The 72,089-nt window shown below is 39.9% G+C and overlaps 2 pseudogenes across 2 annotated transcripts in view; both read right to left on the reverse strand.

Moving 5' to 3' along the window:
- Positions 1 to 564, reverse strand: part of LOC309960736 (hsp90 co-chaperone Cdc37-like) — a 992-nt pseudogene extending 428 nt beyond the window's left edge. Inside the window, exon 1 of the transcript in view lies at positions 1 to 564. This exon is cut by the window's left edge and continues 428 nt beyond it. The product of the transcript in view is annotated as a hsp90 co-chaperone Cdc37-like (transcript).
- A 16,913-nt stretch (positions 565 to 17,477) lies between these two features.
- LOC309960737 (ataxin-2-like protein) lies at positions 17,478 to 49,558 on the reverse strand (annotated as a pseudogene). Its single transcript has 4 exons — positions 49,549 to 49,558; positions 19,348 to 20,855; positions 17,725 to 19,275; positions 17,478 to 17,624 (listed from the first exon to the last, which is right to left on the reverse strand). The product of its transcript is annotated as an ataxin-2-like protein (transcript).
- Positions 49,559 to 72,089: the final 22,531 nt, after the last annotated feature.

Here is a 72,089-nt window from a genome sequence, read left to right on the forward strand (position 1 = left end):
TTGATCTTGGTGAAGAATTGCCAGAAGCAGGCACGAGGGTCCACCTTCAGGCTCTTGGCCAGCTCCAGGATGAACTGCATGACAATGGTCTGGTGGGTCACCTGCTCCATCAGTGCACATTTCTCCTCCACCTTTAGGTCAAAGCACCAAATAACCAGGTAAGTTGGTGGTCTCCTCGCACACCAGGTGGACGTTGTCCAACAGGTACTTCTGGCTGTCATCCCAGCAGCAGAGCATGCTGAAGTGCTTGATCTGTTTCTCATACTTTTCCATGAAGGCTTTGTGTTTCTGCTCCCTCACCTCCTCCAACTCCACCTCTGCTTGCTCAGGCTTGGTATTGACTATGCTCTTGCTGAAGCCGTCCTTGCTGAGCGGATCCACGTTCCAGGGCATGCTCTTCTCCTTCTTGCACATCTCCTCTAGCTTCTGCTCCCAGCTCCGCTCCTCCTTGCACAGCTGCTGTGCCTCAGCCTGCAACCGTTACAGCTCGGCCCTGCTGCCCACGCCCTTGGCCACCTCCAGCCCCTTCTGCTTCCACTGGCACTCAGACACCTGTCTTCTCATTTTGCTTAACTTACTGTGTTTGGGGGTCTCCTTTTTGCCAGCTGCAGGTTCGTAGTTCCCATTGTTTTTGGTGTCTGACCCCAGTGGGTAAGGTTGGTTCAATGGGTTGTGTAGGCTTTCTGGTGGAGGGGACTGGTGCCTGTGTTCTCGTGGATGAGGCTGGATCTTGTCTTTCTGGTGGACAGGACCATGTCCGGTGGTGTATTTTGGGATGTCTGTGACCTTATGATTTTAGGCAGCCACTCTGCTAATGGGTGAGGACGTGTTCCTGTTTTGCTAGTTGTTTGTCATGGGGTGTCCAGCATGGGAACTTGCTGCTCATTGAGTGGAGCTGGGTCTTAGCATTGAGACGGAGATCTCTGGGAGACCTCTCGCCAATTGATATTACATAGGGCCAGGTTGGCTCTGGTGGCTTAATGTCCTGAATTTGGCTCTCCCACCTCAGAAGTTCAGGCCTGACACCTGGCCGGAGCACCAAGACACTGTCAGCCACATGGCCACAGACGTAAGGAGTTTCTTGCCTTTTGGGAAGTCTGAGGTCTTCTGCCAGTGTTCAGTCGGTGTTCTGTAGGAGTTGTTCCACATGTGGATGTATTTTTGATGTATTTTGGGGGAGGAAGGTGATCTCAATGTCTCACTCCTCTGTCTTTTTTTTTTTTTTTTGGTAGTACGTGGACCTCTCACTGTTGTGGCCTCTCCCATTGTGGAGCACAGGCTCTGGAGCATAGGCTCAGTGGCCATGGCTCACGGGCCTAGCCGCTTCATGGCATGTGGGATCCTCCCCGACCAGGGCACGAACCCATGTCCCCTGCATCAGCAGGTGGACTCTCAACCACTGTGCCACCAGGGAAGCCCTCCTCTGTCATCCTGAAAGTCCTCGTCTGTCACCCTCAAACTCCACGGTCAGTGAGAAAAGCAGTGAGCAATGAAGGGCTCAGGGTGGGTACTGCCAATACTATTATTATCATAAGTCCTAAACTTTTCATACCTTTCGTAGACACTATACATTTGGAAAACATGGTCATCAATGAAGAACAGAGAATTCATGGAAGGTTCCTACAGAAAACAGGCACTGAGGATGTGAGGGCGATCTGACCACAACAGCTGTCTCCCCTTTAATGGCCAGGGGTGATTTGGCTGATCTGAATATATATATATATATATACACACACAGATACATACATATACATTACATAGCATGTAAGTTTTTTTGTTTCTTTTACCAAAGAAAGCAGTTTTGAAATGAAACCAAGAAACTGGTAAAAAAAGATAATCAAAGGTGGCTCCTCTTTTATGTGCTTACTCTCCACGGCCTGCTTGTCTGTCCTTCTACACCCCCCGGCATGAGAATGCAAACAGATATTCCACTGAAGGGATTTCAAGGAAGGGAAGCAGTAACACACAGAAATGTTATTATGTTTGTAGGGTGGGTGGGAGAGTTTCTGCTGTTAAAGAATTCTGCCTCTGGGGTTTCCCTGGTGACGCAGTTGTTGAGAGTCCGCCTGCTGATGCAGGGGACACGGGTTCCTGCCCCGGTCCGGGAAGATCCCACATGCCGCGGAGCGGCTGGGCCCGTGAGCCATGGCCGCTGAGCCTGTGCGTCCAGAGCCTGTGCTCCACAGCAGGAGAGGCCACAACAGTGAGAGGCCCGCATACACAAAAGAAAAAAAAAAGAATTCTGCTCTTGGCCCTAGGCACTATGCCTGTTTACGTGCAGATGGGCAGCTTGCACTCTCACTCGCATAGTTTCTGCCTCGCAAGGCTTCCTCTCTTCATTCCCTGACCTCCTTTCTCCTTGTTGCTCTCTCTTGTCGGCCACGAGGATTATAGGCATGGTCACCCAGTACTACCTGGAGCCATCAGTTTTTCAGTCAGGCAAAAGATTTTCCCAGAGTCAGATGATACAAAACTTACATAAAATCACATGTATCTACTTTGCTTTCCTATATGGAAAGCTTTTCCATTCATTAAAAATAAATTGTGGAAATGTAAATTGATACAATCACTATGGAGAACAGTATGGAGGTTCCTTAAAAAACTAAAAATAGAACTACCATACGACCCAGCAGTACCAATACTGGGCATATACCCTGAGAAAACCATAATTCAAAATGAGTCATGTACCACAGTGTTCATTGCAACACTATTTACAATAGTCAGGACATGGACGCAACCTAAGTGTCCATTGACGGATGAATAGATAAAGATGTGGCACATATATACAATGGAATATTACTCACCCATAAAAAGAAAAATTAAGTCATTTGTAGTGAGGTGGATGGACGTAGAGGCTGTCATACAAAGTGAAGTCAGAAAGAGGAAAACAAATACCGCATGCTAACACATATATACGGAATATAAAAAAAAAATGGTATTGGTGAACCTAGTGACAGGGCAAGAATAAAGACGTAGACAGAATGGACTTGAGAACACGGGGAAGGGGGAAGGGTAAGCTGGGACGAAGTGAAAGAGTGCCATTGACATACATACATTACCGAATGTAAAATGGCTAGTGGGAAGCAGCCACAAAGCACAGGTAGATCAGCTTGGTGCTTTGTGACCACCTAGGGTGGTGGGATAAGGAGGGTGGGAGAGAGGGAGATGCAAGAGGGAAGAGATATGGGGACATATGTATATGTATAACTGATTCACTTTGTTATAAAGCAGAAACTAACACATCATTATTGTAAAGCAATTACACTACAATAAAGGTGTTATACTCCAATAAAGGTGTTTTTTTTAAAAAAAAGAAAATATGTGGATCGTTCTCTCAGGACCTCAACTGGTAAACACTCTGCACATTTACTTCACATTCTCATTTTACGGTAGATAATAAAAATAAAGTTAGCTGTTTCCAGCCCTTCTCTGATCCTCTGTGAGAAATAGAAACTGTCAGAGATGAAACAGTAACACATAAGTAACCCTGGCATCTTTCAGCCCCTTATAGGAAATTCTGAAGTATAGAAAGAAAACAACTGAAAAATCAATGGTCCAGTTCATATTTTAAGTAACGAAGAAGGCTGAAGTAGACTCTTCCAGATCACCCTATCGTATATAAACTACCCAGGTGTGTCCCCACACAAATCTCTGGCTAAATCTGCAAGGGGCAGTACCGTCTCCTCAAAGGCTCCCACCCCACGTTCCAGAAAGCCTAGATTTATACCAGAGGGAAAAATTTATTTAAGGGATTAAAATAAAAGTCATTAATAGCTGCTGAACTAAATGTAGACACCAGGTGCTATTGAAAGAAGAGCCCTTCTCTGTTATCTTTGTAGGATGCATTGTTAAGAGACATCTGGAGATGCTCGCAAATAAGACATTGACCTCTTTGGGATGCAGCAGCATTCAGGTTAGTGACACGGATGAAGTGACCAAAAGATGTAAGGTCTGTGGTGTATTTCAATAGGAAGAAGGAAAATATATCAGAAAACAAACCCATAAAGAGGCACTTAACACATTCCCCAAGATATATGATCTGTTAACAGAACAACAGACCTTTAAAAACTGTCCTAGAGATGGTTTGGGCTATTCTCAGCCGCGTTTTGACAAATTCTGTGTACAAAATTGAATAGGAAGTCATTAAAAAAAATCATGCTTGGGTCCCACCCCCAGATACTGTGATGTAATTGGAATGGGGTATAGCCTGGACATTAGGATTTTTAAAAAGTTTCCCAAATGATTCCAATGTGCCCTAAGGTTCAAGCACCAGAGGAAATCATTATATTAGACCATACAGTGTTTTGTTTCTATTCAACCAACATAGCATTTACCAACCCATTCTATAATAATATTTTCATTAAAAGCAAAAATTAAAATCACTTATCAATTAAATATAGTGGAATGGGAACATGCAGTGTAGAAGACCTGGGCCCACAGCTCTGCCAGTGTATTTACACAGGCTTAAATCTCCCAGATTTGTCTGGATCTGGGCTTCATCAGCTATAATATGAAAAGAAGATTCACGACCAACAGATTTGTTCTCCTAGCACTGTGAAGTATTGTCTCATTTAAACTACACTCAGTTTTGTGACTGTTTACTGTTTATTACAGATGAGAAGACGAACTCAGAATATTTCAGCTCACATAACTACTAAGTGTGAAAATGAGGGCTTGAAATCTGGCCTTGCTGCCCCCAGGTGGGACAGTCAGATTCATCCCACTAACATCTTGATGCTCTCAAGAGACCCCAAGAGCTTTAAGATTCTGTAAGACTATCAGCTACAAATATGATCGACACTACCAGTTGCTCAAGGAATGTATCATACTAGGGTAAAGGATAGAAAGCAGTGGCACATTTTATTGTTTTTCAAGAAGGATAAGTGTTAAACACTACCAAGTGTTAAACACTACCAAAAAAATTCTTCTTAATGGGATTTAACCTCTCCTTATACCCAAGGGCTTAAAAAATGCATGAAACCCAATTGCACAATGTGACTCAGCAAGAAAAGCCACCAAACAAATTAATAACAAAATCCAGGTCAAAAGAAATAAGAAGAGATAACAATCCTGAAAGATGCCTAAGTTAAAAAACTAGTGAAAGCGGGAAGAGATATGGGACTATATGTATATATATAACTGATTCATTTTGTTGTGAAGCTGAAACTAACATACCATTGTAAAGCAATTATACTCCAATAAAGATGTTAAAAAAAAACAAAAAAACAAAACAAAACAAAAAACTAGTGAGATCCACTAATGTGCAAAACTTATCTTCAATGAAAATTTCGTAATTTTATATTTTCTGAAATACTGATATAAAACTAATTAATATGAGAAAAAAATTTCTTAGAGAAATTTAATTAATATAAGAGAACCTAATTAATTATAATTAATTAATTATATTCAATTAATATAAGAGAAAAATATAATAGAAAGATGACTAGAAAATAGAAGACCATGGGAATTATCATAATAAGACCATGGGAATTATCATAATAAACAGTTATAATATTTTCGTTATACATATTGGATAGATCATTTTTCTCAAAGGAAACACAAACCAAAATATTTGGTCTAAGATCTGAGTATAAAAAGTTTTTAACAAAGCAAAGTAAAAAATAGATATACTTTTCATGCTGAATCTCATTTTAAGTAACTACCAACATCATTAAACACTTCTGCCTAATAATAAATAGTCAATTCCTTGTGAATCTTGTAGGGAACTGGTGAAACTTGTAGGAGGGCACAAAAAAATAAAGGGTACACTGGGAAATAATCATCAGGTAAATGCATTATTTCCCTTATGTCTAATCTGTCTCACAGAAACTACTCAGACCTCTTCATGGCAATTCATTCATTCACCTGACAAAAATTTATGGAGTGCCTAAAAAGCAATTCTGTTAAGTAAGCACGGAGGTTACAAGTGCAAACAATGACACTCATGCACCGCTCAGTCTGGTAAGGAGGAGGAACATTAATCACCCAAAAGAGTGAGCACATAATTACACACTGATGTAACTGCAGTGAAAGTTGGTAAGACAGTCCTAGGACAACATATAACAAACCATCCTCATGTAATCTCTTGGGTCAAAGAAAGATAACTAAAGAGTGATGAGATCTCTTTGAAGAGAAACTCAGGTCTAAGTATACAATCCAGGAGGGAAAAAATCCTGGCAGAGGTAAGCAGCCAATGCAAAGGCCCTGAGGCAGGAGGAAACCTGGTGTGTTCCAGAGCAGGGAGCCAGGAAGAGAGTAGGCAGAGGCCAGATCAGATGGGAATTTTGATCAGACAATGGGACATTTTTTTTTTTTAAGGTTAAGCCTTCTTTTAATTATTTTTATTTTTGACTGTGTTGGGTTTTCGTTTCTGTGCAAGGGCTTTCTCTAGTTGTGGCAAGCGGGGGCCACTCTTCATCGCGGTGCACGGGTCTCTCACTGTCGTGGCCTCTCGTTGTGGAGCACAGGTTCCAGACGTGCAGGCTTAGTAGTTGTGGCTCACGGGCCTAGTTGCTCTGCGGCATGTGAGATCTTCCCAGACCAGGGCTCGAACCTGTGTCCCCTGCATTAGCAGGCAGATTCTCAACCACTGCGTCACCAGGGAAGCCCAGCCATTGGGACTTTTAAGAGTTTCCTGGGTTATTCTAGTGCACAGCACATTTCTAGAACCAGTGAGAACCATACCATATTAGACCATAGTTTTTTTCTTTTCAACCAAGTTAGCATATATCAACTTAATCTATAACTTTATTTTCATAAACAAAAATCCCACAAATCACATGTTCATTAAGTGTAATGAAATAGATGGTCATTGGAACTTGGAGTCTAAAATCCTGGGCCCCTAGATGGTGGTAGGAGCAGAACAGTACAAGAGCTGTGGTTTGTGAAGATTGCTGGCTTCAGTGTGGAGGATGACTTGGAGGGGCAGAGATGTGAATGTGGAGCCCAGCTAGGTAGCGACAGTGTCAGTATAAGGAAAGAAATGACGGTATGGGCATCGTTGCATCTTGTCTTTCTTATCTGTAAAACACAGGGAGTGGGAGAGAGCAATCCCTAAGGACCCTTTCAGCTTATAAGCAGACACAAAAGGAGATGCTGTGATTGGAGAAGGCTATCTTATAGTCCAGATCACGTCCCCAAAACAGGAAATGACAGCTTGGGGTGCTTGGAAGGTAAACTTCCTCTCTATCATTCCCACCAGCATTAAATATGCTAAAACTAATTTTTTAAATGCCTTGACCCTATATCTTCCTCTATCTACTGACACTTTTTCTCAGCTCCCCATGACAGCAAACTGTATGAAATAGAGCCTCCACCGTAATTACAAGATGATGGACACCATATTAACTGGAGTTTGTGGAAAGAGTATATTTGGCTAGAAAAGAAAACACCATTGGTTTAAAGTCTTAGTAAAGATAAAAATAAAAGTCTTAAGACTATTTTGGATTATAAATTTTGCCATTATGCAAAATTATATAGATAGACATTTTATTAACAATAAATTCCTTATTTAACTCTGTTCTCCCTTCTTTATGCAACATCCACAATAGGGCTTTGCAGATAAGGAGTGTACAGAACAGATGTGCTCCACAAATGAATAAGCAGGACTATTTACAGATTTTTATTCCCGTTGGAGTGTCTCTTTCCCTTGGGAAATTTGGTTTTGATTTTACAATTTTTTTTTTTTTTGCTATACGCGGGCCTCTCACTGTTGTGGCCTCTCCCATTGCAGAGCACAGGCTCCAGATGCGCAGGCTCAGCGGCCATGGCTCACGGGCCCAGCTGCTCCGCAGCATGTGGGATCTTCCCAGACCTGGGCACGAACCCATGTCCCCAGCATCGGCAGGCGGACTCTCAACAACTGAGCTACCAGGGAAGCCCTTAATAACTTTTGATAATATTTGGCCTTTTGCAATGTTGATGTTATGTCATTTTCTCTTTCTATTCTTTCTGAAACTTCAATTACAGGTTAGATCCTTTGTTCCAGTGTTCCCTTTGTTTTATACTTTTTTCTGAATTTCCTATCCTTATACTTCTCTGGACCCCAGTCTGTCCATTTTTTACTCTCTTATATTCTAATTTATTACTTTTTCTTCAACTGTGTCTAATCTGCTCTTAATGCCATTTATTGAGTCCTTGATCTCAGTTATGACAATCTTATTTTCAGAATATTGGCTGATTTCTCTTATAAAATTTTTATTGAAATATTTTATCTATAATGTTGTGTTAGTTTCAGGTATACAGCAAAGTCATTCAGTTTTATATATATATATAAATTATAATATAATTGTATAATTACAATTATATTGTAATAATTTTTATTACAATAAAATAAATTTTATTGTATAAAATAAATTTTGTATAAAATAATTTTTTATTGTATAATTTTCCACTATAAACTACTACAAGATAGTGAGTATAGTTCCCTGTGCTATACAATAGGTCCTTGTTTGTTATCTACATACATACATATGTATGTATATATATATATGTGTGTGTATGTATATATATATATATATATATATACTAGTGTGCATATTTTAATCTCAAATTCCTAATTTATCCCCCCCACACCCCTTTCCCCTTTGATAACCATAAGTTTATTTTCAATGTCTGTGAGTCTATTTCTGTTTTAGAATTCAGTTCATTTGTATCATTTTTTAAGATTCCACAAATAAGCAATATCGTATGATATTTGTCTTTGGCTTACTTCACTTAGTATGATAATCTCTAGGTCAATCCATGTTGCTGCAAATGGCATTATTTCATTCTTTTTTATGGCTGAGTAATATTCTATCATGTACATATGCCACATTTTCTCTATCCATTCATCTGTCAATGGATACTTAGGTCGCTTCCGTGTCCTGGCTATTGTAAGTAGTGTTACTATGAACATTGGAGTGCATGTATATTTTTGAATTATAGTTTTGTCTGGATATATGTCCAGGAGTGTGATTGCTGGATCATATGGTAGCTCTATGTTTAGTTTTTTAAGGAACCTCCATACTATTCTCCATGGTGATTCCTTTTATTGTTGCCAGGTCTGTACTGAAATTCTCTTTCCTCTAATTTATTGAACAAATTAATCACAGTTGTTTTAAAGAGAGTGTATCTTTGATAATATCCAGTGGATATATTTCTATTTTCTCTTTTCCCTCACTCTCTTCTCTCTCTCTCTCTGTCTTTCTCAATTCTCAGTTCCTTTTAGTCAAGTTTTCTAATCTCCTGCTAATTCTGGTAACATTAATTAAATCCTGGAAAATTATAGCGATAATTTGAGGTGCTAGAAGATTATATTTTTCTCTAGCAAGAATTTAATTCTCCTTCTAAAAGGCAAGTATATGTTACATTAATGCATCTAGCAATTGAACTGATTTGAAGCAATTTGTGAGGCTTGACCTTCTTCATTACTAGTTCTAGAGTACAGATTTTCTGGAGTTTCAGCCAGAAACCTGGTTGGTTGGCATAGCCCTTCCTTCTGGGGTTTCCAATTTATATAAAAACAAACAATAAAAAACAAAACAACCCTAAAATGAAGCAAAAAGAATGCCCAGTTAATTTTGAACTTTGAATTACTAATATTATGTGAGGCATATTATGCTAAAATTTTTTTGTTTTTTTTCTGAAATTCAAAGCTAACTGGCATCTTGTATTTTATCTGGCAGCCTTGTTGGACCTGATCTTCAATTTCCCATTAGCCGACCCTGTGAGATTTTTGCAGCTTCTGCTCAGTTTCTCTTCTACCAATTTCTATTTAGCTTCTGCTTTGGAAATGGCAAATACCTCATGGTGAAATTTGGGGCTGAATACTGGGATTACCACTGAGCTTCCTTTCTTAATCTTGATCTCTTAAGTCTTCACACAATTGTAACTATTTTTCTAGGAAATTTTGTTCTAGACACCATTAATGAAATAGAAATCTTAGGTTAGCCAGGATTCAAACTTCAAATACACTTATTAAAGTTACTATTTTTGACTAATTGTTTCATTATTAATAGCAATATTAATACTACTAATAATAGAAGATAACATATTGAGCACACGATGTGTGCCTGGTAATATTTTAAGTGTTTTTCATAAATTGACTAATTCTCACTATCTGTATGCCCATTTTTCAGATAAAGTATTAAGCAGCTGCGTGAGATGTTTGCTAATGTCTGAGAAGTACAACCACAGAAAAATTAGAAAACATTTACTGCTCTCAGCTGGAGCTTACCATGGTGCCTAGTACTAAATTTTCACTCAATGAATAATAAATTATGGTCATTAGATACTTCTCTATTCAGGTAGCACACATCCCGTTAGCTGTTTGAATTTATTGGCCTCGGTAATGCCTACCTCATTCAGAATCTTAGTCTTTAAACAGCATTATACTTTGGTTGGTGTGTTTCCCCAGACGATTTTAGAACCATGTTTTTCAAAACCCTGTTTTAACAGCAGTAGACCAATACCCCAAACACATGAAAGTTATTTACTCTGGTTGAAGAAAATTAGAGTGACACAACCCACCCAATTATCTTTCCCTCTCTCCACTGTGGACTGAGAACCATCTAGAAATTTCTAGGACTCTGGGACAGCACATATTTTTGAAAAATGTCTACTGTCAGTCCAACCTGATTGGCCTAGAAATTTTATGATAGTAAAATATGATTCCAGCTCATGGGCATAGCTGATTGATCAGGACTGGGAACCTGATGCAAGCGGAGGCTAACTCTCCTCCAGTGTTTGGGAAAATAAGCTGAGGAAAGAGCTGAGCTTTAAAGCATAAAGGAACTAATTCTGTCTTATCACAGATAACTTGGATTTTTCTCAGGAGTTTCCTGCTTGGAAACATTGATTCTTTACTTATTTCTACTGAGGGAAATTACCAGAAATTTATTATGAAGTCTCTCAGATGGTAGGTCTCTTGGAGGGCCCAGGCCATGTGCTTTTGTCACAGTGCACCCTCTGCAGCAATGATCGTAGTTGTACTCATGTTTGTTGAGGACAGAGCAAAACCCTGGAAGAAGGTGACTCTGCACATCTCAATTATAGTAGCAACTGGTCTAAGTTCAGAAATTCTAATTCATCAGTGCACTAGATCTCTGGTTCTTCAGTTAACTTCAGAGGGTGTCATGCAATCTCTCTGGTCAGAAAGAAAAAAGGATTTTCTTTTGTATTTATTTAAAATGTAGAAAAAAGATGACACAGAAACAAATAGAAAATAGTACAGGTTCACAACTAAAGAAAGTCAAAAAATCTGACTAAAAAAAGAAAGATAGATGAGGGTGAGAGAATTTTTAAAGAACTATAAAAAGAGTGGATATCTTTATCTTCTGAGGGAAATGGAGGTTCAGTCCAATATATATTTTTTTTCTCCAAGAAAGTCTGGTAGCTGAAAAGGAAACAAAGAAAGAAAGACGAGATGAAGAGTGAGAGAGGGGGAAAGGAGGGAGTGAAGGTCTTTAGAATCTACAAGTTTCACAAAAGTAGCATGCAGATACTTGAGAAATCATCAAAGCAGAGGTGACTTGAAGTAACAGATGATTCAAGCAGGATCGTTCCAATAGAACAGTGATATCATCAAAGTAGGAGAGAGTAAAAATCAGTACAAGGATAGCAACTCTGCTCTTCATCCTAAAAGTCATCTTGGGCACATAGGGCCAAAAATGCTGAGGGCAGAGCTGTGTAGATTGCATATGGGTGAATTTGGCTGTGTCAGTTAACCAGTTTCATTTATATCAGGTATTTTGATGGCAATGAACATGGATTTGGAGCTAGAGATCTGAATTTAAAACCCAAGTTTCTGAATGTGTTTTCTTATTTGTAATATGTAAATAATAGTTTATCTAGTGACATTTTTTTACATCCGGTAATTATGAACCAAGGTAACCAAAGCCATGAATCTGTCCCTGAAGAAAAATTCCTTGGAAGGGCTGTATCTCTGATGCTATATGAAGTGGGGTCCCATTCTCTCTGCTGGTAATGGGGACATCAAACCCAATGTTCCATGGTTATTAAAAGACCCATTTTAAACAGTAATATTAAGAGAATCTAAAAAATAAAACACAGGAATATATATAAAATGAAACAGAAACAGACTCAACAAACTAGTGGATACCTGTGGAGAGAAGGAAGGGAGAAGGACAAGACAGGGATATGGGATTAAGAGATACTGGTTTCAACATTTCATGGAAAACCCCGAATGAACTTTTTGGTCAACCCAATACAAACTACTATGTATAAAATAAGCAACAAGGATCTATTGTACAGCACAGGGAAATACAGCTATTATTTTGTAATAACTTCAAATGGAAGTTATTTATAATCTATAAAAATATTGAATCACTATGTTGTACACCTGAAACTAATATATTATTGTAAATCAACTACACTTCAGTTAAAAAAATATAAATTTTAAAATAAAACATTTTAAAAAGAGATTCTGACTGAAAATTTTTCATATGTGAAGTGCGTTTGTTCTGCAGCATTCAAAAATTAGATATAAATAAAGATGACAGAATCTATCAAAATGAAATAGTGCAGACAAATCTGTGCATAATGCTCCTTTTTTTTCATTCTTTTCTCTTTTTTGTAGGTCAATCAATATTTTTGTAGATTATACTCTATTTAAAGTTATTACAAAATAATGGCCTGTTATATCCCTGTGTTCGTGCTTTTCTATTCCTTACTCAACAGAGCATTTTAAAGTGAACTACACCCAAACAGTACATTTTCAGGTTACAGAGGCCAAGAAAAACAACTCTTTAAACAGGAGAGTGTCACTTCAGAAAAATACTACATGGGGGAAAGAATAATTCTACTTGAAAAACTCAGAAATACGACCAAAAGAATATAAATATATTTCCTCAGGCAGACTCTGTAGGCACATTATTTATTTTACTTTCTCTTTCACAAGGTAAGGAAGTCAGCCAAAGAAGAGATTTGCTTTATTTTTCAACTTAAGGACAATGTATACATTAAAATGGACATACTGCTGTCTTCTTTGAAGAATTCTGGTATGATTATCATGGAGTGGTGTCTTGTCGACCAAATAGCCTTTGTTGTATTTGTTTTCTGCAGGTGATTTCTCCACCCCACCCATATTTTAAGTAGAAATGTTGATGCTGCTTTTGTGCCTCCAGAGCCCTCCAGTCATCGGATGGGAGTATGAAAAGTCAAGGATATTAACTTAATCGGTTACGCTTCTGCAGCCCCTTCATTTCTCAAATTTGTTTCTGGCATGAGGCAGCAACAGATTCTCCACTGCTGCTGTAGGAGACCAAGGAAATTGCTTTTTAGCTCTTCTCTGTTGCCCAAGGTCATTTCCCAGACTGTTGGTATCAATTTGGATTATTCTGTAAGCAGCCCAAATGTCAATCAAATAATAATTTATACAGTGACATATATTAGGATAAACATGGAAGAGAAGAAGCTGATGCCAAAGAAATAGCTACAAAGCTGATTATTATAGTTATAAAAGTCATCTTGGGTACTAGGGCCCAAAATGCTGAGGGCAGAGCTATGGAACACTGTACATGGATCAATATACTTGCTTCAATTAACCAATTACATTTATATGAGGCACTTTGGTTATTGTGGTTTCTTCTCTAACTCATCCTGGAAATATTGAAACATGGTTTGGAACTAAGGTTCCAATGAAAAGAAAAGTCTTTTGACTGGCATGACTAGCTATCTTGTAATACAAAATCAGAGAACACCAGAATAATAAGCAAAGTTGGGTGAAATTCCATACAGTCTATAGTAGAAATAATATTAAAAGTATCAACTTGCTGGCAAAACCAGGATGGCACGTGCCTGTACCTTTCCGTCATGTGCGTTCACGTTCTTTGCTTTTTTCCTCCTATTACCTGTACACTGTGAGGTTCTCCACAATCAAAGAGGTCTACGATCAGATAAATTTGGGAAACTGAATATTGTCAACTTTCTCCACAGCTATTTGACCATAAAACACTTGATTTTTTTTTATCACATAACATTTATATGAATAGTAAAGTGGGGGAATCATCTTCTGTTAAAGTAGTAATCAAGAACTACAGATATTAAAATGTTTTTTTCGCTACTTTATTGGATCTCTGGTCAAAGTATTCAACGTTACATTCTCTCTGTTGGTGAGATGAGAACTCCAATAACAGTGTTTAAAACACTTACTAATCCAGTGTCTCTTTCCTGCTAAGTTCCTCCAGGTCTTGGAGTTTGCGTGTCTTGAGAGCTTCCTCCTCTCCTCCTCTGGTGCAGCCCTCTTGTCCACAGCTCTCACCAAGGCAGAAGGTGGGACACCCAGCGGTTTGGTGTCTCCTCATGCTTTAATCCAGGGATCAAAAGTTGGCTTTGGAGACCTGAAAGTAAATAGTATATGTATTTTAATAATAATAGTATCTTGTATTCATTTATTTATTCATCTATGCATTCACTGTTTTTTCTTTTTTTCTATGATTTATCTTTTGTCCATCTCTATCTATGGCCTCCTGCTCTTTTCAAGCCACAATTTGTAAAATTTCTGTATAAACATGTATGTATTAGGTAAGGTACCACTAACTGCAGTAACAGGCAAACCCTGAAATCGTATCCATCAATCCACTACAAGATTATTTCTCTATTCGTGAAGTTCAAAGTAAGTGGTACGATTCAGTCTCCTTCCATTTTGTTCTCCATGATCTTCATTTGGCCTCCAAAGTCTCTGCAGGAGGGAAAAAGTGTGGAGGTTCACACGGGAGGTTTCATAGGCCAGGTGTGAAAGAGGGACAAATAACTTCTGTTCTTGTTCCATGGGCTACAGTGCAGTCACACAACCCAACTGTAAGGAAGATCAGGGAAGACAGTCAAGCTATTTGCCAGGTCTGATTGAGAGCTATCGAAACAGTGGCACTGAACATCTCTAACCTGAGGAGGGCTGGGAAGACTGAATTTCAATTGTTTGGGAAGAAATTTCAAGCTGCTGGCTGAATTAAAATGAAAGGTGAAATATTGTATCTTACCAATGCTCTTACATGTTTCTCTAAGAACAGATTCTTAACAAAGGAATTTACCAAGAAGACATATTTGACAAGTAACAAAAAATTTATTATGTGAGCATGATTCCAGTTAGGTAGGAAGGTGAATAATGGAGAAAAGCCAAATATTCATGAAGCATACACAATTCTCTAAAAGAATCATCTTTATACAAACAATGAGCACACTATACTTGCATTTCATTGACAATTTAATCAGCAGTTTAGACTTTTTTAAGCTTTGTCATCATTTTTATTACAAAACCTAACTTCTAAACCAGCACCCTGACAGCAATAAATTTCAAAACCTTCTCAAATGTGACATTCCGTTTGCTACACATGCTATATTGCATTCGTAGGAGAAAATTTCATAATAAGCCCCAAAGATTTAATATTCTTATTATAAGAAAAAAGTTTTCAAAGTCATCACCATTTGAATATCAAAACTTTCTCTAGATCCAAAGAAATAAAAGAGAAACTTGATATGATAAATATCTTCATTAAACAAAAGATATGCAGAAAAGGGCTCTCTTACCTCACTATAACTGACAGTATTAAAAACAGTAATCAAATAAGAAAATTGAGGTTTCGGTTTTCAAGAAAATGTACTTTTTACTCGAGGTCCAGATTGATTTTAATACCGACACAGTTGTTTTCAACAGAATTTATGGTTAAAGTATGCAAATTGCTTTAAAAAAAATAATGGTACACACAGAACTTCTGTCTGATATTTTCCTTGGCTACTTCTAGCTTTCACTTACTCCCAAATTCCTACCAATTCCTTCCACATTTCTGTTTCCAAACCTTTTGGCTAAAAAGAAATAAATCTTCCTCCAGCAAATATCCTCATATTCCATGCTCATACATAAATGTGTAAAAAAAGTGATTAGAAGAAAGTCAGAGTATATGTGAGTCCTTATAGTATACTGACTAAATTTTTTCTATTTTTTTTTTTAGTCTATTACTTTGGCCATACAAAAGCCAAAACATTTTATTTCCAGGTCTCTTGGCTTTTACACATTTGATCACTCTGTTTTGTACACTTGGGTGGACAGTGTTAGAAATATTTAAGATCAAGTTGTAATGGTTGACTCCTCTCTGCTCCTACCAGCCACTCTGTGGCTTTTGCAGAAGACCTGTGCTATCACCAAGAAACTTACCCTCAGACCTGACAATTGATACTATTGCTGGTTAATTCTTTTGACCAGCATTAATCTGTGTGGTCCATATTGAAAAAAATTAAATTCTTGTGGGAAGGCTAACCCTTCAAAGAGCTGGAGAAACAAGCAGCTCATTTTATTCTTCATTTCATGACAAGTGGGGGGGTCGCAATCTCATATCAGACGAAATAGAGTTTAAAACAAACACTATAAAGAAAGATAAAGAAGGGCACTACATAATGATAAAAAGGATCAATACAAGGAGAGGATATTATTCTTCATTTCAACCTTGAGTAAGAAGTATGTTTGTTTTCTATATTTATTTGTGTCCTCTGCTTCTTCTTGCTAGATAAACTTTTCAAGACAAGACCAAAATTTGATAATTTTTATCATGAATTCTGAACACAGGTATAATGCTAATGATCATTTACATAATGATAATTGTCTAAACAGAACATATTAATTAGGAATTCAATTTTCATGTCATTTGACTTGTCAGAAGAACATAGGTGTTGCTATTCTTACTTATCTTTTGAGATCCAAAAGGAAATGGAATTTACCAGTTGCAGGGGCATCACTTCAGGAATAAGTGGCTTAAAATTGAGAAATGACTAGTGTTTTATGTGTGAGAGATTTTAAGTGACATGAATGTTAAAGAAAAGATTGTAAAGATATAGTATCCAAACATAGCAGTAATCCATGAGAGAAAAATGATTGAAAGAAATTTGTAACTGTAAATTATTTTAGAAAATGTGGAATTCCCTTTGTTATGAGCAAAATATTAAATATTCATAGTACAATACTCATTTATGAACTGTAATCAGCATTCTATAAAAGTGTTGTGAAATGATCAGAACATGTTAATTACCTAATTAAATACAAATTTGACTAAAATAAAGTATAGCATGTTAACCTAAGTTTAATTTAGATCAATTTACATGTAATTACTTTAAGTTGAAGGGAGCTTTCACCAAATACAGATTTTACAAATCATTTATGCACTTGTTAATTTACTACACAAAGATATTTTTTACATGACGTCAATGTTCTAAGTTTTCTTTGATTTATCTATGAACGCCCACTATGTTCCAGACACTGTGCCAGTGGTGGCTGAAACAGGGCAGTTTAAACAAAGGAAGGCAATGCCGTCCAGTGTGGGGTGTGGGGGGAGTGTTGCTAGGTCCGGCCTCCTTAAGGTGTCTCATGGGGCTGTCAGAAGCACTGATCAATCACCATTTCCCAGTGAACCAGAGCTCTTCCTCATGTGCCCAGCTCAGCTCCCCCACATCCTAGCTTGACGTTGTCTGCTGTGCTGACCTTACCTTGGCTAAGTCAGGAGACAGCTGGGTTCACTGAGAGCTGAGGAGGCAGCAGGGATGGGGGCTGCTGGATCACAACTGAGGGAGGATGGAAGGAAGCAAAGAACAGAGCCAGGAGCAAGCCCCTGGGGCAGCGACTGTGGCTTCTGCTCACCCTACATCACAGACAGGTGCAGGTCGACAGGTGCCCTCTGCAACAGCTCTGCCTCCAAGACCCCTTCACTCCTCACCCAGAGCCCATGCATCCTGCCCTACCTGCAGTACATCAGCCAAATTCCTCTAGCTAAAGAGAACTCATGAATCCTGTCATCAGCTCCTCCCAGACATCCAGGCACCTGCCCAGGCTGCTTACCTTGGGAGTGTCCAATGTAGGGGTAGGGTGAGGGTATGGAAGCTGAGAATGCAGGCACCCCACTGTGGGGCATTGCACCTTGAGGGGAGCCCCCCATGGCTCTGGGGTAAGTGCAGCAGCATCATCTGGGGCAGGTGGGGAGCCCCAGGGTGAGGAGGCTGGGCTGTTGTGATTCCAGTTTGGACATGGGCGTGGGTAACATGGGCCATATTGCTGACACCATGGGGCAGCTGCTGGTGGGCATGGATGGAATACACAGCGGCTGGTTGGGGGAAGCTACTTTGACGGGACTGGGCAGAAGGTCCAGGTGGCAGAGAAGGTGGTGTACCTGTCAAGACCCCTGGGTGGTACAGGCTCTGCTATGGCTATACACTGCCCAGGTGTGAGGCCTGCCCCACCTGGTGCTGGGTGGGACCAGGGTCCACATTCTGGGACTGCAGTTGGCTCCCAATAGGCATGGTGGCTGGTTGCGGCTGGTGCACATGGAGCTACATGGCATGGTGCAGATAGGACTGGTGAACCGTGGCATAAAGGACTTGGGGAGTGGGCTGCTCTGCAGAAGTGTACTGAGGGGTGAAGGGTGACACAATGGCCTGGGGATGGCTCCCTGATGTCAGCATGCGGGGGTTGCTTTGAAGCATGGGGGCAAACACTGTGAGGGGTAAGGGGCTATGGGCTGCATCATGGTGGGCTGGCCTGGGAACTGCTGTGGGTTGTAGGGAATGTAGGAAGAATAAGATGTGGCAGCCACCGGAGGTGGGGCAGAAGCGGTGGCGGTGGCCTGCATCATCAGAGGGGCTGAAGCTGTCTGGTATTTGTCCGAGTGCTGGGAGGGCAGGGAGCCTTTTGCTCCCTGGTACTTGTCCTGATGTCCAGGCATTGAGTTGGACACAAGATTTGTCTTGAGGTGCCTGAACAGCTGGTCCCATGTGTATCTGAGGTATGTAGGAAATGTACTGGGGGCTTTATAGCCCACTCTGACCTGCTGTCAGCACCGGGATGGAGGGAGTTGAATGAGTCCGGGGCCCAGGAGAAGGTGGAGTACTGGTTGATTTATTAACAAACAGCGGGGTCTTAGTGGGATTGAACTCCTTGGCCTTAGGGATCAGCGTTGACTTCTTCACTTGTTCAGCAACAGAGACCTCATCCTTGTCATCTCTTTGGCTTGGGCAAGGCAGAGGGGCTGACCCCGCCCCTCGGTGCCTCCTGCTGGTAGCAGGGGTAGTTCGTCCTCCTTAAGCGATATGGATTCTAAAAGGAAGAAACAGCCCCCATGGAGTCTGAAGCCAAAAGACCGCCTTCTCCTTCCCTTTGGCCTCCTTCTTTAGGATCTGGGGAGGGAAAGGATCCAGGCTGGTCTCAGGGGAGCTACTAGGCTGAAACTTAAACTGGGCCCCAAACTTTCTCAGTTCTTCCACTTGAAAGTGTTTCTGTTTGTTCTGAAGGCCAGGGACTTTCCTAGCTATCCAGGAGAGCTCCTGGAACTGCAGCGTTCTCTCAGGTTACTTGGCCAGGAGTTCTTTTACATCTGTGGGGGCCAGTGAGATCTTTGGAGAAGCTGGGGAAATGAAGCCTACTCCAGGATTCCCAACTGATGACATCATGGAGATGGAAGCTGAAGAGGTCGGTACTGCTGAGCAGATGGGAGGCTCAGGACAGGAAGCTGAGACTGGGGCAGGGGCAGCTGACTTGGGAGAGTGCAGGGGGTACATCCGGCCCACTGCAGGAGCAGGTGGAACAGAAGCTTCTCCAGAAGGCCTGTTGCTGGGGAAAGACAGAGTCTTGGTACCTCTCAGAGGCCACTGTGCCTTAGGGGACATGTGGGAGGGGTCTCCATTGATACTGTGTGTCTCAGAACCTGGGCTAGAGCTGCTATTGTCAAGATGGTGAAGGCCAAGAGGTGGCAAAGAGCTAAGGCCAGGCCGGCCGGCATGAGAACTACTGCATCAAACTCCTCCTCTGGGAAACTCCTGAACTCGATAGGGGTAGAGGGATATACTTTCCCTCTCTAGATGCCAAGTTGGGGCTCTCTCCTCCTGAACCCCGTTGCTGAATTGTACTGTTCTCCTCCTCGGTGCACCCTTCATCATTGTCCATGGTGATCCACAGGCAGTACTGGGGGCTCGATTTAGTCTTTCAAGTCAACTGGGCTGCGCACAGCTCCCGCTGATGAAATTCTTCTGAGTTGTCCTTCTCTAAGGGACAAGAAGAGAGACTACTGTCATAGGCGGTCTTTACACTGTAGTTCTCTTCATTGAACTTGAACATTTCATTGGGGCCCCATCCATTGGACATGTCAGACTCCAGGTCATAGTCATCGCTGTTGCTGTCACCCACCCTCCCAGCACTGAAGCATCTTCTCTTTGTGCTTCCCACTCACTTTTGATTTCATGGCAATGGCTGAATCAGTGAACTTTAGTAGCATAATTGAAGTCAACATTTTGGAAGTAGACAAGCACGACATCACTTGACTTAAACACCATGGTGTCTACAATGTCTTCCTGACGAGGACCACCTGCTGGCTCCGATGCTTTCTGTGCACAGCATCTACTGCCAGTTCGAACTTTGAGCTCAGCATCTTGAAGATACTTTCACAGGTAGTACAATTCTTCACCTTTACATCACAAGTGGAGCCCACAACAGTTGTAAGGAAATGCAGCATTCTAGAATTGCTGTCACCCTCAAACACCAGTGACTGTGGGGTGCCTTTCCTGTGCTTTGTCCCCTGGCGCTGCTGATGGCTGCTGCCCTGGCCTCTCCTGATGTTTCTGCTGTGGTGGCGGTGGCTGGGGCACCAAGATGCCCTTGGCTCCAGCGAAGCCTGCTCCCAGAAGCAGCTGCAGGCCCCAGGCAGGGGGAAGCAGCCGTGGGAGGCCTTGGGGCAGCCAAGGTGGAGGCCAGGGGCCCCCAGAAGGCGCCCGTTGGGATGGCTGGTGCTTTTGGGAGGCCAGTGGACCACGGCCTGTTGCGTGGGGGCGGCTGCTAGGGCTCGAGGTTTGTTGTGGTGGCTGAGGCTTCAACTTGAGGGCAGCGTCTGGAAGGGGAATTAAGGGGAAGCGAGGGAAAGAGGAGGCTTGGGCTGGGCCCCTGATGGAGACTGTGGGAAGCGAGGGGGACTGGGAAGCTGGGGCCCCACCACCGTTGGTGAGCAGGGGCGAGCCCCATGGTGTCGGGAGCTGCATTCCTTTAATTCCAGATAATTTATATCACCATATCACATTATTATGACTCAAAGCATTTTATTGACCACCCTAACAAAACATGTATGTAAGTTGAAATTTAATTTTTGCACATGACCATATGACCTAGGGACCAATAGATTTCTTCCGAATTAAGAAACCCCAAAGGAAGCAGACGCTCAGCCTGGAGGAGGCATAGTTTCACATCCAGCAGACAACATGAGAATTTCTGTGCAGTGCTTGTACAATCTCATGTCTCTGGTACTTGGCCAAAAACCAACTGTCATCCATCAGGGGCATCCTCCCTCTGAACAAATAAAACTAAATATAGCAGGTGACCACTATGATCAGCAAGCATCGTTTACCCGACTAACTGTGCCTTAAGGAAGATTCATGTTGAAGCGTTTTACAGAGGTTATTGTTGACCGTCAGAGACAAACCAACGATGCAGAGAAAAAAATGTGGAAGAGATTAAGATGCATAGTTCATGGGGATAACTTTGGCACTCAAGAGATCTCTGGAGCCGAAAAATTTCAAGTAAAGTAAACATGTTTTATACATCACACACAGTGGCGAAGATAAATTGTCAACAATTAGAAAATAAGGTTGGTGCCTGATTTTAATAAGGTTACTGCTGAGGATATCTCTAACACATGTCCTAGCTGCCAATGGCATGATCCTTATAAAACTGTAAAAGTAGGAAGTAAAAAGGAGGTAAAGTCCTGAAACCCCTTTGAACATCCCAATGGATTTTATACAAATGCCCCAAGCAATGAGCTATGATTGTGTTCCAGTTATTATTTACTTTTTCTTAGGGTGAATCAAGGGCTTTCCTTGATTCACCCTAAGAAAAAGTAAATAATAACTGTAACTATGGTCCTAAAAGTGGTAATAGTCCTCCTCCTTCTTCTATTAATAATATTAATAATAATAATTACTTGACTTTATTTTCCTGACTGGGGTGTGGTGGAAGTCAAGAAATTATCTCTCCATTGACATAGGCACATATTTCCCTGGCATTGCTATTATTTAACTCTGTAAATGTTCACCTTTTATTCAGAAACTTCACTGTCTTTTTCATCCAAAATCATCAGGAAAAGTAGAGAGAATCAATGGAATCCTACAATTATTATGAGCAAAGCTCTCAGAAATCCTTGAAATTTCAAGGCCTAAAGTATTACCAATTAGACTTGACCAGAACAAGACCAACTCCCTCCAGGACCCATAAGTTATCTCCTCCCAAGTTAACGATAAGCCTTTCCATGTGTTTGGGAATTTCATTTCCAGAGTCAGATTCTACCTATTGCAAACTGATATGATTAAATAATACAAGGGGCTCATATTGCCAACAGATTCAGGCTCCATTATAGAAGAGTCGCCCTGCATGATCTTAAGCCTGAAAAACTGGTCTTCAGGGAAAGACATCAGAGAACTCTGCCCTTGAGCCATGATGGAAAGAACGTTATGATGTACTATTAACAATTGAAACAGCAGCAAAACTCCAAGATGGTCATTAGATTCATGTTTCTTAAGAAGACATACACCATTTCCTCTAGAGCACTGGATGTCCAGTCCGTCAGTAGTCTGTAAACTGACAGCTACACGGTGAACAGTATCCTCCCAAGACTCTGGTCAAGTTGGTTACTGCAGACATAGACTGTTTCTGTCCAAGGCAACAGAACATAATTTTCTGATTCCCTGGTACAATTTTTCTTTGCTTACTTCTAGTCTTGGTTATTACTATTGTACTTTGACACCCTCTTTTAACAGAATAAAGATTTTTCAACTTACTCTCCATTATTTCTATTCTATTTTTACTCCCTAAGGTCTTCTGCCCCTTAAGGAAAAACAGTCTTGCTCATTCGTCTCTTAGCTACTGTGGTAGTTAATTTTATGTATCAACTTGACTGGATCAGGGAATGCCCAGGTATCTGGTGAAACTATTTCTGGGTGTTGTCTGTGAGGGTGTTTCTGGATGAGATTAGTATTTGAGCTGGTGGGCTCAGTAAAGTAAGTTGCCCTCTCCAACTGGTAGGCATCATCCAATGTGTTAAGGGCCTGAATAAAACAAAAAGGTGGAAGAAGGAGGCATTTGCCCCTTTTTCCTGCCTCATTGCTGCTAAGCTGGGACATCTCATCTCATCTTTTCCTGCCCTCAGGCTGGCATTTACACTATTGGCTTCTCCCATTCTCAGGCCTTCAGGCTTGGACTGAACTACACCACTGGCGTCCTGGGTCTGCAGCTCGTGGATCATGGGCCTCCTTAGTCTCTATAACTGCATGACCCAGTTCCTTATAATAGATCTCCTTTCATATCCTATTGGTTCTATGTCTCTGAAGGACCCTGACTAATACAGCTACAATTCTGAATTTAATTCATTAATAAACTTGTCTTCTTCTATCTGATTCTGCTGACAGAAAAATGTAATAGTTATTCCTTTTAACATTTCAGAAGGTAAATTTCATCTTATAGACCCCTTCTCATTCTTAAATTTCAATCACATAATGCATTCCAAACTTCAGCCTTGTGAAAAGTGGGCCTTGACTCCACATCAACAAAATGATTTTTCTCAGGTCATCACAACCCTGTCAACAAAACCTACCACGCCAGGAATGGGAACTAATATTGGAGCTATCATAGATATAATAATCAGTCTGTTCTCTTCAGAGCTGTTTACTTTAAAGGAACAATGACTGTCTCACTACAGTTGATATAAACATTATGCATATTCCCAATAGTATCTGTGCCCCTTTCAGGTACTTCTTATGAGAATACCTTCTGCTCTGGAAGCTCCACAAACTAGGTTAAATTTATTATCCAGTTGATGAAATAAAATTTATGTTTTAAGGCAGGACAAGAAAAAATTAAACATAAAATTCTCTCTCTCTGTTACTTGGGTCTTCTCCCTCCCTAATGTGCAGGGTACATCTGCCACACACATTAAGCAGAGCTCCTCAAAGATGGAAGAGCCTACTCAACCTTAAAAATCAATTTTATTTTTTCTTCTGATGCTAGCAATGTAACTTCTTAAAAGAATAGTGTTCTTTCCCAGCTCTGTAGGGGATCATGGTGACTTGCTGTTTTTTTGTATGTGTTTACCTGGACTATGTATCCTTGGTGAACTTTATGTAAAATATATCATTTTGATGTATGATCCTTTGTCTCAAAAATGTATATGACTTTGCCTTCCAACTTCTAACAGGTGGAACAGTTCTCAGAGCTTGCTGAGAATCTGCTTCCCTGGTTATAATTCTCAGTTTGGCTTGAATAATATTCCATTTTTCTTCTTATCTTGATAGCAAATTGAATTTTCATTGACACAGTGTTGTCACAAATCACATAGCCATTGATTTCCTCTTAGCTAGCCAAGGGAAAATTAATGCTGTAAGAAACACTTCTAACATAAATATTATACCTAGGTAAATACTACAGGTAAGTGAGCACATGGTTTGGGACATTACTCATGCCCAAAACTCTAAAACAGGTCAGGATAATTTAATAGGTCACTACCACCTTCACCCTCACTCCTTATTATTAGCCTCTGAAACAGTTTTCAATGTTGGACCAAAAAGGGTGAGACTGAGGAAAACAGTGGAGACATGAGGGGCTAGAAAGCAACTTGCTTAACCTCCATATCCTTAAGGACAGAAATCTTCTGAACATGGAATTTTTTCAGTATTTTCCTTACATTTTAAATATCTTTCCTCTGATTTCAAACAATCCTGAGGAAATGGTTTTGAGAAGCACTGATTCATCCTTCACTTTTACTTGTAACACCTCTCTCACAGGTAACACAATGTCTCATTGTATGTCAGGCAAGGAACTGAAATAAAATCTTGGAGGTTTTATGAGAAGGGTGTGAATTGGCAATGGTCAAACCACTAAGCCACCTCTACTTCCACCCTGTATTTCCTACCTCCCAGCCACACTTCATGTTCTTCAAATAGGAGCATGTGCATATGATGTGTTCTAACATTTCTGAACTGCTGTAAGAATGCCTCAGTAACCAATATTCCTTCCAAGCATTATCACAGGTTTTTATTTTTGTATGAGAATTACTAGATTGCCCTCAACATGTCCAAACATTCAAAACTTTAAAAGCCCTCAATCTATATTCTGATCTTCTCTAGCAAACCAGTTTTTATTTAAAAAATATTACCCTTAAATACAGAAAATCATATAAATCTATTTATTTCACCTTTATTATTTAATATTTATTAGATTCTCTTTAATAGACATTTATTTATAAATCACTTTTTGTTATAACTTAATGGTATTACTTATTCTAAAGGTGTTGATCTAATAACTCAAACTTGGATGAGAGAACATGCTAAATTAAAAGTGTGAAACTTTTTTTATTTATTTGTGTTTATACTCACAGAGAAGCTTTATAGCGCAATGAGAAGAGCTTGGACTCTGGATTCCAAATCCATGATTTCAAGTCCTAGGGCTATCCCTTGCTGTGACCTCAGGCAATTTAATGAAACTTGTTACATCTTATTTAAAAACAAAAACTGAATATACTCCAATATAATTCAAGATGAGGCATTTTAATCTCATTAATAAAACTTATAAGGAGTACTTGTAGTCCGGGACACTTTATGGACAGATTCACGCACAAAATATCCTTTCCAAGAGGGTAGTGTGCAAGTGGTGAGTTTTCCATGACCCCTGATGGTGAGAGTTGGGGGTGGAGAACTTGGGAGAATAATTTAGAAACAGACCTTCTCTACCCTTGCTCACCTGGGAATTCTAAGAACAGGTAGGGGAAAAGATTTGAATCTGATGACAGATTGAAACTTCAATATCAACCAGATTTTTAATACTGGAAAAAGAGATATGAGTGACCAAAAAGCTCTGGTATTTATGCAAGATTATCTGTCAGAGATGAGAAAACCAACAGAGCTAGTCTGAAGGGCAGTTTTGAGAACAGCACTGAAGCTATTTCTTAATTGTACACCGCTGAGTCTAGCCACCCCAATGAATGTTCTATCTGTAAAGCACCTGGCACGTAAAATGAGCTAGATATGCTAGTTCCTTCCCTCTTACTAGTTCTGGGTCCCTCACAAGCTCAGTCCCTCTGAGGGTCCTCACCTATGACACACAGGGAGTTACCATGAAATCAAATGAGATCAGGGGTTCAAATGCTACCTCATTCACACACTTTCTGGTTCCTTGAGTTCCTTTCCTTCTTTACATCCATTCATTGTTAATGTGAAGTCTCAAAACCAAGGAAATAATACCCAGAAAGAATATGGGAAAAAAAAGAGAGCTGAATTTTAAATTGGCCATATTCTGATCCTCACAATTTCAGTCTAACATATTTTAACACTGTTAAGGTATTACAAGTTACCAAAGGAGCAAAGAAAAGAATTCTCCTTCTCTTTGGCATTTATATCAAATTGAGGATTTAATTCCTACAGATTTTCTTTTACATGTGCTTCTATAAACTCACAAATCTATAAATGTTAGCATGATTAACAATTTGGAACTGTTTCAATAAACTCTTGCTAATTGTAACTAAATGAAGAGAAGCAGCAGGCCATTGAAGGGAATCAATAAAAATGTATCTGTAAGCAATTTTGAAAGACATAAAATCAATGAAGTAAGTGGATTTTATTTGAAAAGTATTTTTCAGAGGAAGTGTTTTGTTGAATACATAAGATTCCCAAAGAACACATTAGTATTTTATATAAATAGTTGAAAAGAGCTTGAATGTGTTTGGAAAGTTCATTCTCTTGCAAAATTTAAGTATTCTACCCGATGACATAGTATTTTGTTTAGCAGATTTTTGTCCTTAATTAACATGGCATTAAAGTTTAGGCTTATTCTAATTATCTCAAATTCTAAATCTGTAGAATTGAATGTAAAATCCAAAAATGAATATTGTTTTGCTTCAGTTATAATTTCCATCAACATGAGGAGATAACTGGGCAAACAGAAAAGGCAGTGCTGGATGCGGTGGGACCCACAAGAAAGAAGAAACCCATAGCACAACTGAGTGTAAATCAGGGCCTGGGTCCTGGACCTGGAGCTCTGACACCAGTGCTATGGTGGCCTAGGGTGGTAGGCAGAAGACTTTAACCAGGCAGGCAATCAATCATTGGGGGTCCAAAAGGACACAGCAGCATGTCTCCTCCATTGTAAAGAGCAGAGTCACAGGGGCTAATATGGGACCTGCTGGCAGGAAGTCTGACAGCAGGAAGCAGGGAACCCAGATATTGGGCTGGGGGTTCAAGGCAAAAACTTCAGTCTTTGAGTGCACTAAAGATGGCAAAATAGGTTCCTGAAAGTTCTGGGAGGTTTAGTCCTGGAAATGTTATCAGAACTAGCCCACAAAGTGAGCACCAAATTAGCTCCAAGTGTGTTTAGTCCCAGATCATAGCACTAAACTCCTTTGGCCTAAATCAGAAATGGTTCTAGCAGTTGGGGCTACATTGAACCTGCAACTGGATTCAAGAGAACAGGAATTTAATCAGGTATTTGGTATGTGCTTTCAGATTTATGTTAGATCCTTGCGAGAACTAGTCATCATCCTGAAATTTTTTTCCAGCTCCAAGAGATTATTTTTGTGTACATTCCTTAAGAGAAAGTTGAGAGAATTTAATATGATTATGGCCCTTGTGTTCTTTGCATTTATTTTTCTAAATTGGGTAGTCTCAGTGCTAAAGCTTGGTTTAGACAAGGCTTAATTGGAAGTAGTTTAAGTGCATATATGCTATGTGCATCCTTATGTGCCATTCTTAGAAAGTGTCACCTTAAGCTTTACTGAATGAAAGAACCTATTCTTATCATCACCAGAGCCCCTCAGATTGTATAATTATACATACATGAACACACAGAGACACACTTTGCAATTGCACTCTTTCTCTGTACATAAATAGTATGTATGTTTAAATAGAATCTATATACATATATATACCGTGCAAGCCTAGTCTTTATGCAATATGGAAAAAAGCAACACATTTCTAAAATTAAAAACAGAAAGAGGAGTGCTTACTTTGTCCAAAGCTTAATGCAATCACTTAGCCTTTTACAAGAAAGAGGCCAGAATTCAATTGCAAGTTTTCTACATAGTTTATTATTTTTTATTTTTTATTTTCTACATAGTTTATTAAGGTAGAAGATTAAACTACATCCTCCAATCAGAGAGGAAAATTGAGAATGAAAAAAAACCAAAACTGTGACAAGAGCTGCCTGGGACCCTTAATGGAGCGTAAGTGTTCTTAAAATCTGGGGCAGAAATAAAAGTAATTTCTACAGCACGGAAAATTTCACTGGGAATCCTCTTTCCTCTTCTATGTGCATTATTGTGAAACCCAAATGTCCACTCTTGTTTCTCCCTACTTTCCCTTTTCATTTCTATCATGCTTTTTAGAAAGAACTCCAGTTATCAATTTCTTATTTGCTCTACCACCCTTTAACTTTTCTTTCATTTATTCTTATAGTTTTATCCAGTCATATTTCCCACTTTCCTCTCCTTCATTTCTTTCTTTTTTTTTTTTTTTTTTTTGCAGTACGCGGGCCTCTCACTGTTGTGGCCTCTCCCGTTGCGGAGCACAGGCTCCGGACGCGCAGGCTTAGCGGCCATGGCTCACGGGCCCAGCCGCTCCGCGGCATGTGGGATCTTCCCGGACCGGGGCACGAACCCGCATCCCCTGTATCGGCAGGCGGACTATCAACCACTGCGCCACCAGGGAAGCCCTCTATTGTTTTAACTGTTGATGTTCAGTGTAATACCACTCATTTTTTCCCTATCTGTCTCCAAATTCAATACTATACATACTTGAACTATGTCATGAGAATTTGTTTTAACCTCAAATATTAAATGGAACTTCTTCTCTCGTCTCTCTCTCTTTCATATCATGATAGTTGTATTAGCTAAACTGCCTTTTGAACCATCATTTTATCCCAGAAGCAATGTAGTGCACTTAGTTGTTTGGGCAGGCATCCACTTCTACCAGACATTTTTATATTTCTTCTTTACCAGTTCCTCATGAAGTTTACTTTATATTGTCTAGAATAATTTTCTTAGAGTCTTCAGTTGAGACCAAAACTCTTGGTTTTTCAGAGTAAGACTTGATCATCTAATATGTGTAAGAACTGGCACACCTCCAACCCTCTGATTTCCCTTCTCTTTTAGCCTTGGACACTGCTCCTTCTCACACTCCGTATCCTTGGAAGCCCCTAAAACACTGCTTGCACTCGGAGATCTCATTCACTCTCATAGATGCAACTATATGAGTTATTTTCAAATCTACCACCAGTCTCAAAATTACCAACAGAATTTCTTAATCCTACAATCCTACATGCTGAGAATTAGAATGTATACTTCGGGATGGCCAAAAAATCAGAACAAGTGTTGATATAAGATTGGGTCCCCTCCTCCTGCCGGGTCGAAAAAGGTTGTGTTTAGATTTCGATCGGTTAATAGTATGGTAATTCCGGCTGCTAAGACAGGTAGTGATAGTAAAAGTAAGACTGCTGTGACCAGGACTGATCAGACGAAGAGAGGTGTTTGGTATTGGGTTATAGCGGGTGGTTTTATATTAATAATAGTTGTGATGAAGTTAATAGCTCCAAGGATTGAGGATACACCGGCTAAATGTAGAGAGAAAATAGTAAGATCTCCTGAGGCTCCTGCATGTGCTAGATTTCCGGCTAGAGGAGGGTATACAGTTCAGCCTGTACCTGCGCCGGCTTCAATTATCGAAGATGCTATCAGTAGTAGAAAGGAAGGGGGGAGTAGTCAGAAGCTTATGTTGTTTAGATGAGGGAATGCTATGTCAGGGGCTCCAATTATTAAGGGAACTAGTCAGTTTCCAAAACCCCCAATTATGATAGGTATAACCATAAAGAAAATTATTACGAAGGCGTGAGCTGTTACTAGAACATTATAAAGTTGGTCGTCTCCGATAAGTGTGCCAGGCTGACCTAATTCAGCACGAATCAACAAGCTTAGACCAGTACCCACTATTCCTGCCCAGGCGCCAAATAGTAAATACAGGGTACCAATGTCTTTGTGATTGGTAGAGAATAGTCATCGGTTTATGAACATAGGTAAAATGGCCGAGTAGGCATTAGACTGTACATCTAAAGACAGGGGTAAAGTCCTCTTTTTACCAAGTCCTGTAGTGAATGATCATTTTGAATTGCAAATTCAAAGAAGCAGCTTCAATCCTGCCGGGACTTCTCCCGCCTTTTTTTTTCTCGCGGCGGGAGAAGTATATTGAAGCCAGTTTACTAGGGTATTTAGCTGTTAACTAAAAGTTCGTGGGAGATGTATCCCTCCAATCTAGTGAGGATTTAGCTTAATTAAAGTGTTTGATTTGCATTCAATTGATGTAAGATATAGTCTTGCAATCCTTATTGGGCAGGGGGGTTAAGTAAAATTATACTTGCTTAGGGCTTTGAAGGCTCTTGGTCTTATTTAACCTGAACCCCTATAGTAGGACAAAGAGTGCTGGTGTAAGGGGTAAGAGTATTGTGGATAGTACGATTGCTGTTGGTAGAAAGGTCATTTGTTTTGTGGGGTAGAATTGTCATTTTATTTTTGTTATTGGTAGAGGGGAATAGGGTTAATGCTGTGGAATAGGTAAGGCGTATGTAGAAATATAGGTTGAGTAGAGCTGTGATGGCTATGTGGGTGGGTAGGATGAGAGTGTCGTTTTTTGTTAGTTCTTGAATAATTATTTATTTGGTTATAAAGCCTGTGAGTGGAGGAAGTCCTCCTATGGAGAGTAGGGTGAGTATAGTAAAGGTTGTTATAACGGGTATTGTGTTTCATGTTTGGGATAGTAGTAGTGTAGTGGTAGTGGAGTTTTGGATGAGTAGTATAAATATAGTGAAGGTTATTACACTATAAATTAATAAGTTTAGTAAGGTGAGGGCTGGATTGTACAGTAAAATAGTGGTTATTCATCCTATATGAGCGATTGATGAATAGGCTATAATTTTTCGGAGTTGTGTTTGGTTTAGTCCACCTCAACCTCCGATTAGAATTGATAGAAAGGATATAGTAATTATCAGGTGTAGGTTGATTGATGGTGAGATTTGGTAAAGGATTGAGATAGGTGCGAGTTTTTGTCACGTAAGTAGAATTAGTCCTGTGCTTAGGGGAATGCCTTGTGTAACTTCTGGTACTCAGAAGTGAAAAGGGGATAATCCTAGTTTAATGGCTAGAGCTATTGTTAATAGAATAGATGCTGTTGGGTCGAATAATTTTATGATAGTTCATTGGCTGGTGTGTATTAGATTAATAATAATTGCTAATATAAGTAATGAGGACGCTGTGGCTTGTGTTAGAAAGTATTTGGCTGAGGCCTCTGTGGCTCGGGGGTTAGGTTTTTTCATTATGATAGGAATAATGGCTATTATATTTATTTCTAGTCCGATTCAGGCGAACAGTCAATGGGAGCTAATGGTGACAATTGTTGTGCTTAGGACGAGGGTTGTTAGTAGGGTGATAGAGACGAATGGGTTAATTAGTATGGGAAGGATATGAACCAACATTTCCGGGGTATGGGCCCGGTAGCTTATTTAGCTGACCTTACTATAGATTATGGTGTAGTGTGGTAGCACGGAGAATTTTGAATTCTTAAGGGTAGCTTCGATTCCTATTATTCTAGAAATAAGAGGACTTAAACCTCTATTATTTACTCTATCAAAGTAATTCTTTTGTCAGACATATTTCTTATTTTATGTTTGGGGTGGGATGCCTGCTGTTATGATGGGTAATGAGATGTGTCATATGCAGAGAGCTAGTGTCAATGGGAGGAAGTTTTTTCAGAGGAGGTGTATTAGTTGGTCATATCGGAATCGGGGGTAGGATGCTCGGATTCATAGGAAGGATATTGTTAGTAGTAGTGATTTGACGATTAGGTTTGTTTTGCATAATTCTGGTGCGTAGGGATCGTGGAATGCTCCTAGAAATAAGATAGTTGTGAATATATTTATTATGATAATGTTGGCATATTCTGCTAGAAAGAATAGGGCGAAAGGGCCAACAGCATATTCTACGTTAAAGCCAGATACGAGTTCTGATTCTCCTTCTGTAAGGTCGAAGGGGGCTCGGTTAGTTTCTGCTAAGGTGGAGATAAATCATATTATAGCTCGTGGTCATGAAGGGAAGAGTAGTCATAGTTTTTCTTGTGTAGTGTTTAGTGTAGATAGAGTGAAGGAGCCGTTTATTAGAAGTCCAGATAATAGAATAATAGCTAGTGTTACTTCATATGAGATTGTTTGTGCTACTGCTCGTAGAGCTCCGATTAGAGTGTATTTTGAATTGGAAGCTCATCCAGATCATAGGATAGAGTAGACAGCTAGGCTTGATATTGCTAGTATGAAGAGTACTCCTAGATTTATGTTGATGAGTGGGCGTGGTATAGGTAGGGGAGCTCATATTGTGAGAGCCAAGGTTAATGCAAGTACGGGTGCAATTATGAATATGGTGGTGGAAGATGTGGCTGGTTGTAAGTGTTCTTTAGTGAATAGTTTGATTGCATCGGCGAAGGGTTGTAATAGGCCATATGGGCCTACGATGTTTGGTCCTTTTCGGAATTGTATGTAGCCTAGGATTTTGCGTTCTACTAGTGTTAGAAATGCTACAGCTAAAAGAATGGGAAGAATGAGTGTTAAAATGTTAATTATAAACATTTGTTGAAGAGAAGATTTGAACCTCTGAGTATAAAAGCTTAAGTTTTATGCAATTGCCGTACTCTGCCACTTCAACAAAGCCCTGATCTTGGGCAGGGTATGTTTGCGCTAGATTATTAGGTTGAGACTGGGTCACTAATTGTTTGAAGGCGCTTTTTTAAAGTTGGCCTTATTTCTCTTGTCCTTTCGTACTGGGAGAAATGCGTAATAGATAGAAACCGACCTGGATTACTCCGGTCTGAACTCAGATCACGTAGGACTTTAATCGTTGAACAAACGAACCCTTAATAGCTGCTGCATCATTAGGATGTCCTGATCCAACATCGAGGTCGTAAACCCTATTGTCGATATGGACTCTAGAATAGGATTGCGCTGTTATCCCTAGGGTAACTTGTTCCGTTGATCAAAATTTTGGATCAATAAGTGATACTATACTTTGGCTGGTAGGCCTAAGTTTTAATCACTCGGAGGGTTTTTTATACTCCGAGGTCACCCCAACCGAAATTGTCAGCTCATATAAAGCTTTGTTATCCCTTGATGGTATTATTTTATGCTTTTTGAGTTGATTAATTAAAGTTCCATAGGGTCTTCTCGTCTTATTGTGTTATCCCCGCCTCTTCACGGGGAGATCAATTTCACTGATTAAGAGTAAGAGACAGTAAAACCCTCGTGTGGCCATTCATACAAGTCCTTATTTAGAGAACAAGTGCTTATGCTACCTTTGCACGGTCAAGATACCGCGGCCGTTTAACGATTGTCACTGGGCAGGCAGTGCCTCTAATACTAGTTATGCTAGAGGTGATGTTTTTGGTAAACAGGCGGGGTTTGTGTTTGCCGAGTTCCTTTTAATCTTTCCTTAGTGCACACCTGTGTTGGGTTAACAGTATGTTTAATAAATAGTTTAGTGTTAGGTTATATTTATTAGCTGTTAACTATCAGTATATTATCAGTCACTGATATAAGCTTGTGCAAGGAGAAAATTTTTCTTGTTACTCATATTAACAGTATTTCTTCTATAGTTAAATAGATTAGTCCAATAGTCAGGCTAGGAGTTATTTTATTTATTGTTGAAATTAAAACTTATTTTTATTGTTGAGCTTGAACGCTTTCTTAATTGGTGGCTGCTTTTAGGCCAACTATGGTTTAAGTTTTATATTACTCTCTAGTAAAGGTTGTATCCATTTCTAAAAAGCTGTACCTTTTTAGACTAACAGTTAAACATACGTTGAAACTTAATATGGTTTTTAGTATTGTTTAATGTTGAACTGAAATTCCTTTCTTGGACAACCAGCTATCACCAGGCTCGTTAGGCTTTTCACCTCTACCTACAAGTCTTCTCACTATTTTGCCACATAGATGAGTTTGTTCTAGTTACTGCTCATAAGTAGCTCGTCTGGTATCGGGTAATTTAACTTAAGGTCTCTTTGCTAAATTATTACTATTTAAATCATTATGCAAAAGGTACAAGGGGTAAACTTTGCTTTTTTCTACTTTTAGTAATTCTTTCATCTTTCCCTTACGGTACTTTCTCTATAGCGCCATTGATAATTAAATTTCTATCTCCTATACTTTAGATGTATGGTAAATGTTTTATTTGATTGACTTATAGTAGTAGTGATGGGGAGGAGTATGGGCTAGATATAGTTCAAGATGTGCACAAGTTGTGGAATCTTCTAGGTGTAAACTAGATGCTTTATTTAAGCTACATCTTGTTTATCCAAGCACACCTTCCGGTATGCTTACCTTGTTACGACTTGTCTCCTCTTGTACGCTTGCTTAGCATGGGTTAGCGATCTGGGGCTTTGCTATGGCACTTGAGGAGGGTGACGGGTGGTGTGTGCGTGCTTCATGGCCTTATTCAATTAAGCATTTTATTCTTAATTTACTGCTAAATCCTCCTTTAGTTTTTAGGTTTCATAAAAACTTTCGTGTAAGTTTAAGGGATGTTCTTATCATAGAAAATGTAGCCCATTTCTTCCCAATCCATAGGTTACACCTTGACCTAACGTTTTTACGTGCAATAGTTGTGCTTACTTTCGTTCCTTTTTTAGGGTTTGCTGAAGATGGCGGTATATAGACTGAAGTAGCAAGGATTGGTGAGGTTAATCGTGGTTTATCGTTTACAGAACAGGCTCCTCTAGAAGGATATGAAGCACCGCCAAGTCCTTTGAGTTTTGGGCTGTTGCCGATAGTACTCTGGCGAATAGTCTTGTTTTAGGACTATTTAAGTTTACGACTAAGCATAGTGGGGTATCTAATCCCAGTTTGGGTCTCAGTTGTCGTGTACTCAGTTTATGGTAAAGTTACTTTCGTAGTTTAACTTAATTTTAATTATGGCTTTTTACAGCTTAATTAAGGTTTGACTTTATTTTTGTATTGTTCCTTGACACTCTTTACGCCGGGTGTCTATTAATTTGGGTCAATCGTATGCCCGCGGTGGCTGGCACGATATTTACCAACCCTAATTAGCATGGCTAGGTCAAACTTTCGTTCATAGCCTAATTCTTGTCACTGCTGTATCCCGTGGGGGTGTGGCTAAGCAAGGCGTTATGAGCTACTAGTGTAGTGTGCTTGATGCCCGCTCCTTTTAGTCTTTAATGATTTGGAGGGCATTCTCACTGGGATGCGGATGCTTGCATGTGTAAGTCTGCTAAGAACTAATAGAAAGGCCAGGACCAAACCTTTGTGTTGATGGGACAATAATGCCCATCTAGATATTTTCAGTGTCTTGCTTTGTAAAAATTTAAGCTACATTAACCCGTGGAGTAGAAAATTATTTGTATAATTTCATTATGTGGCTTGTGTCAGATTTAGTATTGATTTATTTAAAAAGTGCGCGTAAATCTAGGGACGAAGCACTGTAGGGGGGTGGTGAATATTAAAGCAGACAATCAGTTTTGTAAGGGGGAAGGGGGGTTTAAACCCCTATGAGATAGAGTTTTTTGAGCCTGGGGGGAATAATAGAGTACTATGTCCTGTAACCATTAATTAAATAACACCTGTTAGTTGTGCTAGTCCAATCAAAAATACACACAGGCCCAGCTACAATTTATCTGACTGTGACAGGGCCTTTCTAAGGCCATAGCTGAGTCGATACAGGGCCCCCCCCAAAAAATAAAAGATACCAAATGTATGAAATCTCAGTTATGTTAGCCATGGGCTGATTAGTCATTAGTCCATCGAGATGTCTTATTTAAGAGGAACGAGTGGGCGATTTTAAGTTAAAATGGTCCTGAAGTAAGAACCAGATGTCTTATAAAGATCACTGTTAGCTACCTCCACAAGGTATGGACCCGGTGCGAGAAGAGGGATCCCTGCCGAGCGGGTTGCTGGTTTCACGCGGCATGGTGATCAAGCTCGTGATCTAATGGAGCAGCCATAGGATATAATGGAAATAAAATTGTTAGAGGGTATATAATATGTAAGAGCATACATATTATGTAATATGTAAAATTAATGATAATTAATACGAGCTTTAACTTACCGTATGGAAAATAAATGAATGCACAATAATACATAGCATGTACATATCAATATTTATAAGGAGAGACTAAATATTAATATGCATATGTATATATGTATGTGATGTGTACAGTAAAATGTTTTTAAAACAAATTACTTTTAATACTGACATAGTACTGTGGTGTTGTGGTAATTGTACAATAAGCTTTTTCAAGGAATAGTTTATGTAGAACTCCAGCTTTGGGTGTTGGTGGTGAGGTTTAATGTCTCTTCCTTGAATCTTAGGGAGGAATGGGGTTCTCCTTTTCCGGTTTACAAGACCGGGGTATTTTGTTATACTACAAAGACTCTTCATTTTAGGAGTTTATTTTCAATAAGGCTGACTGTTGGTATTAGCACTAAGATTAGGAGGAAGTATAGAATAGATGCTAATTGGCCTACAATGATGTATGGATGTTCTACAGGTTGGCTCCCGATTCATGTTAAGGTTAGGAGGTCTGCGATTAGAGTTCAAAATAAGAGTTGGCTAAAGGGTCGGAATATTATGCTTCGTTGTTTAGATGTTTGAAGTATTGGAATAAAAATTAGGATAAGGATAGAAAGTAGTAGCGCTAGTACTCCTCCAAGTTTGTTAGGGATTGATCGTAAGATTGCATATGCGAATAGGAAATATCATTCTGGTTTGATGTGTGCAGGGGTGCTTAGTGGATTTGCTGGAGTATAGTTATCAGGGTCTCCTAGTAGGTCAGGGATGAATAGGGTTAGTGCTAGTAGGGTTAGGATTAAGAGTAAAGCGCCTAGGATGTCTTTGATTGTGTAATAGGGGTGGAATGGGATTATATCTATGTTGGATGGGATTCCTGTGGGGTTGTTGGATCCTGTCTCGTGTAGGAATAGCAGGTGAACAGCTGTGATGATGAATGGGAGGATAAAGTGGAAAGCGAAAAAACGTGTTAGTGTTGCTTTGTCTACGGAAAACCCGCCTCAGATTCATTCTATTAAGGTAGTGCCGATGTAAGGGATTGCTGATAGGAGATTAGTGATGACGGTTGCGCCTCAGAATATTTGTCCTCAGGGTAGGACGTAGCCTACGAATGCAGTGGCTATAACTGTTAGTAACAGGAGTACACCAATATTTCATGTTTCTTGGAATATATAGGAGCCATAGTATAGGCCACGTCCGATGTGGGCGTAAAGGCAGATGAAGAATATGGAGGCTCCGTTTGCATGTAAATAGCGGATGAATCAGCCATAGTTAACGTCTCGACAGATGTGTGCGACTGATGAAAAGGCAGTTGATGTAATGTATTGCTGGCGTGTAATGTATTGCTAGGCATAAACCTGTTAGGATTTGTATGATTAGGCAGAGGCCTAGTAAGGAGCCAAAATTTCATCATGAGGAGATGTTAGATGGAGTGTGTAGGTCAATGAATGCGTCATTGAGAATTTTTATTAGTGGGTGTGTTTTTCGGATGTTGGTCATTAGGGTTCTTGTAGTTGAATTACAACGATGCTTTTTCATGTCATTGGTCATGGTTGGAGTCCATGTGAGAATAATGGCAATATATATTGTTTTTATCATGAGCACTATTTTTGTAATTAGTCTTGTGGAGGTTTCTTCAAAACCTTCACCAATTTATGGTGGTTTAGGGTTGATTGTGGGTGGTGCTATGGGATGTGGAATTGTTTTTAGTTTTGGGGGTTCATTTTTAGGTTTAATAGTATTTTTAATTTATTTAGGAGGAATGTTAGTTGTGTTTGGTTATACAACGGCTATGGCTACTGAGCAGTATCCTGAGGTCTGGGTTTCTAATAAAGTTGTACTTGGGGGATTTCTTCTAGGTTTAGTGTTAGAGTTATTAGTGGTACTGTATGTTTTAGAGGGTGGGAAAGTGAATGTTGTATTTGAATTTAATGGGTTGGGGGATTGAGTTATTTATGATACAGGGGATTCTGGGTTTTTTAGTGAGGAAGCTATAGGGATTGCTGCATTGTATAGCTATGGTACTTGGTTGGTTATTGTTACTGGATGGTCTCTGTTTATTGGTTTAGTGGTTATTATGGAGATTACTCGGGGTAATTAAATAGTAGCATGCTAAGGGTTATAGTGATGAGGAAAGATAGGAAGTAGAGTTTGATAAGTCCTTTTTGGTTTGAAGTTAGTGTGGAGGCTTTTAGTTGAATGAGAGCTGTTGTCTTTGGTAGAATTGTTTCTGTTCAGGTTAGGTCTAGTAAGGAGGTTGCGAATTTCTGGCTTATTGTCAGGATTAGATGAGGAGGTAAGCGATGTATGATTGTAGGGAAGTAGCCTAATAGGGTAGAGAATTTAGTAGAGTCTGATGAGTAGGGATATTTTAGGTTTTTTGAGTAGGTGTTAATTTCGAATGCGAGAATAAAGCCTAGAATTGTTACTATAAGGGCTGTTAGTTTTAGATACAGAGGTATAGTTATTAGAGGGGTGGTTATTGGGGGTATGCTGTTGGAGAGGATGAATCCGGCAAAGATGCTTCCGATTAATAGGCGTTTAATGGGGTTAATCAGTATGGGGTTAGTTTCATTAATGTTTATGAAAGGAGGGAAGCGAGGTTGTCCTAGTAAAGAAAATGATGCGAGTGCTGTAAATAGCTGTTATGGAGGTGGCGATTAGTGTTAGTAATAGGGCTCAGGCGTTGGTATAAGACGAAGTGGCGGCCTCAATGATGAGGTCTTTAGAATAGAATCCTGTGAGAAATGGTATTCCTGTTAGTGCGAAGCAGCCGATGATTAGGGCAGTTGTGGTGAAGGGAAGGATTTTGTATAGCCCTCCTATCTTTCGAATATCTTGTTCATTATTTAAGTTATGGATGATGGAGCCGGAACATAGGAATAACATGGCTTTGAAGAAAGCATGTGTACAAATGTGCAGGAATGCTAGGTGTGGTTGATTGAGACCTAATGTCACTATTATTAGGCCAAGTTGGCTGGAGGTAGAAAAAGCAATAATTTTTTTGATATCATTTTGGGTTAAGGCACAGATAGCTGTGAATAGGGTGGTGAGGGCACCTAGAGAAAGTATTATTGTTTGAATAAATTTGTTATTTTCTGTTAGAGGGTAGAAGCGGATAAGTAGGAAAATTCCTGCTACGACTATTGTGCTTGAGTGAAGTAAGGCTGAGACTGGAGTGGGACCTTCTATTGCTGAGGGTAGTCATGGGTGTAGACCAAATTGGGCTGATTTTCCAGCTGCGGCTAATGTAAGTCCTATGAGAGGGAGGATTGGGGGATTTTGGTTAAGTGTAAAGATTTGTTGTAAATCTCATGCATTTGTATTATGTAGGAATCAGGTTATGGATAGAAGGAATCCAATGTCTCCGATACGGTTGTATAGGATTGCTTGAAGAGCAGCTGTATTAGCATCTGTTTGTCCGAATCATCAGCCAATTAATAGGAAGGATATGATTCCTACTCCCTCTCATCCAATAAATAATTGGAAGAGGTTGTTAGCTGTGACGAGGATAAGTATAGTGATGAGGAAGATGAGTAGATATTTGAAGAATTGGTTGATGTAAGGGTCGGAGTGCATATATCATATTGAAAATTCTATGATAGACCATGTAATGAATAGTGCTACGGGCATAAATATAAGTGAAAAGTAGTCCATTTTAAAGCTGAGTGTTAATTTAAGAGTATGGATGGTGATTCAGTGTCAGTTTGAGATGATTATTTCTTGATTTGTGTGGATGAATATTATTATTGGGATCAGGCTGGTGATGAAAGCAAAGAGGATTATATTTTTCACATAATGTTGGTACTTGTTGTTTTTGTAGAAGTCTGTACTAGATGCTATAACGGGGGGGATTAGTATAAGTAGTGTGAGTAGGGTGGAAGAAGTAAATAAGTTTATTACTTTTATTTGGAGTTGCACCAATTTTTTGTTCCTAAGACCAATGGATAACTACTATCCTTTAAAAGCTTGAAAAAGCCACATTGTTAAGTGTGGAGCGCATGAATTAGCAGTTCTTGCAATTCTTTTTCGGTAAGAAGCTTTTATCTTCTGTTTTTAGTTTTACAAACTAATGGATTTTTTAAACTATACTTACAATAAAGAGGCCCTAGAATGATTTTAGGGTTTAGTGACAGAAGTAGGAGGGGGATAATGTGTAGGGCTATTAAGGCATGCTCTCGTGTAAAAGTAGGGGTAAGATTATTAATATAGTGTGTGTGTTTGCCACGTTGTGTTATGATTAGTATGTATAAGGAGTAGAGGGCTGTGATTACAATGTTTACTCCTATGAGGATAATAGTGAGGTTTGATCATGAGAAGGTTGACATAATTACGAGTAGTTCTCCGATCAGATTAATGGTAGGGGGTAGGGCGAGGTTTGTTAAGCATGCTAATAGTCATCAAGTAGCTATTAGTGGGAAAAAGATTTGTAGGCCTCGTGCTAGGATTATGGTTCGGCTATGAATGCGTTCGTAGTTTGAGTTTGCTAGACAGAATAGTATGGAGGATGTAAGGCCATGGGCAATTATTAAGGCGGTAGCGCCTATGTAACTTCAAGGGGTTTGGATAAGGACAGCTGCAATGACGAGTGCTATGTGGCTGACTGAGGAGTATGCGATTAGTGATTTTAGATCTGTTTGGCGTAGGCAAATAGAACTGGTTATGATTATTCCTCATAGGGATAAAACAAGGAAAGGGTAGGCTATGTGTTCTGTTAGGGGATTAAGAATTGATGTGATTCGTAGTATTCCATAGCCTCCGAGTTTTAGTAGTACAGCTGCAAGGACTATTGAGCCTGCAATGGGGGCTTCTACATGTGCTTTGGGTAATCAAAGATGTAACCCGTAAAGGGGTATTTTTACTAGAAAGGCTATTATGCAAGCTAGTCATATGAAAGTGTTAGATCAGGAGGTTGATAATGGTTGAGCTCAGTACTGTAATAGTAGGAAGTTTAGGGAGCCTACTGTATTTTGTAAGTATGTTAATGCTACTAGTAAAGGGAGAGTTCCTATGAGTGTATAGAATAAGAAATAAAGTCCTGCGTTAAGTCGTTCTGTTTGGTTGCCTCAACGGGTGATGATAATGAGAGTAGGAATTAATGTGGCTTCAAATGTAATATAAAACATAATTAGTTCTATAGCAGTGAAGGTTATAATTAAGAGGACTTGTAGTATAATTAGTATTGTAATGTAGAGTTTTTTTCGGGCAAGTGGTTCTTTTATGAGGTGAGATTGACTTGCTATTAGTATTAAGGGGAGAAGTCATATTGTTAGTATTAAGAGCGGTGTGGAAAGGGAGTCAGAGAAAAATGTTAAAGAGTAGTTAAGGCTATTATCGTTAAATTGATTAAGTAGGAGTAAGCTTGTAAAGCTGATTAATAAACTATGGGCTGTAGTATTGATTCAGATAAAGTTACTTTTTGATAGCCAAGTCAGAGGTATAAGTATGATAGTAGGAATAATAAATTTTAGCATTGGAGGAGGTTAAGGTTTTGTACATAGTCAGTACCATACGTGTTGGAGACAATGACTAGTAAGGCTAGTCCAATAGCTGCTTCGCAGGCTGCAAATACTAAGAGAATGATTGGTATCATGTTGGCTAGGGTGAAGTGTGTGTTTAGGATTGTAAGGGCCGCTAAGATGAATAATGATAGTACTATGCCTTCTAGACATAATAATGCGGATATTAGGTGGGATCGGTACATTAATAAGCCTGTGAGGGATACTGTAAAGGCAATTAGAATATTAATGTGGACTAGAGACATTTGGTACTTGTGAGTTTAGATCACAGTCTAGTGGGTCGAAACCACTTGTTTTACTTTAAACTAAGTATCATATTTATCTCATTCTAGGCCTTTTTGGGTTCGTTCATAGGCTAGGTTAGCTGCTAGTAAAGAGATTAGGAATAAGGCCATAAGAAGTATTGTTGTTAGATTATTTGTTTGGATTGCTCAAGGTAAGGGGAGCAAGAGAGCAATTTCTAGGTCAAAGAGGATGAAAGTAATTGCTACTAGGAAGAATTTTATGGAAAAGGGTAGGCGAGCAGATCCTATTGGATCAAAGCCACATTCGTAAGGGCTAGTTTTTTCTGCATAGACATTTAGTTGGGGGAGTCAAAAAGCAATAAGTATAAGTAGTAGGGCTAGGGTTGTATTCGTTAGTAACGTTAATAGAAGGTTTATTGTTCTTTTTCGGAGTGTACCAGAACTAACTGGAAGTCAGTTGTACTTGTTAATACTAAAAGGACTATGAGCCTCATCAATAGATTGATACATAGAGGAATAATCATACGACGTCTACGAAGTGTCAGTATCAAGCAGCGGCTTCGAAGCCAAAGTGGTGATTTGATGTGAAGTGGAACATTATTTGGCGTATGAAGCAGACGATAAGGAAGGTGGATCCGATGATGACATGTAGTCCGTGGAAGCCTGTGGCTACGAAGAAAGTAGAACCGTAGACTCCGTCTGAGATTGTAAATGGGACTTCATAGTATTCTGATGCTTGGAGTAGGGTGAAATAGAGGCCAAGTATAATTGTAATGAGAATGGCTTGGAGTATGTGTTTGCGGTCACCTTCTATGAGACTATGGTGGGCTCAAGTGATAGATACACCAGAAGCTAATAGTACGGAAGTATTGAGGAGTGGGACTTCTAGTGGATTTAAGGGGTGGATACCCGTTGGTGGTCAGGAGCCTCCTAGTTCGGGAGTAGGGGCAAGGCTTGAGTGGTAAAAGGCTCAGAAGAAGCCTGTAAAAAATAGGACTTCTGATAAGATAAATAAGATTATGCCATATCGAAGTCCCTTTTGAACGGTTGGTGTGTGGTGGCCTTGGAAATTGCTTTCTCGAATGATGTCTCGTCATCATTGGTATATTGTTAGGGTATTTGTTAAAAAACTTAAAGTTAGTAGAATTATTGAGTTGAAGTGGAATCATATGATTAGGCCTGATGTTATGAGAAATGCTGAGAGAGCTCTGTAAATTATTTTCATCTGAGTACCACAAAACTTCCAACCTTCATGTGTTCAAACCAGTAACTTTCAATTTCTTCTAAACACAGATTCCTTTCTATAATATGTCTTAAATGGAAAACCAGTATTTTATCAGATTAAAGCTAATAGACTAGCAGGTACTTATTATGAAGTCCTTAAAGGTGACAAATGGGCCATTTTGTTATATGTACACATACTGATACATACAGAAAGAGTTATAGGTAACAAGTCAGTTATATTTCTGTAGCTTGGTTTTGCACACACAGTGTAATGGAAAATGTGCCCATCTCAGTAGGCCTAAATTTAGAAAAGATCACTGAGAAACAACAGTCTCTCAGCAATATTTTTGTAAGAATTCATATTTGTGTACAAATATGAACACATAGCAGGAACATGCAGATTTATTCTGAAGTCTGCACAGTGAGTTGGCATGGAAGCTCAGGTTAATGCCATTGGTGGCCCCATTGAGCTTAAATGTAGATATTATGCAACAAGTTTCATGAGTGTGTTGTTTTATATTAAAATTTGAAATTTGTTGTTTTTTGTTTTGTTTTGTTTTTTTGGCGGTACACAGGCCTCTCACTGTTGTGGCCTCTCCCGTTGCAGAGCACAGGCTCTGGACACGCAGACTCAGCGGCCATGGCTCACGGGTCTAGCTGCTCTGCGGCACGTGGGATCATCCCGGACTGGAGCATGAACCCGTGTCCCCTGCATCGGCAGGCGGACGCTCAAACACTGCGCCACCAGGGAAGCCCAAGAGATAATTTTTAAATTATGTTCTATGACTCCCAGAAACTGTGAAATTTCAGCTTCTAAGGAACTATAACAATTTACAAATCACAGTTTAAAAGCCATTCTTTTATTTGAATGAATGAAATCATTCCTCACCAAACACTATTTTCTGATCATAATGTCTATATTCTCTTGGTTTTAGCCTATGAGTTATTTAGAAGTGTGTTGATTAATTTTCAAATATTTGATGTATTTCTAATTTTCTTTCTGTTGCCAATTTCTAATTCGATTCATTTGTGGTCAGAGAACACACATTCTATGATTTCAGTCTTTTCAAATGTATTTAAGCTTGTTTTATTTCCTCATGTATGAACTATACTGGAGAATGTTCTATATGTGAATGTTCTATGTATAAGAAAAAATTCTGTTTTTGTGAGGTACAGTGTCCTATACATGTCAGTTCAGTCAAGCTGTTTGATAATACTGTTCCAGTGTTCTATATCCTGACTGATTTTCTATCTTTTTTTTGTGTGTGTGTGGTATGCGGGCCTCTCACTGTTGTGGTCTCTCCAATTGCGGAGCACAGGCTCTGGACGCACAGGCTCAGCAGCCATGGCTCACAGGCCCAGCCGCTCCGCAGGTGGACTCTCAACCACTGCACCACCAGGGAAGTATGTATATGCATTTATAGCGGGTATACCTTCCTGATATATCGAACTTTTTATTATGAAATAGTCCTCATTTATCTTGTAATATTTCTTGTTTTGTAACCGAACAGAACACTATGGGGCCTTTCTGGGGCAGGCCCTTCCCCCACATCCTCTGGTTTATCTCCTCTCTGAAGTACTTAGGTAACAGTATTTGATGCACATTTCCTGAGTTGTTTTACAGATGTGAAAACCCCCTACCAAATGGAACATGTTACCTTCTTGATGACCATGAGCACATAGCCCCAGCCCTCCTGGAGCCTAGGGATTGATAATCTTAATCCCTGTGACATTTTCCTGTTACCTCATCATCAACCAATCAGAGAACTGTGTACAAGCTGATCACATACCCAGAGACCCCCTTCCATCACCTGGCCCTTAAAAATGTTTTGCTGAAACCCTTTGGGGACTTGAGGGCTTTGGGGGGCATAAACCACCCATCTCCTTGCTTGGCCCAGCAATAAACATTTCTCTGCTCCAGACTCCAACGTTTTTGTTTGGCCTCACTGTGCATTGGGCACACAATTGCATTCAGTAGCAGTTTTAAAGTCTTCTTTTATATTATTAATATACCCACTCCATTTCTCTTATGACTAATTTTTTCATGGTATTTTTCTACCTTTTCTTTTCAACCTATTTATATTTGGATCTAAAATGTGCTCTTTTAGTCAGCATTCTATTCTCAGTGAATGGCATAACAGTCCTTTGTGGTTATTCTTCACTCTTAAAATTCAACAAACAAATGATAATTTCTTTGGAATTTTTAGATATGGTGCTACTTAAAGGGATAGAGACTAGGTAGAAAATATTGTTAGATATCTTCCTTCCCTTAACACTGGGGAGGTGAATTTCATAAAGTTTGGAGAAAAATAAGTATATTAAAAGTAAAAAGTTAAAATAGTGTAAATGTAGTTAAATATTAGAAATTCATATGAAGAATTAGAGAAGAACATATTATGAGATCATTTTATGCATTCATGATGTAGGCATTTTTTATGCTTTATTTAAAGCTAATATTCCCAGTCACCCAGAACTGAGTGGACTTTCTCTATATATATTTTTGGGTGGATGGAGGCAGTCTTAAAAGAAACCTTTTATAAGAAAAAACTATAAGGGTGTGACCAAGGATAAATATCTGTGACTTGTAAGTGGGCTGGTAAAGCCCTAGTAAGGTGATTCCTATAAAAAGTACAAAAACTACACTAACATTTCTGATCTCCAGAGAAAGGAAATAAAAATCACACTTTTGGGAGCAAGCGTGTATTAAATACAAAGATTAAGCAAGTGTACAGGAATTATAGTTAAGATACATGTGTTCTAATCCTTGTAATTTTTTTTCCTGCTTTTCACTTGGGCAAATCAACATTTTTTAGCTCCTTTCCTCGATTTTGAAATATGGTAGCATTAACTTTAATACCATCCTTCAACTAGATCTATTCTTCAGATGACAAGGGAAATGGAGCAAGATTCCCTATGTTCAAGTATTTTTCATTCTTAGAAATAGGTAAGACCTCTGCAAGACTTGTAAAATTGACTCTGCTGTGCTGGCCCTGATGGGACTGCCCCCATTCTCTCCTCAAGAGGATCCACCTGAGCCAGGCCATGCCAAAAAGAAACCTGAGCCAGATGAGAGCAAAAGGGAGAAAGTCTTTAAACCTGGGGATGACACTAAAACCACCACATCCTCCATCTCTTCCCCTTTGCTACCAACAGCCCCCTTACCACCTTACCCAGGAGATCTGACTCTCACAAAGGCCTTCCCCTAGAATTTGCCCTTTGGTCGAGGCAATAGGCGAATTCAGACCCCAACTCATTCAGAAGACTTTTACGCTCTAGAGTTGAAGCAGATCAAACAGGAACTAGGTTAATTTTCTGATGATCCTGACCGTTACACTGACAACTTCCAATACTTAACCTTGGCTTTTGACTTAGCCTGGAAGGATGTCATGATAATCTTGGGGCAAACTCTACCAGATACTGAGAAGGAAAAGGTCCTGAAGGAGGTCCACAACTTTGCGGACTGCCTCCATTTATCCAGCTCAAAATACCCTGTGGGGGAAACCATCTTTCCCAGTATGGACCCTCACTGGGATTGCAATAACCCCAATGAGGAATGGGAAAAGAATATTTTATAATTTGTGTAAAATCTGGACTCAAAGCAAGCAGCAACCATTAATTTCTCAAAGTTCTCGGCCATCAGCCAGGAACTCAATGAATACCCTACAGCCTTCTTGGAAAGATTCAAGGAGGAAATAATTAAATATACTAAACTAGGCCTGGACTCCCTTGAAGGAAAAACCATTTTAAAAGATAGGTTCCTTAACCAGTCTGCACCGGACATCAGGAGGAAGCTCCAAAACTTACGCAGGAACTCAGTGTTAATCTAGGTGAACTGCTAGCTACAGCCACCACTATCTTTTATAACTGGAACCAGGAGAGGAAGTCAAGGATCAGGAAAAGGAAAAGAAGAAAGAAAATAAGCAGGCCCAATTATTGGCAGCCCTACAGGGGCAACCCCCATCTAGGGAAACCCTGACCCATCCCAACAAAAGCCAAGACCAATGCCGGGTGTGCAGAAAGCCTGGCCTCTGGACGAGGGAATGCCCCAACAAGGACAAGCCTCCTAAGACGCCCTGTCCAACGTGCCAAAAAAGTGGCCATTGAGGAGCCAACTGCCCCCTGGGCCAAAGGGCCCAGGGGGCCAAGGGAAGCCCCTTGGATGGCCCTGGATTGACAGGACCCTTTGCTTCAGATGTCCCCCCTGTTTACCATCAGTATTACTGGAGCCAAGGGCAAACCTGGATGTGGCAGGTAGGACCCTATCTTTCTTATTGAGTATGGGGCTGCCAACTCTGTCCTAGTTTCCTGCTCTGGACCTTTCTCCTTTGACTCCTTTCAGGTTACGGGAGTCTCAGGTAAATTTACTACTAGACCTTTTACTGTCCCTTTGTGTTGTTACTGGGAAGGATATATCTTCTCTCATTCCTTCCTGGTCATACCTGAGTTATCATACCTGCTGTTAGGTAGGGACTTCATGAACAAGCTGGGAACAAGACTGGTACTTGGGGGAACCAACCCAGTAACACACCTCCAGTTCTTAGTCTTAGAGACACAGCCCTGTCTGAGTACTGGCACACCAGCTTTAGCTGAGTTACCAGTAGACCCCAGGTCTGGGCCAGTGGAATTTCAGGGAGAGCTATAACAGCCTTCCCAGTACTTATCACCTTAAAGGCCCAGACTCGTTCCCCAATCAGAAACTATCCAATTCACTCAGAAGCCCAAAGGGGACTGCAGCCTCTCATTTTTACAACGTGGACTACTTATTCCTTACAGTTCTTCTTGCAACACCCCTATCTTACCTGTTAAGAAGCTAAACAGAGAATATAGACTGGTCCAAGACTTAAGAACTTTTGAGTGGCATGAGGAAGGGAATAGAGGACAACAACTTACCTGGACAGTCCTACCCCAAGTGTTCCGATACAGTCCCCACTTTTTGGCCAGGGTTTGACAAAGGACCTCCAATATCTACACCTGGAGGAAGGGACCATCACCCAGTATGTGGATGACCTTCTTATTTGCTCCCTGGACCACAAGAGAGCCTTAACTCATGCTACCCAGACCCTCAATTTTTTGGCTGAAAGAGGCTATAAAGTCTCTAGGTCCAAGGTCCAATTGGCACAGCAGGAAGTCAAATATCTGGGAGTAATTTTTTCCCCAGAGGAACGAAGGATTTCCCCCAATAGAATACAAGGGATTTTAGATCTGTGAACCAACTACCCGAAAACAGCTCCAAGCCTTTTTAGGCCTTACAGGGTATTACAGACTATGTATTCCTAAATACAGACTAAAAGCACAACCGCTTTATGAAGGCTTAAAAGGAAAATCTGACTCTAAACCTCTGCTCTGGGGCCCTAACTAAACCCAAGCTTTCCAACAGCTAAAGATATTACTATCCCAGTCCCCAGCCTTGAGAATCCCAAGAACTGATAGACCTTCCCAACTATTCATGGCAGAGAAACAAGGGATGGTTTAGGAGTGTTAACTCAGGAACTTGGCCCTGTCCACAGACCTGTAGGATATCTGTCAAGGAGACTGGACATGGTGGCCACTGAATGACCCAATTGTCTTAGGGTAGTTGCTGCCTTGTCCTTATTGGTGGAAGAAGCCTCTAAGCTTACATTGAGGCAACCCCTAACTGTATATACCTCCCATTAGGTTACCTCTCTCTTGGAAGGGAAAGGCCGTTTCTGGCTCACGGATAGCAGGATCCTCAAATATCAGTAATTACTGTTGGAGAATCCAGATCTATGCGTCATGTTCTGCTCCTCTTTAAATCCAGCTACCCTGCTCCTCTTACCTGAAGATCTACCAGTTCACCAATGTGAAGATATAATAACTCATTCCTTGTTGCCCTGACCAGATCTAACTGATATTCCACTACAGAACCCCGAGGAGGTTTGGTTAACTGATGGAAGTAATTTTGTTTTCCAAAGAAACAGGGCAGGAAACGGTGGTCCCCTTGACACAGGTTACTGAGGCCCGACTCTTCCCCCAGGGACCTCAGCTCAATTGGCAGAAACAATTGCTTTAACCCAAGCCTTAACCTTAGCTGAAAATAAGGCCTTTAATGTATATACTGATTCTAAATATGCTTTTTTGGTTCTACATGCTCATGCTGCTATCTGGAAAGAACGAGGCTACCTGACGGCCAGAAACAGCCCAATTAAGTATGGACCTCAAATTCTTTCCCTCTTGGAGGCAGTCCTCAAGCCTTTCCAGGGAGCAGTGATTCATTGCAGAAGTCACCAGAAGGGTGAAGATGAAATAAAAGGAAATCAACTAGCCCATCAGGCTGCCTGACAGGCAGTCCTTCAGCCCTTTGTGATAGAGGGTGCCTTAGTTCCTTCCCTTAGTTATTTCCCTTCCCCATCTTACCTGCCTGGGGAAATCAAATAGGCGATAAGTCATGGGTACCACCTTGACCCAGATGGATGGTACGAGAGAGAGAGATTAACTCACCTGCCCCCATCGCTCCAATGGAAAATTATTAAATCTTTGCATGAGGCCTGTCACCTAGGGAGAGATGCTTTATGCCAGATTGTTTCTTCTATTTTATCTGGAAAGGGACTTTACAATGTAGTTAATAAGGTAACCTCATCATGCGCTACTTTTCTAACAATCCTCGGGGAACTAAGCCACCCCCACTGGCTCTTCTGGCTCAGAAACACGAAACATATCCAGGGGAAGATTGGCAAATGGACTTTACAATGGTTCCTCCCTACTGAGGATTTTGGTGTTCATGGACATCTTTGCTTTCTGGGTGGAAAGTTTCCCCACCAGGACAGTAAAAAGCTTTGGAGGTAGCCCAGAAGCTTTTAACTGAAATCATCCCTGGGTTTGGCCTCCCATTGTCTCTTCAGACTGATAATGGTCTTACATTTGTTTCCCAAACTACTCAGCAGATATCCAAGGGTCTAGATATTATCACTTTCATTTTTCCTGGAGACCCCAATCCTCAGGAAAGGTAGAAAGAACCAACCAAGATTTAGAGACTACCTTAAGAAAAATAACGCATAAAACCTCCCTCAGTTGGAAGGAAGCCCTCCCTGTTGCTCTTTTAAGGATCAGAACAGCCCCAAAGATCTTACTTAACCTTAGCCCTTAAGAAATGCTGTACGGTAGGCCTTTCTTACAAGGGACCTACTGATGGACTCTGACACCTCTGCCATTACATCTTATGTCACCTCCCTTGGGCAATTCCAACAAGCCCTCCAGAAATATGGGGTAAAAAGTCTTCCTTTCCCAGAGTCTCCTCCTTGCCTCTACTCTCCAAGAACACAAGTGTTCATCAAAACTTGGAAGGATGACTCTCCTGGTTCTCAACTTCAGTCGACCTGGAAGGGACCCTATCCAGTCTTGCTCTTTTCTCCTACAGCTGTTAAAGTACCAGATATCACCAGCTGTACTTATCATTCTCGGGTAAAGCCCTGGACAGCCACCGAACCCAAGGACATCTCCCCAGCTGAGAATTCCTGTGAACGTTTGGAGGGTCTCCAGCTCCTGTTCAAATGAAAACCGGAAGATAAGTACATTCTAAATCCATGAACTCACCATTCCCACAGCTGGCAGAAGTAATAGGCCTACTGTAACTGCTGACCTTTCTCACTGTGCTAGCTCTCATTCTATTCTGCATATCGTCACAAAATGAATTCACACACTGCCTCTTATTTCCCTAATACAGCATCTCTCCTTGCAGTTATTGGACTTTGCTCCTTTCCCTTCATTTCTCCATATTTTCACCATCCACTAACACCCACTATATATCAAGTTGCAAAATTAAGCAATAAAACTGACTGTTGGATATGCCCCAAGGGAACCTAAAACCTAGAGGAACTCTACTTATTGGCCTTCCCTACCTCCATTGAACAGTTGTATAAATTATCGGGTCAATATTATGGGATGGATTACCTTTTATATGGGGGCCAAAGGCAAATGGACACTGACTCTTTTGCCTCAGGCCTAGTCTGCGTAGGTACAGCCTCCAAGCTTCTAGGAAAGGCACAGCTTTATTTCAAGAACGTGGATGGATGGGCACTCACCTTGGGCTGGTTAAATGACTCCTTTTGTAACTATATCCTCAACTTTAATCAGACTAGCCTGGAGTGGGATCCCTGGTCAGAAGAGGATGAATACGACGTACATGAAGGTAATTACACTTTCTTTGAGGAAATTCAAGGAAGAATGCAACTAAGAGATATATTAATGAGGACCACATCCCCATAAACATCTCAGCCCTGGGAACTGAATATGTAGGGACTGGCGTGACCACTGGACACCTACCTAACCTAACCTCCCTGCAAATCCTCCTCAAAAATATAATAATCTAGTTAGTATTCAGAAATTTGTTATATCAATCCCCCATCACACTCAATCAGTCAGAACTCGGATTCTCCCCTCTGTGTATAGATGATTACTTCTTCAAGAGTTTGGCCTTCCAAATATAATCTTTGGCCATGGGACACCCCAGGCTTCTTCTAGAGGAAAACACCCAGTGGGGATACCTCCAATGGGGTACCTCCAATGGGGTACCAGATTTTCATTTCTACATAGTACCAGGGTATATCTAGACTTCCTACACTTTGGAGGGGCACCTACATGATCATTGCTACTGTCCCAGAGAAAACCATTATGACTACAAAGGACTTAGCTTCCTCAGGAGGCATTCCCAACCTTAGGTCATTCTTCAAAGAAGCCTTGAGAACTGTCTAGAAGAGACAAAAAAGAACCACTGGTTGGGGGGGCTGGGGGGGGGACATGCTCATGATAACCCAATTCTTGATCAGCTCAAAGCAATCCACCATTTCTTTAGAAGAATTATTTTGGTTTGTAGGTATACCCCGCGTAGAGAGGAACATTTTCAATCTTACCATCATGGTCCAGAAATCTGAAAGTCTATAGTAGCAGCCATTGAAGAGCAACAGTCAGCCCTAGATTCTCTGGCCAAGGTGGTTTTACAAAATAGGAGGGCCCTCAGTGTTATAACAGCTAAGGCCAGGGGTACCTGTGCCCTGCTAAATGAAACTTGCTGCTTCTATGTTAATACCTCTGGCCAGGTTGAAGAAAACCTTCTGGTTTTAAAGAAAAACATCAAACTAATATAAGATCTGAAACAGAGAACAAGACAGGACCCTAACTGGCTTCCTACCCTCCTCTCCTCTATGGTGACCCAGATATGGACATGGCTGGGGTCTTTGTTTGGACCATTAGTCCTGACAGCCTTTTTTGTTGTTGTTAGGCCCTTGTATCATAAACCTTGTTTAACTCATTTCAGAGTGCATACAGGCTGTTTGATTCCAAATGGTTCTGTGAGGTGGTTACCAGCCTGTTCAGCCTGACCCTGAGACTGAGATCTACATGGGACCCCTTGATGGCCATCACTCCAGCCCACCTCCTAGCTGAAAGATAGCAAGAGGAGGGACCCAGTCAAAACTCTGCCCCTTACCAGCAGGAAGCAGCTAGAGTGGTCATCACCCATGTCCCAAAGAATTGGGTCCCATACTCTTGATAGGGGGATGTTAGGTAGTTAGACATTAGCAGAGGAGATGACTGTGGCAGAAAGACAAGAGGGGAATAATCAAGTCACACCCCAACCATCTGGGGACCCTCCCCTGACATTAGCAACAAGGAGGTGAAAGTGGTGAAAAGACAATAGGGGAGTAATCAAGTTACACCCCAACCATCTTAGGACTCTCCCTGACCCCATACAGAATAAGCAAAACTATGGGCAGCAAAAGGTGGGGGGCAACTTGTCCTGATAAAGAGGGAGCATGGTAACATGAGGGAGCTTCCCTGGGCTGCAGGTGCCCAGGCTAGACAGGCATATAACCTATAGTAAACCCAAACCCATTATACCATCACTATAATAAAATCTGTATGTGGTTTAGCCCTCCTGCCCCCAGTGGCCTTTTCTTAGTGAATCAACGGTAAGGGCATGCACAATAATGAACTTGTTACATAGCTCGGGACTGTCAATCAAATAATGATCCCCTGTCATTCACATGATCACACCCCACCTCCTCACAGAACACACCTTACAAACACCCTTAAGCCTGTACAGGAGTACTGGTTTCATATCAGACAAACAGCCCACTCTCCCTTTGAGAGTGTAACTATGCTTTAATAAACTTTGCTTTGCTCTTAAGCCTGAAGTGGTAGTCTGCAATTCTTTGCTGGTCTATGTCTTCCGTTGACCTCTTCGGCTGAAACTGTTTGACACAATTCATGCCAACCCCGTAACAGTTTCTTGATAAATAGTGCCTGTGCCCTGAGTTCATACTCCACCAAGATGAGTGGAGGAGGATGTGGCAGTGGGGAACTGTGTGCCCTCTCCTGGATTAAGTGGATGTCAGTAGAGTAGCTATGGCTACCTAAAGCATTTAGGCAGATGGTCAGGAAATCACCCCACAGAGTCCTTGAGCTCCATGTTTGCAAGAGAGAGCAGCATGAGCTGTGTGTCCAGAGAGTCCAGTGTGTCACAGAGAGAGCTGGATTGGAAGGGGACTTTTGGAAGGGAATGGAGAATAACATGGCAGGACCTGCATGTAATAAGACAAAGTCCACATGGGCATGAGGATGGCTCAGCAGATTGCAACATTTTCACATGATAACCTGAGGAGATGCTCCCACCCACCACCATCTGCCTTTACGTCTCACTGATATAATTCTAACCTTCCTGGATTGTTAAAAGCAATTCTAGGTAAATTTCAAATATGGATCTTAAATTTACAAAGATTAACTTTGTCTATTTTGAGGAAAGGTGCAGGTTAAATTGAGTGACAAAAACAACAGAGGCTCACACTCACCCTGTAGATGCATATCAAATTTAAGAAAAGAATGAAGCTGGGTGAGATAGTAAATGTTTGGGTGGTTGACCTGGGATCAAAAAGTAACTATGGACCCAAACCGTCAATATAATATGTTATGGGAATAATGTGTGTACAATATAAATAGTCAGTAGATCGCATAGGCTTAGTTGCAGAAAATTTAAGTAGCTAAAGGTTTCAATAGACCTTACAATTCATTAATAAATTATAATGACTAAAGAAAGGGGATGACCCTTATCAACTGCACTGATAAAATAATCTTGGAGGGTGTGTGTGTGTGTGTGTGTGAGAGAGAGAGAGACAGAAAGACAGAGAGATTGTAGTTATTTGTAACATAATTTGCTCTAAACTGGTTTGAGTTCAGAGAAATGTAAAAAGAATTCAAAAAAATTAACTGAGTCCAGTATTCTATGAATAATATTGAGACAACCTGGGACCTGGGCCCTGGGACCCTTGGCTTCAGTGCTTGCAGCTGGATAAATGTCCCCCGGAGCAACAGAATAGAAAGAAACTGTAAGGGACTAAAAATAACTGCACGCATGTGCAGCTGGGGCAATGATGAATAATAAAATACAAAAAGACCGAAACGAACTGCCACTTCTGAGTGCCAGGAGCAAAAGCAGGGCACTGCGTGTAATCCCTGCACACAGCACCACTAAGGGGGTGGGCAGACTACCTAAGCTATACCTCCGGCTTGACCCACCAATCCATCTCCACCCTCACCCCATTTAAAGAACCAGCCCACCTTCCACAGTGAGAAAGTAAGGGAACCTGTTACTAGTTTTCTCTCTTTTCATTCCCTCTTGCTGCATCAGGAGTCCCAATAAAACCTTGCCTGAATTCCTCATCTGGCATCCTATCAATTTCTATTGATTAAAGGACCAAGGAGCCTGGTCAGTAACAATACAACCATACACCATAAATCTGATTAGCTCAGGGCAGTTTCATTAACACCTGTTGTTCTAGCAATTGCAGGTTTTATATAGCTACCCTCTATATGGAGAACAATTGGAAGGAATGGAGTATTTTTATCTGTAGGTGAGAACTGGGGGACTGGGAAGAAAGAAACTGACCTTAGGTGGCTGTCTCAAACAATAAGTTCTCTTACATGGAGAAGGAATTAATCTCCTCTGTGGTGCCAGTGGATAGAATAAGGCCACTTATGAGATATACAAGAAATATATTTACTAGGAAAAGAGAACTTTTTATACATCAAAATGCTCTGAAAACAGAGTAGGCTTCCCCAAATTGAAGTGAGTTCCCTATCACTAGGAGGCTAATAAAAAAACATTGAGGTTTTGCAGTGAGTATATTATAAGGGAAATTCAAATATCAGATGGGTAGTGGGGTCAACTGAATTTTTAATCTTTCCCAAACCTGTTATTCTTAAAATTTTTAGTTTTGAACCATGTGGGGAATCAGAAAAGGATTTGAAGTGTGAATGAAAAGTGTTGCCAGCCATTATCAGCAAACAAAGGATGCTGCAGCCATCAAGCTCTCAGCCACTACACACCCCCTAAACTGAGCCAGAGGGAACTCAAGATGGAGACCAACAGGCTGCATGCCAAACCCTCAGCCACTGCAGCCATCCCCAATAGTGCACCCTGAGGGGACTCACGAAGGGAAAGAACAGGATACTGGCCCCAGAGAGTTGAGCTGCATATCAAAGGAATGATTTCAATGATTTGGGGGAATCATTGGGAGGGAGGGAAGACACATATGGGAAGATTCTTCCATTTTCCCATAAGAAAAGCACTGAATTCATTAACTTGAGATATCTGGTTTTCTTTAATTAACAGTAATCTTTTGAAGTTCTGACTACCTGGTCTTTGTTGCAAAAACTGCTATATATCCTGGCTCCTCCCTTACCTCTTTGCAGAAGTACCTTAAAGCTATCTCAGAGTCCTATCTCCCAGGCTGAAGTTCTCAGAAATTCTGCCAAATCAAACATAATTCTCAACTTTTAGGTTGTGCATTTTATTTTCAGTCCACAGAAAAATAGAGAGAATATGATTGTTAGAAATCATTAGAGGTTACATAGGCAGTTGTAGGAACAGAAATAGTTGAAAAAACTTAAGTGCTTTCATGTTCCCATTTGTTATAAACCAAAATGTAGTATTTGTATTTCCTATGCTGCTCCTTTTACTAAATAACGTAGAACCCTTGCTAAATACATTTTGCAAAAAAATGAATAATCCAAAATGCAGAAACACTCTTTGGATTTATACAAGTCCAATTGGCATCCTCTAGTAGAGTACACAGCCAGTTTCTGGGACTTCAGAGTTTGACTGAGAGACAGCTCCCAGGTACTGTGTCTGTGGTCAGTAGAATGAGGATGTAGAAATCTAGGATTTCCTGTTGTCTTCACATGGGTATCAAATAGCATACTTTCCGGAACAAGTAATAGAAAACCAAACAAAAAATAAAAATATGTTCTATGTTGTATAAAAAAAAAACAGAATAAGGCATTTACAGGTTTGGTGGATTCAGTGGCTAATGCTGTCAGGCATGAAATTCTCTGTGATTCTTTTTGGCTGTCCCTTCACTGTTGTAATCTGGCTGAAAAACATAAACAACCACATAGGCTAGATGAAGCAGCTGTATAGATAACAGATACGTCACATTAAAATGTCTAAAGGCAGAAAAAGAGTGTAAATACCTTCTTTTATAAAAAACATCTTTATTGGAGTATAACTGCTTTACAATGGTGTGTTAGTTTCTGGTTTATAACAAACTGAATCAACTACATATATATATATATATATATATATATATATATATCTCCATATCCCCTGCCTCTTGCACCTCTCTCCTTATCCCACCCTCTGGGTGGTCACAAAGCACCGAGCTGATCTCCCTCTGCTAAGTGGCTGCTCCCCACTAGCTATTTTACATTTGGTACTGTATATATATGTTCATGCCACTCTCTCACGTCATCCCAGCTTACCCTACTCCCTCCCCGTGTCCTCAAGTCCATTGTCTATGTCTGCATCATTATTTCTGTTCTGCCCTAGGTTACTCAGAAGCTTTTTTTTTTTTTTTTAGATTCCATGTATATGTGTCAGCATACAGTATTTGTATTTCTCTTTCTGTATTTCTGAGATTTTGGATCATCTTTACTATCATTACTCTGAATTATTTTTTAGGTAGATTACCTGTTTTCTCTGCATTCATTTGCCTTGTGGGTTTTTATCTTGCTCCTTTATCTGCAACTTATTTCTCTGTCTTCTTTATCTTCTCTGACCTCACCCTGAGGTCTCCTTTCCACAGGTTACAGGTTCATAGTTCCTCTTGTTTCTGGTGTCTGCTCCCAGTGGGTGAGTTTGGACCAGTAAGCTTCCTCATGGGAGGGACTGGTGCCTGGGTTCTCGTGGGTGGTACTGGATCTCTCCCCTTTGATGGGCAACACACATCAGGTGGTGTGTTTTGTGGTGTCTATGGGCTTAGTATGTCTTTAGGCAGCCTGTCTTCTGGCAGGTGGGTTTGTGTTCCTGTCTTGCTTGTTGTTTGTCATGGGGCGTTCAACACTGAAGCCTCCTGATAGTTGGGTGGAGCTGGGTCTTGGAGTTAAGATGGAGACCTCTAGGAGATTTCTTGCCAAGTACTATTCCCTGGGACCAGGAGTTCTCTGGCATTACAGCATCCTGGCTTTGCACTCCCACCCCAGAGGCTCAGGCCTGACCCCTGTACCAAGATGCCACAAGCCACCAGCTTGGAAAAAATGGAATAAAGAGACAAGAGAAAAGAAAAAATGGTGGAAGAAAACAAATGAAAACAAACATACATACAAAACTCAAGACAACATAGCAAAGATAAAAAGAAGCAAACAGCAACAGCAACAATTAAAAACAAACAAACAGAATCACAGAGAAATGGTAAAAGCAAAACCAAACAAACAGAAACTAAAAGAAACACATGCACATACACAATAATAAATGAAAACAAAAACAGAGAAAGCAAACAGCAAAAGAACACCAAACAGAAGAATCCCAAAATGAAATCAAACAGAAAAACAAAACTAACAAGAAGAAAAAATAAAAAGCAAAACAAAAGCAGAATGCATAGTGAAGGAAAAGCAAAGAAAACAAAACAAACACACAGAAACAATAAAAAGAATAAAAGATTAAAAAAAGATAAGATCAAGTAGAACACAGGAAAAAAAGATTAAAGAAATAGAACAAAAGAAAGAAGAAAATGCAGAACTGCATAAAAGTAGAAACAGAAACATTAAAAAATAAAAAGTACATTAAAAACATTTTCAAAAGAAATTTAAATAAAAATAAAAAACAATAATTAAAAAACAACAGAACAAAACACAAAAAAATAGTAGTAATCATATTTTCACGGGAGTCTCAGCTGTCAGTGCCTTTGCCCCTACCGTGAGTTACAGCCAACCTCTGCCTCCCTGGGAAGCCCTCCAAAACCTCTAGGTCTCTGGTTCCAGCGTGGGCACTGTGGGGCAGCTCAGACTCTGACGTGGCCCAACACCTATGTGTACTAGTCCTCAAGGTCCAAAGCTGCTAGAGTTAGACTGGTTTCAGTTTTGGGAACACTCATTGTCGATTCAAATATTCCATAGTTTCAGGGTTTACCAAACTGATTGTGGGGATTTAATCTTCAGTTTGTGCAGCTACATGAAAAGACTTTTGTTCTTCTTCCTTAGTCACCCTGCCTCTGAGGCTCAGCTGCGGTTTTAGCCCCACCTCTGTGTGTGGATCACTCACAGTAGTCTGGAGCACTTGGTTCTGCCCTGGTGAGGACATGGCATGTGGTTGGTATGACTGCCTGGTTTGTGGGGGGCCCATTAGTGACAGGTGCGTGGGAAAGCTGGTGGCCATGGGTGCGACATATCTGGCCCTAGTGGAAGATTTTCCTAGCACCTGTTGGCTGGTGTAAGAAGGTCAGACCTGGTGGTGGTTTTTCTTAGTGCCTGGTGGTGGCTGCAAGAAGGTCAACACTGGTGGGGCCTTTTCCTAGCCCCTGGAAGGGCAGGTGGCCAGTGACTGGGGAGAGAGAGGCTGCAATGGCAGCTGCACTCCCTGTGCATCACTCAATAGTGACACCTTGCTTCTATGGCAGTCTGGATTTCCTCCAAAATCATTCTTGACTATGTATTTCCTCCCTCCTGTCCCCTCAGCCTGTCTCCTCTCAGCTGGCTCTGCCTGTCTCATCTTGTCTAGATTTCTGTGATTGTGGTTCCTGTCCCTCTGGCTGCAAGGTTGTTGTTCTTTCTTCTACTGTTTACCTGCTGGTGGATGAGGATGTTTAAAAGGTTTGCGCAGGCTTCCTGTTGGGAGGACTTTGTTTCTGCCTGCTGGTGTGTGGAGCTGGATCTTGTTCCTATGGTGGGCAGGGCTATGCTCAGGAAGACTTTAAGCAGCCTGTGTGCAGATGGGTGGGACTGTGTCCCCGTCCTGTTAGTTGTTTGGCCTTGAGGCATCCCAGAACTGGAACCTACAGGCTGTTGGGTAGGGCTAGGTCTTGGAGGGGGAAATGGTGTCCTCCAGGAGGGCTCACACCAATGAGTATTTACCGGAGCTAATGCTGCCAGTGTCTTTGTCCCTGCAGTGAGCCACAGCTGCCTCCCACCTCCACACGATACCCTCCAATACTAGCAGGTAGGTCTGGACCAGTCTCTTATGAGGTCACTGCTTTTTTCTCTGGGTCCTGGTGCACACTAGACCTTATGTGTCTCTCCAAGAGTGAAATTTATGTTTGCCTGAGTCCTTTGGAATTCCTGCAATTCCCCACTGGCTTTCAAACCCAGATTCTCTGGGTGATCCTCCTCCCATTGCCAGACCTCCAGCCTGGGAAGCCTGATGTGGGGCTCAGAGCTTTCACTGTTGTGGGAGATCTTTTGTGGTATAATTATTTTCCAGATTGTGTGTCACCTATCCAAAGGGTATGGAATTTGATTTTATTGTGATTGCACCCTTCCTACCATCTCATTTTGGCTTCTTTGTCTTTGGATGTAGGGTATCTCTTTTGGTAGGTTCTAGCATATTTTTTATCAATGGTTGTTCAGTAGTTAGTTGTGATTTCAGTGTTTCTGTAAGAAGGGCTGAGCTCATGTCCTTCTACTGTACTATCTTGCTGGCCAGTATTATTCTTTAAATAATTTTTAAAATTAATGCTTTTATTTCCTTCGGTCTGTCTTAGGAACTTGGCGAACCTGAATAACGTGTATTAGTCTGCTACCGCTGCCACAGAGAATTACCCCAGACTGGGTGGCTTAAACAACAAAAGTTTTTGCTCTCATTTCTGAAGGCCAGAAGTCCATGATCATGGCCTTGGCAGACATAGTTTCTTCTGAGGTCTCTCTCCTTGGCTTGTAGATGGTCACTTTCTCCCTGTGTCTTCATGTGATGCCTCTTCTGTGAATCTGTGTCTTAATCTCTTCATATAAGGACACCAGTCACAGTGGATTAGGGTTCACCCATATGACCTCATTTACTTTAATTACTTCTGTAAAGGACTTATTTACAAATACAGTCACATTCTGAGGTTCTGGGGGTTAGAACTTCCACAGAATTCTAGAATTTGGGGAGGACAAAATTTAGGTATAATAACATATGAAATGAAAAAATTTATATTTTTAAATCGTAATGACTCTGAAGTACTGGGTTATCTCACTCAATACCAAGAAAATATCCTCTTAGTGAGATCGTTTATTTTCATCCTTCTTCTCACACTATTCAGTCTTTGAAAAACAACACATTGTACAGAGAGAGGTAAATATTATTACTGGGAAGTTTAGAGTAAATTTAAAAGAAAATTATGAAATAAGGAAAAAGAGATTAAAACTCTATGTTGCACTTTCCCTTGAATCTCAAAAAGTAAAGCACCAAAAGATTTTTGTCCTTTCAAAGGAGGGTATACCCTGTGACCACCTCCTTTTCTCCTGTCTCTACTCCAGCCTTAAGTTCATGTTCTTTGCCCACCAATTCCTCTTTCAAGCTTCTCTGCTCTTATCTCAAGCTCCTTTGCATGACAAAATTCCACTTTATTCCACAAGGGTGGACCCACAACATTCATTCTGCCACAATGCCCCATGAGTCACGCAGATCCAGAAACAGCACAAGACTCCCGTCTTAGAGACATCAGTCTCTAAGCTTTGCAGAAAACTGAGGTAGAGGGGGGATAGTCAGTTGGGAGATGATTGTGAGAAAGGGATTTGTTCAGTCCCATGTTCAAAGACAGACGCTGGTTCTGAAATCTAAATGTCATTTTGTCTGCCAGTGTGCTACTCTCAGTGTGTCTATTCTCCCAAAAGAGAGACATCCATTTATTTTTACCCTGGAATTAGGATGGAAAACCTTGAAGATAAGATTAACAATGCCTCTCCCACTATTAATGTTTTTCTGTTTCCTTGTATATTTTGGGGGGTGGGGGTGGCAAAGAGAGGGTAACAAGGTAGGGTGACAGGGTAGGAAGAACAGTGTTCAGGAATTCAAGTCTTGGGACTTCCCTGGTGGCTCAGTGGTTAAGAATCCACCTGCCAATTCAGGGGCACAGATTTGATCCCTGGTCTGGGAAGATCCCACATGCCGCAGAGAAACAAAGCTAGTGCAGCACAACTACTGAGCCTGCATACCACAACTACTGAAGCCTGTGCACCCTATAGCCTGCATGCTGCAAATACTGAGCCCATGCACCACAACTACTGAAGTCCATTCACCTAGAGCCTGTGCTCAGCAACAAGAGAAGCCACTGCAATGAGAAGCCTGTGCACCACAATGAAGAGTAACCCCTGCTCGCCCCAACTAGGGAAAGCCTGCGTGCAGCAGTGAAGACCCAATGCAACCAAAATTTTTTTTAAAGGAATTCAAGTCTTGGGCTGCTATCTCTGTGGCTCTGGAATTCGGTTTCAATTACAGTTAATATTCAGAGTCTTTCTCTGATAGAAGGCAAGCAGTTTGAATATGTTACTTCTGTCTACTTAAATGTAAGTTTCATGTAGTTTATGATGACTAATCCTATGCAGTACTTCATGGTCTGTAAACCCTGTTTTAGGATACATTTAAAATGTTCAAGGGATTGGGGGTATCTTTTTTTAAGCCAGTCACATCTCATTTTTTCACCATCTATTTAGTGAAGAGTTACTTCATTTAAGGATAGAACATATTTAAATATCAAATAAAGGAATACATTGTTAAAAGTGAAATCCATATAAATATCTTGAGTAAAAATTAATAATAACCTCCTAATTATAGCCTATGATTATTAGCTTCCAATGAGAAAATATAAGTTCTAATGACAGGAAGCATTATCAAAGAAACAGAAATATTTCATAATAAATGGTCCAACTTATCATGTATCTATAACAATTCTAATTTGTACATACCTAATAACTTGACCTCAAGCTACAAGGCAAAATTTGACAGAACTAAAGGGGGAAATGCATATCAAAATTCACAGTGTAGATTTTAGTACACTGCTCCTAGTCCCTGATGGAATTAAAAGGGGGAAAAATGAGTCAGAATAAAGAAGAAAATTTTTTAAGGGTAAAATTATTACTAGTCAGAATCATGGCCAAGTTTGGGGGTACAAAGGAGACTTTTGGGATTCTAGTAAATGTTATATGTGTAGACATGGGTGGTGGTTACAGGAGTGTGTTCACTTTGTGACAGTTCATTGACCTGTATCCTTAAAATTGGTGCTTTTTTATGGATGTTCTACTTCAATTAAAAAATTAATTTTTTTTAAAAGGAAAGACTTTACCTCCAATAATCCCCTTTGCTTACTTAAATTTGCTTACACAAATACAAATATTTTTGTTTTCTTTTATCATATACAGGAAGAAAGTAACATTAATTGAATGTACACTGTACAGCTGGCAGCATAAGCTGGGTCTTGTTTTCCTCTGGCCAAAGATATTTGGATTTGGAACATGAAGTTTGAAAAGGAAGAAAATCCTTACCTGTCAATTTTCTCCTCCCCACATTTCAGTTGTGAATAATAATTTGGAGGAAAAAAATGTCACTGAGTAAGTAACATATTTTTTCATGGACAAATGGAAAATTCAGAATAGAGAAATCACAAAGTCAAAAGCTTTGGTAAGAATAAAAATGTAATGTTCATGAGTCTGTAGAAGAATCAAAATTAAATATTGTTAATTCAGATTTCAATAATCTTCAATAACAGTGACAATAGTAACAATAATAGCCTATTTTTTTTAAACATTTATGCTATGTCATGTACTCTATTAATTTTTGTAGCAGGTTAATACAGCACACATAGATTATCTCAGTTTCTGGGGGAGGTCAGAGTTTGGGCATGGTTTATTCAGGTTTTTTGCTTTAAGGACTCCAAGAGCTGTAATCATGGTGTCAACCAGGGCTGTGGTCTCATTTGAGGATTAATTCGGGAAGGATCTGATTCCAAGCTCAAGTATTTGTTCACATCATTCAGTTCCCTGTAGGCTGACAAATCGAGGGCCTCAGTTTCTTGCTGGCTGTTGGCCAAAGATCACCTTCAGTTCCTTGCTATGTGGGACTTTCCAATATGGCCACTTCTTCAAAGCTGGGAAGGGAGAGTGTCCTCTCAAGATGATGTTACAATCTTATATAATATAATCATATACATGTAATCACCCTCTCATCATCTTTGCTATACTCAACCAGAAGCAAGTCACAGGTCCTACCAACACTGAAGGGTAGGGTACCATAGAAGGTCATGAATAGCGTTGTGGAGATTACGGGGTCTATCTTAGAGTATGTCCTCCATATGTACAATTCACATGGGTTATCTCATTTATTCTTCACAATAGCTTTATGAGGTAAGTACCATAATTGCCTCTATTTTACGGATGAGGAAACTCTGGCCCAGAGTTAATAATTTGTCCATCTATATGTGTTGAAGCTGTGATTCAAGCTGAGGCATCTAGAAATTAGGTTATTTGCCTTTACTGGGTTAAGTCTTATTATTTCATAATTAACAAAAATTTCATAATAAAGTATATTACAAAAGGGGAAAATATTTTCAACTACTTTAGAAAGAATACATTTTTTTAACATCTTTATTGGGAATAAAATTGTTTTACAATGGTGTATTAGTTTCTGCGTTATAACAAAGTGAATCAACTATACGTATACATATATCCCCATATCCCCTCCCTCTTGCGTCTCCCTCCCACCCTCCCTATCCCACCTCTCTAGGTGGTCACAAAGCACTGAGCTGATTTCTCTCTGCTGTGTGACTGCTTCCCACTAGCTATCTATTTTATATTTGGTAGTGTTTATATGTCAATGCTACTCTCTCACTTCGTCCCAGCTTACCCTTCCCCCTTCCTGTGTCCTTAAGACGCTGTAGGAAACTAAGATCCCACTGATGCATGGTGTGGCCAAAAAAATGAAAGAAAAAGAAACCTGAGAAGGAATACATTTTTAATAGCTCATTAATGGACTTAACCCAAACAATGAGTAAGTATATTACTTACTACTCAAACAAGGAGTAAATTCCCTCTCAAGATTTAAAAAAATTGAGCCTGAAATTATTTTTTCTCGGTTTATTTGTATTAAATTAATGAAAAATAGAGACTTCTAGTATTTTATTCACATATTCATGTTGGTTACAGGACTGTGCATTTTAGTGATACAGTTTCACATATTAAAGATATATTTAAACCAAGAGATGGAACTATTTAAAATATTCATTACCCTTGTTTCAGAACATGATTTTGAATTTTTTTTAATCACATTTCTAAAAGGAAAGTGAGAGAGAGAGAGGGAGAGAGAGAGGGAGAGAGAGAGATTACCTGATCCTAAGCATTTCATTACTAACTGGGTTAGGTTTAAATCATGTAATGGCACACTTAGGTAACTGCAGTCGTGAGGAGTAAATTCCTTGTGAATTCTTCTCATTTTATCCATTTGAGTTCTATGAAATATAAAATATGTGTCAGAAAGTAAGGTTTTAGTAGACTAAATAACACATTTTGGAAAACACTCACCAAGATACAGTACTCATTAGTAAATATTTTGCATTATTTTCCCCAAATAACTAATAGCAGAGAGTGATGACCAATAACTCTAATTCTAGCTTTCACTGAGAGTGTCAGTGGTACGCAGACCATGGGGACATATATGTTGATAGGGCAGTGAAGGATTGCTTAATTAAATATTTGCAAGTAAATATTTCAGAAATAAATAGCATTACAAAAAAAATCAGCATTATGCCAAGCAGTGAGTAACAAATTATGTATCATGGAAATGAAATTTTGAATTGGTTGAGCAATTTGCTCAAGTGTACACAGCAAGTGAAAAATATTCAGGATTTAAACCTTGGCAATTTGACCCAGTAAAACCTTCATCCAGTGTTTCTCAATCCAGGCACTCATTAAAGCTTTGAACAAATATAAATATTTTTGCCACATATAAGACTAATTAAATTACAATCCCAGGGCTTGGGACTCAGGTATTTCTACTCCAGGGCTTCCCTGGTGGCGCAGTGGTTGTTTGCCTGCTGATGCAGGGGACACGGGTTTGTGCCCCGGTCCGGGAGGATCCCACATGCCACGGAGCAGCTGGGCCCATGAGCTATGGCCGCTGAGCCTGCGTGTCCGGAGCCTGTGCTCCCCAATGGGAGAGGCCACAACAGTGAGAGGCCCACGTACTGCAAAAAAAAAAGTACTCCAAGGATTCTAATGTGTAACAAGGGTTGAAAAGCTGGGCTTTTTTCAATACATTGTCTTGCTCATATATCACTAAATTTTAGTACTCCATCAATTCTCTTATGTCTACTTTTCTCCTGTTTTTATTGTTTGTTTTTGTTTTTTAGATTTCATAATTAAGAGGACATAAATATTATGTATTTGGGAAACATATTCAGAATACGCTTCAGATACAAATTCTCATGGAAACTTGTCAAACATAAACAAGTAACAGAATGTGCATTTTTCTTTTTAAAGCAGTATCTTTATAGTTTTGATTAATTTTGTTTCATCTCCTCTGTGTTACTTAAAGGAAAAATTTCATTTCTCCTGTGATCTTAATTCGAGCCAGTAAACATGGGTATGTTCTTTTCTTTTCTTTATTTTTAGATTAAAGTGTTTTTTTTAAAATAGATCTTTCTTTCCAGCATTTACTCTTTCTAGATTTTCTAAAAACTATTATTTATTTATTTTTGGCTGTGTTGGGTCTTTTGTTACTGCGCACAGGCTTTCTCTAGTTGTGGCGAGCGGGGGCTACTCTTTGTTGTGGTGTTCGGGCTTCTCATTGTGGTGGCTTCTCCTGTTGCAGAGCACTGGCTCTAGGCATATGGGATTCAGTAGTTGTGGTTCATGGACTCAGTAGTTGTGGCTCACAGACTTAGTTGCTTCGTGGCATGTGGGATCTTCCCAGGTCAGGGCTCAAACCCATGTCCCCTGCATTGGCAGGCGGATTCTTAACCACTGTGCCACAAAGGAAGTCCTCTAGATTTTTTGATAATGGCCATTCTGACCAACGTGAGGTAATACCTCATTGTAGTTTTGATTTTCTTTTCTCTAATAATTAGTGATGTTGAGCATCTTTTCATGTGCCTCTTGGTCACCTGTATGTTTTCCTTGGTGAAATGTCTATTTAGGTCTTCACATGGATATTTTATAACCCCAGTGCTCATGTGCTTTAATAATTGTTCTAATCGCTTCACAAAACAGAGATTTAAACTGTTGAAACCACTTTGGGATTAAGTTCAAATTAATCGTTGTTCAAATGTCAGCACAAGCTGAAGATTTAAGGGCATCTATAGGTGGTTCATTTACCTGATTTCTGAGCCATAAAAGATTTTTCCTGGCCTTCTGATAAAAGTTTCACATTGATATTACTGAAGAAAATTCTAGGCCTAGAACATTGAATTAGTGAATTTCTGTCACTGGTTTTGAAGAAACTAAGAAAAGAATATTCCTTAAATAATTAACTCCAGTTACAAGTTAAAATATATGTACCAGGTACTATGCTAGGTACTTCTATTATCTTATTTGTTTCTCACAAATATTTTATTCCTATTTTCCAAAAGCTATTATTTCCCATTTTATAGGTGAGAAAACATAGGTCTCTTAGCTAGTGAGTGACAGCTCAGATACATCTAGACTGAGATATTTGGAATATTCAGACTATGCTTTTAAAAATATATTTCATATCCGTATTTTCAAATGTGTTTTCAGTCAAAATATATTTTATGAGGTACACAGCCTAAGAAGAATACTTTTATTATGTAAAGCATAAAAGAAGACTGTAAGTTAAGAAAATACATTTTGGGAATTGAAACTATACTGACACACTCCATGAAGAATATTCTACTCCATCCCTAAAAACTCTGAGATACAATCAAAAAGGAATCTGAGAACAAGAGCAAAAAGTCTGGAAGAGTCTGCTTGAGGAAATACAATTTGAAAAGTTCAAGATAAGTAAGAATATAAATGTGGAATTTCTGATACTCGGGCATTGCCATGATTTAAATAATTACTTATGATAACATGAAAATTATCCCACAATACTAAATTTGGCCATGATTGATTCTTATTTATTATGACTCTTTTATTACAAGGATGTGAAATTATACAGAATAGAACTGAGTTATTCTGAAACCACTCTCTAATAGAAAACTTTAAGATCTTTAAAAATGGATTTGGGGCTTCCCTGGTGGCACAGTGGTTGAGAGTCCGCCTGCCGATGCAGGGGACACGGGTTCGTGCCCCGGTCTGGGAAGATCCCACATGCCGCGGAGCGGCTGGGCCCGTGAGCCATGGCCGCTGAGCCTGCGCGTCCGGAGCCTGTGCTCCGCGACGGGAGAGGCCACAACAGTGAGAGGCCCGCGTACCGCAAAAAAAAAAAAAAAAAAAAATGGATTTGGATCTTAATGCTCTATATGAAAAGGAAGAGATTCCTCATTCTATGATAATTTTCCCACAGCTTGAAAGTTTTGTGCCGAATATGACTGAAATGTAGGGCAGTAATTTTATGCTATCATTAAGGCAAATTTGGTTAGATAAGAGCTATTTGCAGTTAAGAGTGTGATTTTCACATTACAATCCAAAAGAGTATGGAGAAAGAAAAATAAGTGATGCCAAGTTTGGTATAATTTGCCCAAGTGTTTGTTAATGTACAGGAGAAATGCAGTCAGTGAAAACTGCATTATTTTCAAAGTTTTTAAAAGCTGAGGGGAAAATAAGATTAATCTATGTGAATACCAATTAAACCCCAATAAAGAAAATAGTTCTAACTGCATTAAAACTAACCTCAGTTCTGGGGTCCGATCATGTTTTTACTATCCAAATCTTACAACCTGTCTTCTCAGTATTGCTGAGAAAGTAGAGAGATCCTTTTGCTTCAAATTTGAATATTAGATTTTAATGTTGATAATGACAGTTAATTGCAATATCTAGATGGTAGTCACTTAGTTTTTATGCATAATTTTTGTTAAAAGCCTGGTCTCAAGTGTAGCTTTTCATGAAAATGACAAAATGGTAAACTACTAGTTACGCTGGGGTCACATGCCCTAGAAAGTGATGTGTACTAGTTTGTATTGGTTGCAAGTAATGTAAATTGAACCAGTTTAAGCAAAAAAAGAGAATTTAGTGGGTCATATAGCTGGGAAGTACAATGGGTGGTGCCTCTTTCCCACCATCTCTCAGCACTGCTTCCAGCTGTGTGGTTTCATTCTCAGGCAAGGTCTTTCTAAGCTCCAAAAAAGAAAAACTTGAATTTTCCATATGCTGGTGACAATTTACATAGCATTTACCTTGCATTAGGTCTTATAAGTAATCTAGAGGTAATTTAAAGTTTATGGGATGATGTGTAGGTTATACGCAAATAATATATAATTTTATATAATGGACTTGAGCATCCACAGATTTTTAGTATCTGTGGAGGTCCTGGAACCAGTCTCCCATGGATACCAAGGGACAGTTGTATTTTAAAGCCTATTTGAAGCATATTAGACACATAGGCATTTAGGATTATCAAGACTTCTTAATAAATAAAATTTCTTCTCTTTAAGAGTTCCTTTTTGATTATGCCTATATTCTTTGTTCTGAAGTCAGCTTCGTCTGATATTAGTTTTCATTATATTTGGAAAATTTTCAGACAGTATTCCTTCAAATTTTTTGCTGTCTTTCCTCCTTCTCCTTTGGGACTCCAATTGCACAAATGTTAGGCAACTTGATGACCCACAGTTCACTGAGTTACTATTCATGTTTAGTGTTTTTAGATATATTCTTCCTTTTTGCTAGCTTTGGTTGTTTTACCTTCAAATTCACCATTCTTTTTTTTCCTGCAGGATCTAATTTGATGGTAATCTCATATAGTAAAATTTTTATTTTGAATAATGTATTTTTCATAACTAGAAGTTACTTTTTCATATGATCCATCTCCCTCTTAATTATGAACATTACGGTGTTTCTGATAATTACTGATAATATTCAACATACTTAAAATAGTTGCGTAATTGTCCTTGTAACTGAGCAGGATCCTATGGGGCCTTCCTGAGGCAGGTCTTTCCCCCATATCCTCTGCTTTAGTTCCTCTCTCGTGTACCTAGATAACAACAAATGGAAGTTGTTAACTACTTGGTGACCATGAGTAAATAACCCCAAAACTCTTGGAGCCTAAGGACTGATAATGTTAACACCTGTGACACCACTTTGTTACCTCCCTATCAAACAATCAGAGAATTGTGCACAAGCTGATCCCATACCCTGTGACCCTCTTCCTTCACCTGGCCTTTAAAAATACTTTGCTGAAACCCTTCAGTTAGTTTGGGGTTTTGTGGGGCATGAGCCACCTATCTTCTTGCATGACCCTTGCAATAAACCCTTCTCTGCTCCAAACTCTGACGTTTTGGTTTGTTTGGCTTTACTGTGCGTCAGGAACATGATCTTGTGGTTGCTAACAATCTTGTCTGCTAATTCTATCATATTTGCCATTTCTGTGTCTGTTAATATTAACCGACTTGTTTCCTGATTGTGGGTCACATTTTCCTGTCTCTTTGGCTACTTATATTTGACTACATGCCAGGTATGATGATTTTTATATCGTTGAGTGCCTAATTTTGTTGAATTCCTTTAAATACTGTTGGAATTTGTTCTGGCAGGTAGTTGGGTAACTTGTGGGACAGTCTGAGTCATTTAAAACTTACTTTTATGCTTTTTTTAGGGGCCTGTCTAGAGTATCCTCTACTCTTGGGTAAATTTAGTCTCACCTCTAAGACATGACCCATTTTAGGATCTCTATTGATTGCTCTGTGTATCTAGTGGGTCCTTTCAACTCTGGCTAGTGGGAACTCAAGTGATTCATTTCTCTGGTAATTGTTCTTTCCAAAGAAGTTCTTTTTCTAGTCTGATGAGGTCTCACCCTATGCATACACAGACTGGTGTTCAAATACTCAAGAGGTCCCTATGCAGATTTTATAACTCTTTCACTGCAATGTTCCTTCTTTTATGACTTTCTGTCTTGTAAATCCTTGACCCCTTGGCTTCCTCAAACTCTGATCACTGTCTTCTCAACTCAGTGAAAACAATTTCACTCCCTCTGTAGCAGTCGAAATTGTCTCTGGGAGGAAAGTTGGTGGGATCACAGTGCTTACCTTTGTGTTCACTTTCTATCCAGGACCACAGTCCTGAACTATTTTTTAATCTGTAAGTACAGTTGTTTCCCTTTTTGAGGGGGGTTAATTTTCTAGTTGTTTACAGCAGGAAGGTAATTCCAAATTCTGCTACTTTCACAAGGAAATGCTATCAGTAATTTTGAAAATAACATTTCCTCTATGAATGTTACCTTCCTTATAAGACATATATGTGCAATATGGAAGTATTTTTTTCTTTTAACAAAAAAGGGTGCTCACATCCACTTGTCATGAAAACTTGCTTGAATGCAATTCATTACACAGATGATTTTCTACATTTTTCTTCATCTAGAAACAATATAATTGCTCATTAGAGTAGATAGAATTATTTTATTTGGTTTTTCTTTCATCATTGTACTTCTCATACAGCTGGCAAAATTAATTTTTCACCAATTGTATGGTTTATACAGTTCCTAATTTTGTTATTTTCTAAGAAACAATGAAATCTTTATCCTTTTGAAAAGTTTATTTCTAATATTCTAGGGGGAAAAAATTACTTCCTAAGTCTTTAAATCTGGGAACTTCAATACACATATTTGATTTTTCATGAGTATTTTTTCTTTGCAAAATATTAAGGTTTGTGGTCTCATGGAAATAAAGTACGAATGTTAGTACCTGTCCATTTTTATGCAAAATTAGAAAACCCAATTTTAAATATTCACTTGAATATTGACACTTTTTCTTTATATTTGACATTATAAATTATATGTTATAGACAGACAGGTGGATAGATAGAAGGATGGATAGATAGGTAGGTAAATAGAGAGAGTGTAGATAATCTGTGATAGTAATGAAGCTGAATCTAGCCTCTGTACCCCAACACTGAATTAAATCTTGGAGACAGAGTTTTGGGTGACGTAGGAAAGAATAGCTTTATTGCTTTGCCAGGTAAATGGAGCCACAGCAGGCTAATGACCTCAAAACTGTGTGTCTCAATCTGGAAGGGATGTTATAATAATGGTTCAAAGAGGGCATAATCAGCTCATGGACATTCTTCTGAATGGTTGGTGGGGAGGTAATCAGGAGTCAGCGTCATCAACCTTCTGGTTCCAACCTATCTGGGATCTACGTGCCTGTGGGCAGCATACAGTTAACTTCTCCCACCTGGTGGGGGTTTCAGTATATGCAGAACAGCTCAACGATATAGTTATGTGTATCTCTTGCAAGGAAACCAGGACCCTGCCCCAAAGGCTGCACTACTGTTTCTTGACTGATCTTCCCTTGTCTCTGCATCCCCTCCCTTTCCCGATTACCAACTGTTTGAACCTGCCTGTTGGAACTCAGGGAAGGTCATGGAGGCTGAATGAAGCTTATTTCCTGTAATCAGGAAATGAGGGACACAGAAAGTCTTTTGTGCCCAGGATCCCCACAGGGTTGTGCTGTTTTAGTAACACCTATAAATTTGAACTGATAAAATTATGCTATGGTAATTCAAATAAAATAAGCAGCCTAATGGTGATGAAACTTACCAAAATGATGAGCAACTCTCAATAAAGTTGAGCACATAAACAAATTAAACTATTCCCTCAATTTCTATGTCTCTGTATTACTAGAAAAGTCAGAATGTTTTAAAAC

The sequence above is a fragment of the Leucopleurus acutus genome (assembly GCF_964270905.1).
Source record: "Leucopleurus acutus genome assembly, chromosome: 4".
Taxonomy (NCBI): Eukaryota; Metazoa; Chordata; class Mammalia; order Artiodactyla; family Delphinidae; genus Leucopleurus; species Leucopleurus acutus.